General features: G+C 34.7%; 2 protein-coding genes across 2 annotated transcripts; both read right to left on the bottom strand.

Moving 5' to 3' along the window:
• Positions 1–31,988: 31,988 nt before the first annotated feature.
• Positions 31,989–32,773, bottom strand: LOC131875102 (putative leucine-rich repeat receptor-like serine/threonine-protein kinase At2g24130). Its single transcript, XM_059219124.1, has 2 exons — positions 32,563–32,773; positions 31,989–32,443 (listed from the first exon to the last, which is right to left on the bottom strand). Exons 1-2 carry the CDS (start codon positions 32,771–32,773, stop codon positions 31,989–31,991), a joined length of 666 nt encoding a protein of 221 aa, XP_059075107.1.
• LOC131874764 (putative leucine-rich repeat receptor-like serine/threonine-protein kinase At2g24130) lies at positions 32,569–33,942 on the bottom strand. Its single transcript, XM_059218684.1, has one exon. It carries the CDS (start codon positions 33,893–33,895, stop codon positions 32,786–32,788), a length of 1,110 nt encoding a protein of 369 aa, XP_059074667.1. The 5' UTR covers positions 33,896–33,942; the 3' UTR covers positions 32,569–32,785.
• Positions 33,943–72,089: the final 38,147 nt, after the last annotated feature.

Genomic DNA, 72,089 nt, shown 5'->3' with positions numbered 1-72,089 from the left:
AGATGAATGTTGGATGAAAGCTATAGAAAAGGAATTAGATCAGATAGAAAATAATAACACATGGACTTTAGTTCCCCGGACTAAAAACAAGAATGTTATTGGAACTAAATGGGTTTTTAAGAATAAATTGAATGAAGATGGACAAGTTGTGAGGAATAAATCTAGATTGGTTTGTAAAGGAATTCTTAGAAAGAAGGAATTGATTATGATGAAATTTTTGCATCGATAGCTAGGATTGAAGCTGTGTGATTATTTCTTGCTTATGATGCACATAAAAACTACAAGGTTTATCAGATGGATGTCAAGTGTGCTTTTCTGAATGGGGATATTGAAGAGGAAGTTTATATTGAGAAACCTAATGGCTTCTCACTTTTAGATGATAAAAACATGGTTTGCAAGTTAAATAAAGCTTTGTATGGATTGAAATAGGCACCTAGAGCTTGGTATGCAAGGTTGGATAAATATCTTTTGACGCTTGGTTTCACTAAAGGTAATGGGGACAGTAATTTATATTATCAAATCACTGATGATGACATACTTATTATTGAGGTCTTTGTTGATGATATCATTTTTGGAGGTGAGGATAAGTTGTGCATGGAATTTTCTAACAATATGAAGAATGAATTTGAGATGTCTATGATTGGGGAAATGAAGTTTTTCTTAGGTTTGAAAATTACTCCGACTAACAAAGGTATTTTCATCTGTCAAACTAAGTATGCTAGACAGTTGTTGAAGAAATTTGGTTTCGAAAATTCTAAACAAGTTGGTAATCCTATGGTTACAAGTGAGAAATTGACAAAGAAAGATGAATCTGCACCGGTAAATTATAAATCTATGATTGGAGGTTTTCTATATTTGACTCTAACTAGACCAGATATAATGAATGTAGTTTGTATTGTATCAAGATATCAAAGTGATCCTAGAGAAAATCATGGAAGTGTGGTGAAAAGGATTTTTAGGTACTTTCAAGGAACATCTGAATATGGTTTGTGGTATTCTAAAGATGATGACTTTACTTTATGTGCATATACAGATGCAGATTGGGCAGGTGATGTTGATTTCTGAAAGAGCACTTCCGGTGGAGCTTTCTTTCTTTGAAAGAAACTTATTTCATGGATCAATAAGAAACAATCATGTACTTCCTTATCTAATACTAAAGTTGAGTATGTTGTTGCTGCTACTAACCACACACAAGTCCTATGGATGAACAAAATGTTGAAGGATGTAAAGGTGGATTGTAGTAAACCGGTAGTTATTTACTGTGATAACTCTGTTGCTATTGACATATCAAAGAATCCAGTATTTCATTCTAAGACAAAGCACATATATATCAAGTTAAACTTTTTGAAAGAGAAGGTGAAAGGAAATGAAGTCAGTCTGGTTTATGTGAACACTAAAGAGTAGATTGCAGACATCTTCACTAAACCTTTTCCTAAAGAATCATTTGAGTACTTCAGGGAAAGATTAGGGGTTTCTTCTCCTCTGTTAGAGACTTGATTGATGTGGCTTGGCATCAGTTCGGTATGCACTATTAGAGCTATTATTCATTCTAGATTGATGTGGTGGTGCTACTACTCAGGGGGAGTAGTCATCCTTGTGATTAAGTGGTTTATGATTTTACCTTGATATTTATGTCAGATCTTTGGCATTGATGTCAAAGGGGGAGAGGTATTCATGTGAAAAACATAAGGAGATATATACATTAGAGGGACAGATTTACAGAGCTTAATTGAGATATCATTCACAGGAGGAGTTTGGATCAGAACTTCATTGCTATATCATTTTGTGGAAGATTGTTGGCATTTATTGGCACTTAGTTGTTTTTCACATCTAGTGTTGCCATCAATGCCAAAGGGGGAGATTGTTGGCAATATAAAGGAATTGATTATGTGTTGCATTGATGTTTTGTCATTGATGTCAACACTAGCTGATATGGTTGGTTATCGTCTTCTGGTAGAAGGATTGGAGTGAATAGTTTATCAGTTGATTATTTTCGGTATGATCTGAATGATGGAATAAGTTTGTATGAATGTTTCATATGCTTCTAAAGTATGTCTCAGTTAGTTGGTATTGATCTAATGATTGGATGATGTCTTATGTTCTAGTAAGCCTACTTTTAGGTCCAGTAAGGGTTTCACTGGCAGAGCTTTATTGAAGATCTTTGATATAATGCATAAGTGGTGTTGGTGTGGCTTCTCGAAGGGATTCATGATGCTTATGGTGATTGTGTTTGTGTCTCGACTAATTGGAGTCATTTCTTTGGTGTGTGTGGATCTAATTTAGGTCTAATGCTATCTAGGTTATGGACCGGTTTCATGAAACATGTTGATGGATTTTTCTGATGTGCTTCCGGGATGTTTTATTGGTTGGATGATATTTGTTTGGTCTCAGGCCAACATGTTTTATGATTTTATTTCAGAATTATGTAATGGATTTATTGAATTATCATTTGGGTGGCTGACCTAATTGTTTAGGTCCAGGGTTTGTATCAATATATGTAAGATCTTATTGAAGATGATAACTAAGGAGCGAATAATGTAATAATCATTTATGCAAAGGTTTTGATTGATCATAGGTGATAAAATTGATTTTGTAGGAGAGGATTTAATCCTCTGGTATTGAGCTTAACCAAAACTGTATTTAGGCATAGGAGATGCTATCATTGTAGTTCATTCTTCTTTCCGGATTGTAGTCTGGATTTCTTATGTAGTCAGTGAGGCTCCTTTTTTTATGAGCAGTGCGCTCTAGGCTGTAGGGCTTCTTGCATGTGCAAGCCCCTCAATTTGTAATCACATAATTGCTGCAAAAGTATTATATGACTGTGGGTAGGCTTCGCACCATGGTTTTTTCCTTTACTGGGTTTTCCACGTACAAATATTGGTGTCATGTGTTATGTATGGATGGTAAGTATTTTGTAATTGTTGCTTATACTTAATTGTTATATCTACATTCTGATATTTGGTTTATACATTGCAGTATTGAGCTTATGTGTTCCAGTAATAAAGTTTTGAATTCTTAAAGTTCGGTAATCTGCTGACAACTGATTCACCCCCCCCCCCCCCCCCCCCCGTCTTAATTGTCCTCCAGTTATTTGAACTGTCTAACAAGGGTAACAACATACTCACATACATGAACAAGGGCTCTCAAATGCATGATAACTCAGAATAACTAAGGTTTCCAATCAACAAATGCATAACAATTACAATATCATTGCCTCATAGGCAACATGAAAACATATAGCATCCAATATCCACAATGGCAAATATATGCAAATGAGTCCAATACAATCAGCAACAAGGATGCTCAAATAAACCATAAAGAAATACTCACATAAAGCCACCCACAATGAATTAATAATCAAATACCATAATATCAAATTACAAGGAAACCAATAGCCTCAAGAAAAACTGAAATCATGAGCAAGGCATGATTCCTTTTGTTTAGCTATGAAACAATACAACATCCTTAGCAAGGGAACATCATCTTGTTGGAATCTTGGTAACCAGACAGTGTAGATACATGATGGGTTAGTGCCTCTATTACCAGACATCACAAATACACAATGGGTTAGTGTCGTTGTTGCCAGATAAAGAAAATACTCGACAAATTATCATCTCTGTTACCAGATTGTGTAGATGCATGATGGGTTTGATGATACGATGAATCAATAATGATCCGATCAACTACTAAGAGGGGGGGTGAATCAATAGATAGAAAATAAAATAAACTTTCACCAAACTTAATCCCAACTCATAAACAACTTCTTAGACTAACTGATTTAGATATTGTACCATAAACTATAACTACACTGTCAAGCTTACTGGTTGACTAAAATATCAATATAACAGTGTAACAGATCTGTAGGTTAGATTTATTTTATCCAAAACATCAGAACACTTTACTAACATTAGTAATAGCTCATTTCAGATCACTTCCGGTCATCTAAACATGTCTTAGTGGGTCTACCAGTTAAACATATTAACCATATCAAAAACACACATAAAATCATTCACCACTTGACACAATGATTTTTGATGTGGAAACCCAAATGGGAAAAACCACGGTGGGGATGAATACCCACAAGTATTTTGAACTCTTCTGAAGTTCGCTCTGTTAGGAGCCAAGCCTTGTTAGAAGCTTTACAAAAATGTCCCGTTAAGAACAAATCTGGTTAAGGACCACCCGATTAAGGGATTAACTAAAATACCTCGTTAAGAGCAATACCTTGTTAATAGTAACCTTAGTAGAGGATTTCAAATCCAAGCTAATGGACCACCCGGTTAGAGGATTTAGATAGCACCAAGCCTATTAAAGCTTACCCAGTTAGGGCATTTAACTATTGTAATTGTTAGAGAACAACATGGTCTTGCTAATCTTTTAATAGCAATGCTCTGGTTAATCAGATCCATTTATGCTCCCATTTGCCTTCAAAACATTCTACAGATATTCCTTCTAGTTTGGCAACAATCACACTACCACACTTAACCAAAATTGCCAACACTATTACAAAACAACTCATTGACCTTATAAGAAAATACAATAGGTCGGAAACACATCACAAAACCTAATATCTCATAGAGGTTACAAATATATCGGTTCAAACATGGCCATTGGATTACATAGTAATCATCTACACATTGTTCTAGACAACCTCATCCGCTCTTGGATTGCCACTCATCAAATACTGTAACTCATCATGCGGTTTCCACTTCATGCTATGCACTTTCTCATTCCCAAGATAAACAATTATCTTCACACACTAAAATCACTTTGAAAATCATCACGTGCATCATGCATGTGCAGCATAATAATATCCGATTACCATTCGATCATAGATCATCATAGCCGATTCTCCAAGCTCCATGGTTTAGGATTTTGGTTATCAATAGGTTAGGGTTACCGGTTGACCATTCCGCTTCAAATAATAATATCGGTTTCCAACATTGCTTCACTATCAGTTGTAATAGAATTCCATTATCGGTTACTATTGACATCAATAACAAAATTATACTTCATCAATGCAATCTTCAGGCAATACCAACAATCTCCCCCTTTGGCATTGATGGCAATACAAATATCAATACCACCTAATTGTGATGATTGAGAGTAATGTACATACACAAGTTTAGGAATCCTAGTTTACATTTTTCCATGTTCTCTCCTTCAACTATATCTTCATGTCTTCAACTGGTAACTGGCTATAGTTCTTCTCCCCCTTTGACAATAATGCCAAAGTGAAAGTTAAACATATAGTGTCATACTTCATTGTTCTGCAACTAGCTGCTCCCCCTGTGGAGTAGCTCCACTCAACACCAATCCTGATTCAAGATCTTCAATAAGCTCTAGGACTAATGTCCTCCACATCTACTCAATGAACTTCATGTAGGGGTACAACCCCTAGCTTACCTCTAAGATATTCAAATGTTGCCTTAGTTAGAGATTTAGTAAAGATATCTGCAAGCTATTGTTTAGAAGAAAAATGCTCCAGTGACACATCTTTACTCTTCACTTTCTCTCTCAAGAAATGATACTTCAACTCAATATGCTTGGTTCTTGCATGCAACACCGGGTTCTTTGAAATGTTTATTGCACTGGTGTTATCACAGAAAATCTTTACCGGTTCTAAAATATTCAACTTAAAACCTTCCAAAATGTGTTTCATCCAGATTGCTTGAGTGCAATTCATGTATGTTGCAACATATTCAGCTTCTGCGGTTGATTGTGATATGCAACTCTCCTTCTTGTTGCTCCAAGATACTAGCCTTCCTGTAAGAAATAAAGCCTCTCTGGTTGTACTCTTCCTATCATCAACATTTCCTACCCAGTCTGCATCTATATAGACTTTCAAATCAAAGTCTCTAGCATATGGATACCATAATCCATAATCAATTGTGCCTTTCAAATATCTAAATATTCTTTTAGTTTCTACCACATGTGTCTCCTTAGGATTTTTCTGAAATCTAGCAACTAATCCAACTGCATGAACAATATCTAGTCTATTGTGAACAACAAATGTAGTTTCCCTATCATTGATCTGTACTCCTTTTCATCAACTGATGTTGAATCATCCTCCTTGGACAATTTACAACCTGTAACCATTGGTGTCCCAACTAGTTTACAGTCTCCCATTCCAAAAGTCTTCAATACCTCTTTCACATATTTGGACTGTGTGATAAAAATACCATTCTTCATCTATTGAATTTCCAAACCTATAAATAATTTTATCTCCTACTAGAGACATCTCAAATTCACTTTTCATCTCATTAGCAAATTCATCACACATGTCATCATTGCCTCCAAAAATGATATCATCCACAAATACTTCACTAACGAGTATCTTATCTCCTTCAGTCTTGAGATATATATTGATGTCTTCACTGGTTCTCTAAAAACCTATCTTCAGCAAGTAAGAATGTAGTCTTTGATACCATGCTCTTGGTGCTTGCTTCAATCCATATAGTGCATTGTGTAGTTTGCACACCATATCCTTTGCTTCAGTCAAAGCATAACCATCTAGTTGTTCAATATAGACTTCCTCTTCCAATATTCCATTCAGAAATGCTGACTTCACATCCATCTGATATGCTTTGAATCCTCTATATGCTGCAAATGCAAGTAGAGTCCTAACACCTTCCAATATTGCAACTGGTGCAAATGTCTCACCATAGTCTTCACCTTCTTCTTGTGCATAACCTTTGCATACTAGTCTAGCTTTATTTCAAACTACTACTCCAGCTTCATTCAGTTTTTTTGTGAGTACCCATTTTGTACCTATTACATTTTTGTTCATCAGTCTGGGTACTAGTGTCCAATTATTTCTCTTCTCAATCTAGTCAAGTTCTTCTTCCATAGCCTTGATCCAGTGATCATCTCCAAAAGCTTCCTTTGTTGTTCTAGGCTCAATAGTGGAGATCATACAAGCGTTCTCTCTTAATCTATAATAATTTGATCAGGATTATGATTGAGTGTAACATACCTTGGAATAGCATGATCATGGTCTTTAGGTTCTTCTTTTTCTCTTTCTTCATCCTCTATGGAATCTACCTATTCCGGTTGAACTAGCGCTACAATTTCACCAATTTTTGGTTTCACCAGTTCTGGTTCCAAAATTAGAATGTAAGGTTCATCTTTCTCCTTCTCCTTACTGATTTCTCCTGAGTCTTTAGGCAACTTATCCACTCAGACATTAGCACTTTCAATGATATTCTTTGTTCGGTTGTTGTAACATTTGTAGGCTTTGCTCTTGGTGGAGTAACCAAGAAATATGCCTTCATCAGTCTTAGCATCAAAATTACCAACATAATCACCTCTCTTGATAAAACATCTGCTGTCAAAAATCTTAAATTAACTGACATTAGGTGATCTACCATACTAGTATTCATAAGGAGTTTTATCCTTACCTCTTTTAACCAATATCCGTTTCATAGTGTAATTAGTTGTGCTGACAGCTTCTCTCCAGAATGTCCTAGCTACACCTCCTTATATTAGCATAGTCTTAGCAGCTTCAACAATTGACCATTTGTTCCTCTCTACAATACCATTTTGTTGTGGTGTCCTAGGTGTAGAAAGATGCCTCTTAATTCCATTGTCTTCACAGTATCTAGTGTATTCCTCTAAAGTAAATTCACCACCTTGATCAGTTCTTAAGCACTTAAGCTTTCTTCCACTTTCTTTTTCAATTAAGGCTCCGAATGCCTTAAAATTGCTAAAGGCTTCTATTTTGTCCTTCAAGAATGTGACCCACATCATTCTTGAGCAATAATCAGTGAATATCGTAAAATACCAATCACCTTGAATACTCCTAGTCCTTATTGGTCCACAGAGGTCTGTATGAACAAAATTTAGCAAATGTTTGGCTGAGAAAGATTTGCCTTTGAAAGTTGAGGATGCCATCTTCCCTAACTGACATTCCTTTCACAAAGCATTAATTGGTTTGTCCAACTGAGAAAAACCTCTTATCGATTTGGACTTACTGACTTTTACAATGTTATCAAAATTTACATGAAAAAATCTTTGATGCCAAAGCCAACTATCATCTACTTTTTCAATTAGGAAGCTATTGACTTTAGAATTTAGGTTAAACAAGTTGCTTTTTGTCTGCTTGCCGGTTGCAATCAGTTCACCTTTGCTTCCATAGATTTTGCACATCCCATTCTTGAATTCTAGTGGATAACCTCAATCATTCAGTTGAGCAACACTCAAAAGATTGTGTTTCAATCCTTCAACCCAGTAGACATCATCTACACTTCTGTTTCCATTCAAAGAGATGGTTCCCTTTCCTTTTACCATACATGGTGAATCATTTCCAAATCACACAACACCTCCATCAAATTCCTTCAAAGTAAGAAACTTAATAGAGTCACTAGTCATGTGGTGTGAACAACCACTGTATTTAATCCAATCATCATAACTATCCATGCGGGAGACTAATGCCTTTTGATATGATATCTCTTCCTTAATAGTAACAAAGACAATTTCCTCATTTGCATCTTCTTCAGACTCTTCATTTGTGATTCCTCCATCCACTACAATGAGACAATCTCTTTTACCTTTGCCTTTGTACTTCTTATACTTCTCACATTTTTGCTCATTGTCTCCATTAGGGCAATTAGCAGCAATATGTCCAATCCAATAAATCAAAGTCTCAAATAATATATATTCAAATAAATATTACTGAATAACAATCTCCCAATAATAATAATCACACATTAACATTAAATATCAATTCCGTCCATTAATTTAATTTAATAATAAATTAAATAATCACAACTCACAAGGTAACCTAACAAAAGGTTGAACAACATACCACATGACACTAACATGACATCAAACACCTATACACTAACTGAAAAGGGTATCAAGTTAAGCCTAGAGTGTGTAGAAAGAACTCATGTCACCTCTGAACAACTTTCCATTCGGATAAAGACACACTCAGACCTATGAGACTAGGTGGAGTCAATGTCTAGTACCTGCAACTCTGCATCCACCAATAACCGCAAGACAACACAATAGCATATATCATAAATACTTAGACATGTGAAGAGAATCACAACATCATGTCATGCTCATAATGAGTGATATAAAATCATCTCTATCATGAATACAGTAGTAACACAATCACAACAACCATACCATCATCTCATCCAATATAATCATGAAGAGGGGTTAGTATTAAAAATATTTTATCATGTCATCAAACAATATAACCCATCCATGAGTAATGAGTGCATATAGATCACTAAATATGGGTTTAATCAATATAATAGTCCAAGATATAACATCATCCACATAAATCATAATATATCAAACACAAATATGAAATGTCTAAGATAATTCATCATAAGAGATAAACATTAACCACATGTCCTAAATGGTGCAATAATCACAAGGCTTTGGATAGTCCTAATTTCAATAATCCAACTCGAGTATAGAATCAACATCTTTATAGTAAGCATACTAATGTCAAAGGAGTATCGATATAAATAATGAAACAAGAAACATCAAGAACACAAACAAATCTGAAAATACTTATAACATCTTTTTATGAAGGATGAATCAGGGAGGGGCACTACATCCCCCCCCCCCCAAAACTCGAGTTACTCCTCGAAGTCTCAAAGCTTAGGGTGAAGACACGTACACGAGTCTAAAACTTTTTTTAAAGACAAACAAATTATATCTATCCTATAGAACAATTATAAATAATATACCTAATCTTCTCAATAAATGATTCATCAATCATTAACAAACATTTTTCGTAATCTCGAGGTAAAATAATAACAACAAAAGTTCCCTTGTTATGCTTCAAATATTCAAATTAATGCATTGCACAAGTGGTTGAACATGACACATCACCCTTACTAGTTAGAATGAGCATTCTAAATCATTAAAATATTTTCAATAAATCATCATCTAGCAATATTTTGCGAGATGAAATTATAAATCCTATCATCAAGTTAGCATCTATAAACAAAAATCACAATAACTCACACCATTCAAGCATGGCAACACCCCTTTAACATCTAGTTGCACACAATTAAGAAGATAAATATACATTTTACATAATATTTTACACATAGGCACACCCTTATATTATTGAAGAAGTCATATCTTACACCTATATGTGGGGAAATTCTTTGAGTAAGATTCCTTTAAGAGAAAAGAAAATTGAAACATCCCACAATTTCAGAAATCTATATCCCATAAACTCAAGAGGAAATGATATTTATGACATTCAAATATCCTAATCTTCACCACGCTTTCTTTGCACTACTTTCATATAAACATTTGATTCATCCTTCATCCAATCAAATCATTCAAAGAAACCATTAACCATTAATTATACATGATATATACATAAGCACTCATTGAAGACAGGAAATCAACAATTCATTTTCATTTAACTATTTCACATATTATAGAATTCCCAATTCCAAATGCACTTCTATCTAACATTTCATAAAATCTAGAAAGTTACCAATACATTTCATCTTATTAACATATTTCATTTACTCAACTATTATCAACATTATCTAATTGTTCGCTTAGTCTAGTACACTTCTCCGCGGTGTCCTCCCTTGCACGCACTATTAGATGTTCGAAATGAACATGATAGAGACTACACTTAACACAAAGGAGGGCCACAATAATCAACATTTAAAATGACCACAATAGACAACAAAAAAAGAGAAAGTCCAAAAAGAAAAGATCATCAAATTTAACGTTGAATCATGAAAAATTACTAGTGAAATCAACAAGAAATAAAGTGTGACAAGTGCCACCGTAAAGAACAAAATAGATGAAGGAAGAATTTAGAAATCCAAAAGTCAAATTAACTCCAATGATACTCATACAAATCACCAAATAAATCAAGGCAATATATTCAACTTATCCAAATCTACACCATGAGGTGACCGATATTAGTCATACCAAAGGGAGTAACCACTACACAACACCAAGGGTATAATGCCCTGAATGTGTTAGAGAGTGTGCAAAAAATTTAAAACCATAAATTTATTTTCACATCCATATTCCTTTATTACTTTTAATGCAATGCAATCTCTTATGAAAGTCTAAGCAATTATTCTTAATGAAAGAGGACATATACTAGGAAAAGATAATGTGTCCCATACATGCACAAGGATTACACTTATATCATGACTAGTGTTCAAGATATCCTATATATAAAATGATCACATTTACCAAGTTATAATACAAATAGATGTTCGAACTTCAATTAATCACTTGATGATATACTATAACATACACCATTTCTCTTAATGCACAATAAATAGCATACAGATGACTAGATTGTCCTTCATGATGTCATTAAAAATTTTAGTCCATCATATATTGACACAAGCAAATTACTTATAAGAAATAACTCTCATTACTTTATTGTGAACAAAAATTGATATTAGATTCCAATCACATCCACACCTCTTACCTATAGCAATTTCCTAATATATTGTTAACCATCTATATTAAGCATGAAAATGGATATCACAACCCTACTTGCAGCAACTTAATTTCCTTTTTCATCTAATATCACACAATTTCAAGTACATACATACATTACTCTTATTCTAACTCATCTCCTATCATCCCTTAACTAAAATAATTCATAAACTAAATATTCCCAACGATTCAAGAAGCCCGATCATTTAGAAACACAATAAAAATTCACACAATTCATTATCAATCCGACTTACTAGAATTCATTATCAATCCACCTTACTAGAATTCACTAAGCAAACAATTTCTTAAAATTCAATAAGGTAAGGAGATAACACCTTTTTTTAATCTATCCATTTAATCAAGCATAACATTTCATCAAAACCACACAACTCCTTAAGCACTTTGAATCTTATACCCAAATAGAGGGAAGAGGAAGAAAGAGTATTTCCAAACAATCAATAGATGCACACACAAATTATACACGAACAATTTGAATTTTCTAGGCATGACATATTTTTCATACAATGCAACTACTTACATTATCCTCCAAAATATGCAAATCCAATTACCTTCCGCAAGGTCTCCTAACATTACAATTGACGCTAGAAATCTCAAGTCCTTATTGAATGTTATGATTTATTCAAAGTATCTTTTCATACATGTAGAATTACACACATATTCAAATACCCAATAATTCTATTTGGTACTCATACATTGCTAGTTAACTTCCTTACATTTTTATAATAATATAAAGGAAAGTTAATGACATCATTGCGCTACTATTTACATATATACAAATGTATCTCATACAAGTTCTTTAATTACGCATCATAATATACACTAAATCATTCTTATATACATAATACAAACACTTTAACTTCTATTCATAAATAAATTAATGTATTATTACAACATAACAAGATAATCCTATAAACATAACATCAGTTTAAGAGGATAAACCCAATTTTCTTTCACTCTATAACATAATCATTTATATAATGAAAACAACCTTTAACATTTAGGTAAGCACAAGAAATTACAAAGAAAAGCAAGACCACATAAAATCATATAAACACTACTTGCATCTAGGAGACATGCATATAGAGTGAATACATATGTTGCACAAAATTCTAATTTCTAGAAAGGATTAGGGAGAGAACAAATTGCATAGACATCTAAGATCTCCAAGGTTCTAGTGACCTTTTCCAAACAAAAATCTCAAAGAATGACTCAAGTCAAGAGGACATTGTAAAACACCACACAAGACTAAGAGAAACTACCTTACCCAGAGATCCCAGTATTTGCAACACGATCTTTGATACCAGATGTAATGCTTGACAAAATACCCTAGAGAAATATAATCATCTAACATGCAAATAGCGATATTTTAAAAAAAAAATACTCAACTAATGTAACACATATAATTCCATTAACATATTTATCTAATTTTATCATCACATGGCATGATCTCAAATGAGACATACATCAACTAATTATGCACATAATTGAATCCAACATAAACATAAGTACGCAAGCAAAATAATCATCATCACATAACTCATCTTTTCCCCAGGGTATCTTAACACCATTACTTAGTCTAACATTAAACCATAAAAACACCATGCCAACCACCTCAAGCTATTACTACTATTATTTCCTTCCATCAATTACTACCTACATCAGCATAAGAGAACATCCATTTATCTAACTACCATGAACACATTTTAATATATTCTATTTGCCATTAATTCCCTTAGATTCATTTTTAAACACAAATTCAAATGTTCCTATCTCCCAATTCTCTTATACATTATCATTCCTTCATTTCTATAACATCTCCTAAACTAAACCATTTCCTTTAAGAAGATTACTCATTCCTATCAACTTAGTACCAATGCATAACCATATCCAAAAGATAAGAACAATATGGAAATAACTTCATTATCTATGCTATCGAAGACTAATTCAAGACATCATAAATCTCGTTTCCTTATTACCTCTAATGAACACTATCAAGGATGCAACATAGATTCAACAAGGAATATGACAACATATTCTATTACAAGAATCATGATTACAACCTAATACATTATTTCCTTTACATATGGATATAATACCCTTTTACATCATCATACATTGTTTCTCCAAATACAAATACTTCTATCTCATGAAGCCTGCAAATATAAATGCCACATGAAACATAATACACCAATTTGCTCCAAGAATCCATCTATAACTGAAGAGATAAAGAATACATATCCATCCAATGAAGATCCAATGAAGAGAAGGACATCCCAATGGAAGAAGATATCAAACCACTTGACCATGTGTAACCATAAGGAACCACCCCTCACACTACGAAGAATGACACAAGATCCCACACACACTCTAGACCTAGGCTGACACATAACAACCAAAGGATGCAACCAAGACTTCCACAAATGAAAACAAACCACAAGAAAAATACTCCAAATCACCACACGAGGCTAACTCAAAAGCACAAAACATCTAGAGGCATGACAACAACAAGGTATAAGGAACTAGGATCTACATGTAGGGAAGAGTGTCATCACATGTTAGGACTATGACACAATGAAGGGGAACCTGAGAAATGATGTGCCACAACTCCTTGTCCTGAAATCTGTGATACACATGAAGAACCATCTAAACCTTTGAGGAAAACAAGGGAGTTTAGTTTATCTAGTAACCAGATCTTCCCATACCTCACTTCGGTCTACACTAGCACTCCAAGCCATGAGATGGGGCATCACCAATCCATTTATTATCTTATTAAGATGAATCATTACTACCCATCCCAACTAGGATTAGTTTATTATGTTATCACTTAATTAAACAATAAACTCCCAATGAGCTATGCCAATGGTCTAGACTCCGACTCCTCACACAAGGAATTGTAGCAGTCCATTCCTCATGACCTTGATAGACTTATGGAAGCCCACTCTCCCCAATCATGCACCTAGACCTTAGGGTAACAAAAAAATGAAATACATGAACAAGGGCTCTCAAATGTATCATAACATAAAATAACCAAGGTTTCCAATCAATAAATGCATAATATTGCCAATAACAGTGCCTCATAGGCAACATGAAAACATATAACATCCAATATCCACAATGGAAAATATATCCAAATGAGCCCAATACAATTAGTAACAAGGAGGCTCAAATAAAACCATAAAGCAGTAGTCACCTAAAACCACCCACAATGAATCAATAATCAAATACCATAATATCAAATTGCAAGAAAACTAAAAGCCTCAAGAAAAATTGAAATCATGAGCAAGACATGATTCCTTTTGTTTAGCCATGAAATAATACATTTTTAGCAAGGCAACATCTTCTTGCTAGAATCATATGAATATCTAAATACTCAAGAAAGGCTGGCACATTTGTTAAATTAAACACTCCATAAACATGACATGTTGGTGCATTTGTAACCAGATAACATAGATACATGATGAGTTAGCACCTTTGTTACTAGATAAAATAGGTATATGACAGATTAGTGCCTCTATTTCTAGACAATGTAAATACTCGAAGGGTTAGTGCCTCTTTTATTAGATAGCACAAATACATGATGAGTTAGCGCCATTGTTATCAGATAACACAAATACATGATGTGTTAGTGCCTCTATTGCCAAACAATGCAAATACTCGATGGGTTAGCACCTCTATTACCAAACAATGAAGATACACGATGGGTTAGTGCCTCTATTACTAGACTTGATGCAGATACATGATGAGTTAGCACCCCTGTTACTAGACAATGCAGAGACATGATGGATTAGCACCTCTGTTACCTGATAGCACATATACACGACAGGTTAGCGCCTTTGTTATTAGACAACACATATACTCGATGGGTTAGTGCCTTTTTACTAGACATCTTAGAACACGACAGGTTAGAGCCTTTGTTACTAGACAATATAGATACATGATGAGTTAATGCCTCTGTTTCTTGACAACGCAGATACACGATGAGTTAGCGCCTCTATTACCAAATAGCGTAGATACACGATGGGTTAGCGTTGAGCATACAATTTTAAGCCAAGATTCATATTTGTATACTTAAATGTGTATAATCAAAATCAAATAGAAAATGTATCCATTCCCATTCCTGAAGACAATCTTTCACATATAGTCATTTTCAAAAGAAAAATTCAAAAGGATTTTTTTCTCCAACCTGGTATATTGAAGTTATGGAAAGACAAATAATTTTGATGAAGTGCAAGACAATCCACAATCCAACCACAATCCAAAGCCAATCTCCCATAATCCAAAGTCTTATAAATGCAAACTTTTCTCCAACAAGCCAACCCCCGACAAAGCTCAAAAAACAATATATAAGAATTAATCCAAAACCATAACCTATCATGGCCAACATCAAATAATTAAAAATATTATTAATCATACCAACCCTACCCAAATTCGAGGTAAGAAAAACATTAAATAATATTACTTAACTTACCCAAATATCTCAACCAATAATAAAATAGGATAGGTGGGGCAAATAATTAAATAATAGATAAATAATTAAACCAAATAGAAAAATGAAAATTAAATAATAATAACCAATAAATAAAATATAAAGGCTCAGTAAAATAAACCCATTAAATCAAAGGCCCAATCAAAATAATCCAAACTAATTTCTTTCTTACCAACCATCTCAAAAATTAAAACAATAATATAAAATAATATTATTACAATCTCCAACCTCACAACTGATAATGAGAGAGGGTAGGTAAGATAAATAATAACTAAATAAATGAGTAGGAAGAATAAGCAATACTAAATATTAAATAAACCTATTAACAAATAAATAAAATAGAAAGGGCTAATAAATAAAATAAATAAATCAAAAGCACAATAAATGTTAAATCTAAAAAATAATATAAATAAATAAATAAAAAATTTAATTATAATATATTAAATAGTAACAACTCCCAAAAAGGGCCAATCATAACAAGGGGTAAGTAAATAAATAATAACAAATAAATAACCAATAAATAAATAGATAAATAAATAAATAATTAAGCAAATAGATAAATAAATAATTAAATAAACAATAAATAACCCAACAATATATAAATGAATAATAAACAAACAAATAAATAATAAATCCAATAAATCAAAGGCTTAAATAATAAATATTCAAATAAACATTAATGAACAATAATCCCCCAGTAATAATAATCATACATTAATATTAAATATTAATGTCATCCATTAATTTAGTTTAATACTTAATAAATTAAATAATCAAAACTCGCAAGGCAACTCGACAAAAGGTTGAACAACATACTACATAACACTAACATGACGCCGCATGCGTAGACACTAACTGGCAAGGGTATCAACTTAAGCCTAGAGTGTGTAGAAGGAACTCATGTCACCTTCAAACAACTTGCCATTGGGATAAAGACACACTCATACCTGTGAGACCAGGTGGAGTCAATGTCTAGTACCTACAATCCTATATCCACCAATAATCACAACACAAAATATATAATAGAATACATCATAAATACTCAAACAAGTGAAGATAATCACAACATCATATCATGCTCATAATGAGTGATACGACATCGTCTGTATCATGAATACAATAGTAACACAATCATAACAACCATATCATCATCTCATCCAATATAATCATGATGACATGAATTGTTGTTAGGTTAGAGGGCTTTTTATCTAATGTGTTTTCTTTGATTGCAGGTATACGGGTGATCTTCTCATTTCATCACGTCGTGTTATGTGTCGTATTCCTCATTAATGAGTTTTTGGTTTTCAATGGGAGCCACATGTGCGACAAACTTTTTATTCTATTCATCGCTTGATTTTCATTCACCGACTTTTCTTGCTTATTTCTCTTTGTGAGTATGTATTCTCCACAGTCTTTAGAGGATGAAGGGGAGATGAGGATTTCTTCCAAACTTTGCAGAGACTGTACCATGGCTCATATGGAATACTACTTGAGGAACTATCGCCTCTACTTGCAGGTCTTTAACTAGTAATTACCTTTTTCTGGGCCAATTATGGATCAACACCTTGGTCAGATCTTCAAATTGCATTGTCTCTAGTGTAGGGATAGTGTCAAGCAAGTTATTGGTGAAGAGATCCTCACGCCAAAGGCGAGAAGGGTGATTTTCCCATCTCAACTGGTTTCCATATTTCTGTCAAATGTTTTTGATCTTTTATAGTCTTGCCATTCACTTCAACATATTGTTGAGAAGGTGATTAAAGAGGTTTTTCTCCAAGACAACCGTATCTTATGAGTTGTTCAAGGTTAGGACTTATGGTGCAAGAAATCTCTCATTGGTGGTTTATTTCCTTGCTATTTTTTGCTCAAAGGGTGTGCTTTTGTTTCTGTCTTTAATTCCATTCAGGATGCTCTGGAGCTACAGAGCATTAGGATTCTTAGAATTGTTATTTAGAAGCATCTTTGTCAAGTTGGTGTTGAGCTTGTTGAGAGAATTGAAGAGAAGGTGGAGGCTATTTTGGTTCTCATGGATCATGAACATCCTGAATATGTTCCAGACCCTCCTTCGCCCTTCATGCTTGCCCCTACTCAGCGTCCTCATTATTCACAGCATGCTTGGGATCCTCCTTAGGAGGATGTTCCTGACAACACTAGTTCTTCTCGACAACACTTCAACAGTCGACTATCTGCTTCTCGGCTCTACAACATGCAGGATGTTCATGATGCTCATATCTCATAGGGGTATACATGGAAGAATGAAGGGGCTTGAATTTTCAAGTTTTTTGTGCATCACATATGGGTTCTCAAGGTCTTCTATTTGTATTTTCATCTGAGGGGGATATTTTGTTAGTCATATGTTTTGCTAATAACAATCAAATGTAACTCTGAAAATATTTGGCTATTTCAAAGCCTTAGTTTCTAGGAGGTCTTGGGTTATGCCACTTGCTTTTAAATCTGGCTATTAAAGAGCCATAAACAATAGCTATTTTGTAACTATTTTCTATAATATGAATATATATAAGGCTTTGCCTTTTCGTTTAAAAAAATAAAAAATAAAATATTACAATTAATTATATTTATTTTGAAATTTAACATTAATCTATCTGTCTTACATGTTCCATCTCTCATTGCTACTAGTATATATATCTTAGATATAATCATTATATAATACACCAAGAGATATCCTATTCATATATTTAAATTTACTTTATTCCACTTTTTTTCATAAATACATATATCTTGAATAGGATAAACTTAAATTATATATAAATTATATTTAAGATATATATGTTAGGCCCAATATGGAAAGCTAATGTACTGAGAGTGGAGGGGTGAATCAGTACTCCAAAACGTTTCTTGAATAATAACTTTACTGTTATGCAAAAACAGAATAGTGCAGTAACGTAAAATAAAGTAAAAGCAAATAGATAACAATCATACATGATTCACTCCATTACAAATATATTTTGGTTATGCAATAATTCTTGGTTAGAGAGAAAAACTGCAGTGGGGATGGCACCCACAACTTCACTACTGCAATAATAAAGAATGCTCAGTTAGAGCTACATTTAGCTATTTCTGATAGCTTACCCTGTTAGGAGTAACAAGATCTGTTAGATCTACCTTGCTAAAGGATTTTACAACATTTATTCTAAATGCTACACCTGGTTAGAGGCTTTACAATTTATAGACTTGGTTAGAGTCTTTTACCTTGTTAAAGGTTTCTCTTTCAATCTTCACAATATTACAATAAAATAATTACAAATATCTACAACTTTACATCTGAAATGTTATAGAAGATTCTAGGGTGAACTCACAATACTGGTTCCCACTTTTTGACCAACTTTGACACTTAGATGAACATTTTGCAAAAAATCTTCACTTTCTGACACCTATAACTTTTAAACCGTTAATAATTTGAAGATGATGTAAACTAGTGATTTGTAACATCTTTTTTGTAGATTCTAAATATAGTTTTTTCAATTTTTTTTGAATAAAATTTTATTGATTTTTCCATCTCCCTCAAAAGTAGTTTTTTACAGCAAACAACATTTGTTAAGAGTGATGAGCATCCTGAAACGTATAACTTTTTTTCTATAAATGATAAAAACTTATCTCTTTTAAATTTTGGTTTGTAACATCAATACCTAGGGCATGCAGTTGGTTTGATAGTGATATGTTGAATAATTTTTATTTTATTAAGTTTTGAAGTCTGACTAATTATAATTTAGATATAGGTGTACGTTTGAACACATAACTTGTTCTATATATATCAACATTTAGTTGTATTTTTTTTGTTAGAAAGAAGACATCAATACCTAGGGCATAGATATTTTTCATAATTTTTTTGAATTATTTTACTATTTTTCCCAATGCATTGAACAAAGAAGTTCATGTTCAGTGAAAAACCCACATTCATAAAAAATAAAATAAAAATATATCAACGAAATTAAATATACTAAAAATTATACTGTTTGGAAAGCTTATAATAAGGACTAAATCCTTAAGAAAACAAAACTTCTAAATGAATTCATTTGACCCCTCAAAAGCTAATGTAAAATTGGGTTTTTATCAGCATTTGATAGATGCAAAGGAGACTCCATTGCAAGTATGATTTAGAAGTAGAGAGGTTCTATCCAAGAAATTTTGATCTAAAAGCCTTTGATCTAACTCTCTTCAATTAATTACTTCAAATGGGACCTCTTAAAGCTTAAATCATTATATATTTTTAAAAATGTATGATTTCAGCAAAAATCAGGATGTACCAAAAAGTGGGAACTAGCTTTGTGAGTTCACCCTCTATGTGCTCAGAATAAGATTACCTTGCTTATAGCATACCTCGGTAACCCATATAGTAACTCAATAAACCCTTCTGTTTACTCTGTTCTTCGACTGTTCTCTGAAAACCTTCTCAGTGACCTCTGTGTCTCTGTAACAGTCTTCCTTCATGCATACATACACTTCACTTATGCTCTATAAATAGATCTCTTAAAACGGTGATCTAATTCATTGCTTCAATCTTACAAACAAGATTCTTCGAATGAATAACTAAACAACATATTTCATTGGTTAGATTGTCCTTGTAATCATGCACAATCTTCTGGTGCAATTTCCAATGTAATAACGGTTAGATGTGCCTCAATCTTGTAACAAGTTTTCATATGCATGTCCAGGTTCAATGTATCTGGTAACATGTTTCACTCAGTGTATGTCAACTCGGTGTGTCATCTTTACTATTTGGTAGTCTCAGAAAGATACTCAGTAGACAGCTCGGTGTATACTACATTCTGTGACTGCTTTCTGCTATAACCGACTAGACTATGCATATCAACTTCTCTGTGCATATACCGACTGCATGATTTGGTAGTGCTAACCGACTAGAATATATAGTATGACTTTGAATACAAAAAATAATGACAATTTGATAAGTAGTAACAATCTCCCCTTTTGACATTAGTTGAGATGTTTGACAAAAACTGCTTTCAAAGTCATAACTCAAAAATCTATATACTTTGCAATATGACTATACTTGACAATATATACAATAGTCAATGAAATAATATATTCAGATATACTCCCCTTATCATTATACTGTACATAACTCTGATTTTGTATGCTCGATTCTATGCTTGTGTGCTCTGCTTGCTCTGCATACTCTGTATACTCTACTCGGTATACTCCCCTGTATACAATATTCAAAACTGTACTATCACAATTGTATCACTCCCTCAATATAGTATATTACTCCCCTTATGTAGTATTACTCCCCTATTTTGACAAACATCAAAAACTTAATTTCCATCTGGGGGCGGTAACTGATCAAAAATAGATTTATACTTCTTCCGAGCATTGGTGAGTGCAACAGAGAGTGCATCCTTTACACTTTCCATTAAAGAATTTTGTGATTGAATATCAGCCAATAGTGATATTAAGCCATCAAGAGTGCTTCCCTCTTATGTAGTAGATAGGCGTGTAGCTCGATTAATCTGTTCCTGAATTGATGAGAGATGAGGAAGGAATAATGTCTGGAGTGTCATTATATCCATCCTGATCTTATGCTCTTCATTTCTAAGTTCTAACTGTTGAGCCATGAGCTGTTGAAGCTTGGTGTAAAAATTCTAAACTGAATTGGGCTCTGTGGTCAACTTAGTTGAGAGATCGGTGATCTCTTTCTCAATTGCATCAGTTTTATTCTTGATATCTTTAATGAATAAGGAAAATGTACAAAGTTTCTAAAATAAATAAAGAATATGCTTGAGTTGAGGAGACAACTCAACAATGAATTTGACAAGCTTGACTTTTCCTATATCTAGAGCCTTTTGTACCTCTTCTATCATTTTTGCAGTAAGCTCTTTATCTTTTAGCTTGCTTAAGTACTCAGATGCATCAACTCCAAATGTCTCTATTTGAGTAAGGAGTTCATCCAGTTGAATGTGGATGGCTACATCGGTTGACACTGTAGCTGATGGTAGCATTTCTGTTAGCAATGTATTTACCTTCTGTAGTACTTTATTCTTCTTTTGAATGGCCATTTGTTTTTCTTGTTCGGCCTTTTCTTTGCATAGTTCACCGAAATCAATAAGTGCTTGCCCCTTTAATTTTGAAATATCCACATTGGGCAACACTACCGGTTTAGTTAAATCAACTTTAAAACTATGCTTTTTCACCTTCTTCTCTTTACCTTTGGTCAGTTGTACTAAGACAATTGCTTGTGAGGCTTGTTGACCCTGGGTAGGTTGCCCGGTAGATACAACACTTTGGTCTGTTCCTATAGCCATTGTGGTATCCTTGGGTGTCTCGATACTGGGTGTCTCAGCTGTAACATTTTTAGTGCTTGACGGTGCTTGAGAGGTCTGGTCTTGAGTTGTACCTTCTGCTACTTCAGACTGGTGACCTTTGGTGCCTTGTGTTGTATCCTTAGGTGCTTCAGTAGAGACAGGTGGCTTGACCAGCGGATAAGGTTGAACTTGTTCTAAAATGGATTCACTAGATACAAGTTTTGCATAGGTAGTGCCTTCTATAATTTCCTACTCTGGTGCTTCTACATCCATGACATCTTCATCAATTTGAATAGTGTCAGCCGGGTCTTGCTCGGTAGCATCAGGACCTTGCTCGGTGACATCAAGATCTTGCTCGGTGGCATCAATAATTTCAACTTGAGATTGTTCACCGACATCTTTTATTTTGAAGATTTCCTGCCACTTTGCTTTTGTCTCATTTTCTACATCAATGTATAGCCCATTCATCAATTTCAAGGCTCTTTGTTTGACAAGAAATTTAGAATTGTAGGTTGTCAAATGCTCCTTTATTTCTGCTACAGACATATTAGGAAATAGATGGAGTAGACTTCTTTCTCTAATTTGTTTCTTTGAGTCCATTGCATATTTCCACCTATTATCAATATGCAAGTAAATTTCATTCATAAGTGACTTTACTAGTTCTAATGGAGCTAGCCGAAACTTTAGAAGTGTGCAAATGACAACTTCTTCAATTTGTCGCTTCTCATCATTATTCCTAGTCTCATACTTGACATATCTAAATCCTACAAATCCACCATATTCTTTAAGATTGGCACAAAAGTTTTCAACACTATGAATATTTACCTTCTTGCTTTTTACAATCTAAAATTTGTTTGCATCATCGGATTCTGTATCACTAGACTCTTTTGCCAGAATGAGTCTCCGAGTAGATTTCTTGTAGGTCTTGGTTACCTTGGGAATAGTAACACTCTTTTGTTTCTTACTCGATGATGCAGCTGATGCTCTAGTGTTAGGTCTCTTTGTTGGTGGAGTTGGTAGGGCCTTTGAAGTGTCCAGTTTCTTTCTTTTCAACACTTTACCTTTAGGCAACTCAGTACTCAATGTTATTGCTGCCTCTTGAGCTTCAAATTCCTCTTTGATAATGGCAAGAGTGCCTTTGATAGGTGTAGATGAATATTCTTTTCCGAATTTCTCAAATAAAACCTTTATCATCTTTGTAGCCTTTCTTGTAGCTTTAGGTACTACAATCCTTATTTTCACCTTTTCCTTAAGTTCTTCATAAGTTCCATATCTCAGTTCGATAGCATGCCTTGGTAACGTGAGATATGCATCAATTTGCTATTGTGTGATATCATAGCCAATCTCGTAACCCATTGGTGGCAAAGATTGAATCCTTGGTTCTACAGCATTCACATAACAGTAATCGGTGTCTACCTCAAAACATATATCATCTTTATATTTCTCTACCAGCTGTGGTGGAATCCGGTACCTGTTGTGCATCTTCTCTTGAAATTTGCTAAAGTAGTCATCCATGATATCATTAAAATTATCTCCCAGCTTCTTGATAAAATCATTAATTTGATGGGTGACTGGTCAGTGTAGCTCCCAAACTACTTTACCGACTGAGGGAAAGAACTTCTCAAAGTAGAAAAACATGCATACAAGAAGTGAACCAAACTTCAGTGTATTTGACAAGTTGTTCTTTTTCGGCTTCCTTATTATGTTCAGGTTCTCAAACAAGTTCTTCAGTAGCACTTCACATAAATCAACTTTCATTCCATTTTTCACTATTTTATAGGCCAAGTTGACTGCTGCACAGGGTACACTGTTTTCCCTTGCAGATTGGAAGAAACAGTAACCAATTACTCTAATTGCACATTTAAGTTCTGCATCAGTGACATTGTTCAGTTTCAGTCCTCGGTAATCAAATTCTAGTCCAGTTAAACTGATTAACTCCTTCTATGATATCATCTTCTATGCTCATGCATGATCATAGATAGGATACCTGGTGATCACACGAATGATTTCCTTAGTGATTTTGAATGGTTGCTCTTCTAGCCACATAAAATCATCATGAACTTTTCTTAAAACAAACTTAACCCACTAGGGTTTGAACACACAGGGATAGGCTAGGGCTTCCGTTAATCCCTTGATTTTGATATGCTCATACTTGCTATCCATTTTGCCATCGGTACATAGCTCATCATATGTGTCACTAATCTCAACATGACTGAGTTCTTCAACATGACATTTGGTGAAGAATCTAACATCTTCGACTAACAAGACTCGATTTGGGATGAGTGAAAAGGCAGTTTTGTCATCCAGTTCAGAGGCGACTTTAGGATTCAAAGTGTATTTCAGTGAGGGCTTCTCAACATTCTTGACAACTATGGGATCTTGGATCTTGGGTGCCATTTGTAAATTTCAGATAAAACTAGCAAACAATCCTTAGGGTTTGATGGTTTACAAACGGCAGACGCTTCACACCTTAACAGTGTGAGATTTGATGTAAATACCTTGGATTCGCTCTGAATGAGGTTTGATCACCTTGATTCGCTCTGGTATGCTCTTTCAAAAACTTGGTGAATGAAAATGACTTCGAAAATACCTTTAAGTACACAAAATACCTTATCGGGCTCTGTGCGGGTTAGGTCAAAACATTAAATGTACTCGGTTTACCTTTAACCGATTTACTCCCTTTCTTTTTTTTTTAACCGAGTAACCAAATTTCCTTCATTTACCGACTTGACAAGCTTCCTGTATACACCGACTTGACAGGTTTCCTGTAAAGTACTTTTGATAGAATTTCAAACCTACTAATGCATCTTAACTATGCAGATTTTGGATTTAGTACATAATAGAATAGGAACTGTTATGATTTTAACCTTTAGAGAATGCAGTCCCTTCATACCTTTTCTGATTAATTTGGAATAGGTGCACCTAACTTGGTACGTAAGGTGCTTTCTTCATCTGACATGATTTCCTTCTTTTTCCAAATCATCTTAAATTTTTCTTTTATCCTTCAGTGTCTCCTCTAGCTAAATGTCCAGCTTTGTGACAATGAAAACATGCCATACTAGGATTTCTCCATGATCTTTGATTTTTCATTCCAAACCTTATAAAATAGTTGGCACTAATATGTCCATATCTTCCATAACATTCACACCATATCCTTGTATTGTAATCCCATGGTACTGCTACATATTGTCGGTAAGGATTTTTGTGAGTTCGGTAACCTCTAGCATTTGCTCGGTGTGCAGACCACATGGTTCTTTTTCTTAAGCCAACACTTCTCAGTACTATGTCCATATCTATTGTAGTTTCTACAAAACCCTTTGAATTTTTCCTTCTGATAATTGTTAATAGACTTTGTCCTACATTGATTAGATGTATGACCATATTTATTGCAATTGTAACAATAACCATTTGACTTAGTGATATTCAGTTGCTTACCTTTTTCTGATTTGGCATATGTTGGCAGTATGACCTTGATTTCCATAGTAGTAGAAAATAGGCTTCTTCCTTTTGATGTTATTCCTATTTCCAGCTTGCTTTGATGATTCTCCTCTCTCGGTAGTATGAATTCCTTTCTCGGTAGAGTCTTTTCCTTTGTAACCGAGTCCTACATCTTTGTTAGGTCTTCTTATATTCAATTTCTCATCCAACATCTTTGATGCTTCATAACTCTTCTTTAGTGTTTCTTTGGATTTCTTCTCTGTTTCAAGTTCATTGGTCAACCTTGATACTTCAAGTCTCAATGCTTGATTTTCATCATTCTTCAGAATTGCTTCATGATGTGCATAACCTAGTTGATCTATCATATTTTGTTGAATCCCAGTTAACCTTATGATTTCATCATTCTTATCATATACTAAGAATTCAAGTTGTTGTTTCTCTCTCTGTAGATCTCTTGCTTTATCCTCAGCTGTCCTCAATGCATCTAGATTTTCAATCATCTGTGTACTGAAATGTTCATGTTCTCTTTTCATTGCTTTTAGTTGATCAGCCAATGCTTTGTTCTTTTCTTTCAGCACTCCAATCATTTCTTCAGTTTCTTCAGATATACTATTCTCAGATGATGTCTCAATTTGTTCCACTAACTCTTGAGAATCCTACAAGTCATCAAATAATCTTCTTCTTACTTTCAGAGATTTTTGCATTTGCCTTTGCATGTCTACAATCACTTGATTTGCATGATCCAACTCTTCTTGCAGATACACAATCCTCTGAGATTGTTTATAGCCTTCCATTGATAAGATCTTTCTCTTTAGGTAGTTAAACCATTTTCCAAGATTCAAGCTCTGATACCAATTGTGAGGCCCAATATGGAAAGCTAATGTACTAAGAGGGGAGGGGTCAATCAGTACTCCAAAAAGTTTCTTGAATAATAACTTTACTGTTATGCAAAAACAAAATAGTGCAGTAACATAAAATAAAGTTAAAGAAAATAGATAACAATCATACATGATTCACTCCATAACACATATATTTTGGTTACGCAGAAACTCTTGGTTACAGAGAAAAACTGCGGTGGTAATGGCACCCACAACTTCACTACTACAATAATAAAGAATGCTCGGTTAGAGCTACATTTAGCTATTTCTGATAGCTTACCCTGTTAGGAGGAACAAGATCTGTTAGATCTACCTTGCTAAAGGATTTTACAACATTTATTCTAAATGCTACACCTGGTTAGAGGCTTTACAATTTATAGAATTGGTTAGAGTCTTTTACCCTATTAAAGGTTTCTCTTTCAATCTTCACAATATTACAATAAAATAATTACAAATATCTGCAACTTTACATCTGAAATGTTATAGCAGATTCTATGTGCTCAGAATAAGATTACCTTGCTTATAGCATACCTCGGTAACCCATATAGTAACTCGGTAAACCCTTTTGTTTACTTTGTTCTTCGACTTTTCTCTGAAAACCTTCTCGATGACCTCTATGTCTCTGTAAAAGTCTTCCTTCATGCATACATACACTTCACTTATGTTGTATAAATAGATCTCTTAAAACGGTGATCTAATTCATTGCTTCGATCTTACAAACAAGATTCTTTGAATGAATAACTAAAGAAAATATTTCATTGGTTAGATTGTCCTTATAATCATACACAATCTTCTAGTGCAATTTCCAATGTAATAATGGTTTGATGTGCCTCGATCTTGTAACACGTTTTCATATGCATGTCCAGGTTCAATGTATCTGGTAACACGTTTCACTCGGTGTATGTCAACTTGGTGTGTCCTCTTTACTACTCGGTAGTCTCAAAAAGATACTTGGTAGACAGCTTGGTGTATATTGCATTTTGTGACTGCTTTCTGTTGTAACCGACTAGACTGTGCATACCGACTTCTCTGTGTGTATACCGACTGCATGATTCGGTAGTGCTAACCGACTAGAATATATAGTATGACTTTGAATACAAAAACTAATGGCAATTTGATAAGTAGTAACAATATATGCTAGTTTATAGAATAATTCTTAGAATACTCAATATTGTTTGAGATCTAAGAAAATTGGTTTTGATGAGGGGTCTTGTAAAGTACACACACAATTGCAAATCTTTCTTAAATATGATTTTTTAAATGAGAATGTGGAGAGGTTGTGTAGGCAAGGGGTGCTTGGTGTGGCAAGGAGACTGAGGGAATATCTTATGGGGGTAGGAAAGACACTTGTACAACAAAGACATTCACTTTGTGTAGCAAAGCAAAATTTTAATGGGCATGAAACCATTTTGCAAAAATAGGAATGTCTTGCACATCAACAAGGATCTCTTGCATATCAATTGGAATGTCTTGTGCAACAAATCATATTTGTGAAAATGAATAATAGATGTTAAACTTATCTTAATTCATAGAGTCCGTTGATGTCTTGGCTTCTTCTCACTGTTTTTCTATTTCTTTTGTCTTTTTTTCACAAATTACAAATTTGTGAAATGAGGACATTTCATGCTTTTAAGTGAAGTGCCCTTTTTTTAGGTTTAGGGGTGTGGGGGCCCTTGTGGGTCTTCTAACCCTTGTTTTTCCTTTTCTATTTTAAGTTATAATTATTTTTTTCATGTTGCATCATAGGGGATGGTTGGTGGCCTATTGCATCTTGTGTTATAGGATTGAAAGTATGAGGAAGGTCTAGGGATTAAGGCACAATAAAGATTTTTCTTTAAGCTGCTATTTTTTATATTGATAAGATATTATGTTGAAAGCTAATCCATGAGAAACAAGTTGAATGGTTGGTTGTATGGTTATGGTTGACAGGTACGATCAACGAATCCTTTATTTTATTTTATTTTAATTTTTATTGCATATTTGCATTAATTTGTAGAGATTCAATACCTTTATGTTTTGTTAGGATTTTACATGTATATAATGTTTGCTTATAAATGGCTCTATTGTTTCTTTCATTTTCTCATTATTACCCTCGTTTAAGTGTTCTTAAGTTGAATGCCATTGCAAAATATATTTTGGATGATGAATACATGTACAAATCTAGGGAAGTAGTCGCTTCATTCCATTATTTGATTTCTCAGTGAGGCTATTGTCATAGTTACTTTGACAGGTAAATATATATTTTCATTTAGTTGTAGCTACAACATGTTTGTTAATGTGGATTTCAATTTTTTTTGGATCCGATCTGTGATGTGTTTTACTCAAATTATTAAAGTGTGCGGGCACTATTATCCATTTGCATTTTAGAGATATGCGAAAGTTTATCTTTTGTGAAAGTGGTTGTGCAAGGGAGTCTTTGGAGAAAGAAAATTGATTGATCAACATGGAAAATTGTTAGTTACAATTGTAGATAAGTGCTTGGAGGAGCCACCATTTTGTTATTGTTTTTGGGTTTTATGTATTTTTGTTTAAAGCCTTATCAAATTTGACCTATATCTTCAATTTTTATGTTAAAGAGATTGGAATCCAATGATTCATATTTTCTATTGTCATTTATGTTTCTTTTATTTTTGTAGAGTTTTCTATTTTGTGATGGATTAAGTATATAGCTATGTGCAATATCGTTTCTTGTATTTTGAAAATGTCATCTAATTGCTACACAAAATAAAAAGTAGTATATCTAATTTAAATTATCTGTAAAATCTTCTACTTAAGTATATGGGAGAGGATTGTTATTTGGTTTACTCAATATTGATAATAATTGTCAGATGAGGGTGACTTATTAGGTTATACATGCTTTGAAAACTTTGACAATGGGGAGCAATGTTAGAGGGTGAGAAGCCCAAAGTGGTGAAATAAATTTACAATTGTGAGGATGCTATTGGGACAAACCCGTGCCATTAAGGATGTACATTCTCCAAAATCTTTGATAATAGGGAGTAAGGTTATATGGTGAGAAGCCTAAAGTGGTGAAATGCATTTATAGTTGTGAGGTTTTTATTGGTTAAACCTACAGTGATAATAATTTTGAGATGAGGTTGAGATTTGAATGATTAGACTGCACGTGTTAAACCACATTGTCTTTGCCTAGGTGCAACATATACACACCTCATAGATGTGTTTTTCCATGACTTCATCTGGTCCTATCCTTCCATGCAAATAATTTATTTTAATGATATTTATGACCATAAGGGTTCGTTCACCTTCCATAACATTCCCTCTTCTATAGTACTACTTTCTTGGTGTGCATCATGTCCTTCTAGTGATTATGGCCTTATGTCTTTGATTGAACTTCTCTCAACATTATAATCTAGGATTTCCTTTGACTAAACATTATATTCTCTCATCATGTGGTTTATGCCTATTCCTTATTGAGTGTCTTGATGCACTTAGCAACCAACAAGACATTTACCCATAGTGTGTTTGTCTCTTTTTTTTTGATATGGAGTTAGAAACTTAGTAATAACTTTCATCAAAACAAGAATAGTTGGTAATTGAAAATTTAAAGATCCAATTTTCTATGATGACTCACAAACACATGTCCATGTCACAAGTCCAAATTAAACTTCTTAGTTGTTTAGTACAAGTATATTTTATTCTATTATCCTCTCCAACACAAGAATACCATAATGATAACCATTTAAACAAATAACTTGACATCTCTACAAAGAAAGCTTCATATAAATCATCATACAACATATGCTTACACCATTCATATGGCAATTCATCAACTAGCCCCTCTTGGCATGTATATTCCAAACATTTTACTCTAAATCACTAATAAGCATCACCATGTGTTACTTGGCACATACCTCATATTGCATATAGATCAACATGGGGTCCTAGTAATGGAGCCAAAATGTTGGCCAAAATTCATATTCATGTATAAGATAATTGTTAAGCATTTAGATAACCTGGCTCATTGACATGTCGTTTTAGAGGCTACTAACCTAAGGATGAGGGATTTGAAATCTCATGTGAAATCTACTTGATAGTCACTTACATAGTAATAAATCTAGACACATATCTACACTAAAACTTCAATATACTTATTAGCTCAATATTATAACTAAGATATACAAAAAGAATACTAAGAACATATGGTCAATATTTCCATTCTCATCTATCTTTTATAAAGATAGGAGGCATGATTATGTAGATTTGCAAGATTCTCTTTATTGTTTAGTACATTTCACTTTCTCATTAAATATTTACATCTATCTCAACTATTTCTCAATCCTTGGGCAACTATGTTCCCTCTTTCTATTATTTACAATAATATTAATTATATTTAGGTTGCAAATGCATATTACTTGAAAGACTAGGGATAGAACAATGTGAGACTGTTCTTTTTCTTTTACACAAATATGATAAATTTGTTTAGGAAGGAAAGGTGGTCAAAATTGAAAGAATTCTATATAATCTAATAGTTGATCAAGTCATTTGATACTAGAAAAAATTATAAAAATACTAAACAATATGTCATTTGAGATAGATAAACCTCATACATGAATTATACAAGATATATTTAGACAAGAAAGCAAGAACTCGAAAGTTATTGTAGAAAGAATCTTATCCTCAAAAATCTAAAAAACCTCACATTAAAAAACATAAAAGTATTGACGAACAAATCATTTTACAAAACAAAGGACGATACAAACACAACTCCAAAGATAGCATAAAAACAACAGTTTCATATACAAATAAGATTACATGAATCCTTCAGCAAAATGTGGTGGTGCATGAAGTGCCAAATATATCATCATTAAAATCAGTTAAGTGTACTAGTCTACACAACCATATTTCATCATTAATTTAAGAACAAAACAATCTAATCCATTACAATTAATTTTTTTGTAATAATAGTTTCAACTATCAATTCTTATCTTTGTTCTTGAAATTAACCTAATTTAATCTAAAATCACTATACACCTCTTTCCTTGCAGATTTTCACTAATCAACTCTTTAGTTTCTCCCTTAATTTGCCCATTTAAATCAAACTGCAACATTGCAACTTATGCTGCTGTAAACATTGCCCATCCCCAGTATCTCAATTTAACCATGTCTTTAAATTTATTATTATTAAATATGAAATATTTTGTAGTATTTGATTGTGTATAATAAAAACTATATATCTCTTATATTTAATCATGTATCAAGATGATTGATATGTCCAAAATACATCACATTCACTCGCAATTTCAAATGTGAGAACCTAAATCATGTCACAGTAGTATACCATATAGGTAGCACAAGGAAAAAATATTATAATATTATTTCATCTACTCACAATAGGCTATACTATCCAAAATGATACATTAGGACATCATGTGTTTTGGGTTGGACAATAAATAAAGCAAGAAAAATTCTTTTGGCTTAGGATGTAGACATAGACGAACTTCCCCTATTTTCCCTCCCAGGCATTTTCATATTTCTTTCATTATCAATAAAAGGTGTGATATCTATTGGTAATTGAGGAGTTTTACGGTTACCAATAAATGCACCTCTAATTGCATTTAATCTATCAATTATCTCAGTCATATCAGGTCGCTCTTGAGGTGCTTCCCTTGTGCAAAACAACCCAATTTGTATAAATTGAGTAACGCATTCGATTACCATTGACGTCTCTGATTCATGAGCATCTATTAGCAGAAAATTATCCACCACATCTGAGATTCTATTAGGAAAATTCATTTCTATCCATTTTTGTAGGTTCATTCCTTCACTGAATATATCCTCTGTTGGTCTCTTCCTTGTCAACAATTCTAAAATCAAAATTCGATAACTGTACACATCTCCTTTCGTAGTAAGATTTCCACCCATTCCATACTCTATAATATCAATTAAAGAACAATAAGTTACTTGTTAGTCATTTGATGCATTCGATGGTCTCTAAGATAAAAAAAGAAAATTAGTGAAATTGTATAGTTCAATAGCAAGAAATCTGTACCTGGTGCAATGTAGCCAACAGATCCTTTAAGTGCATCTGTAGAAGTCAAAGAATCCATAGAATTTCCCAAAATAATATTGGAAATGCCAAAATCTGTTATGTATGAAGTCATGTCATCTCCTAATAGAACATTGTTGGGCTTGAGGTCACAGTGAATCACTTGAACAAAACAATAATGGTGAAGGTATGCCATTCCTTGTGCTATTTCCATTGCTATCCTTATTCAATCACTCAAATTTAATCTGCATCCACCCCCTTCAGGAGGGTATAGCCATTTCTCTAAACTTCCATTTGACATGAATGGAAGAATTAAGGCTTTAAAATCAAGGCTGGAGCATGCTGAAATGATTTTAATTACATTCCGATGCCGAACTCTCTTTAATACATTGCATTCTCTGCTGAAACTTTGGTGAGCATATTCATCTTGCAACTTGAGAACTTTAACAGCAATATTTGTACCATTCTTTAGAATCCCTCTATAAACAGATCCAAAACTGCCCATTCCTAAAAGATTTTCATCATTGAACCCACCAGTTGCATTTACAAGTTCTTCATATGAAATTTTTGGAGGCCATACGTTAAGAGCAGGGACACTGGAATGTCTACGTGATCTATAGGAAAATACTACCAGTAGAAGAGACATGATAAAAATTGCAATGCCGACTACAACAGGAATTATTACCCTTTTGGAGACTGATGGATGTTTGTGATTAGGATGAGAGCATGGCGGCAAGTTTATCCATCTACCACAGAGGCCAAGATTTTTCATAACTTCTGAGGCATCAAGTGTTGCGAAAGCTCCTCCCTTTGGGACCTCTCCAGTTAACCTGTTTGAAGAGAGATTGAGGTGTTGGAGCATTTTCATCTTTTTGAAAGCCACCGGTATTGTACCCGACACATTATTGCAAGAAAGATCCATGTACTTCAGATTTTGCAAATCTGATAGTGATGCAGGGATTGGCCCCTCAAATGCATTTCCAGAAAGATTTAGATATTCCAGCCCCTTGCAACTTGCCAATGCACTGGGAATGCTACCAGAGAAATTGTTTTGAGAAACATCTATGGCTAAAACCATAATCATTTTGCTCATTTCCAAAATAGAACCTTGCAATAAATTTCCGGAAACGTTGAAATAGAACTGGAGATTCTGAAGACCTGCAACTTCAGGAGGTATATTTCCTGTTAGCTTGTTGTGCGCCAAGTCCACCATTTCCAACGTCTTGCATCTCCCTAAACTGGCAGGTATTTTCCCTGATAGCTGATTGTGATCAAGATAAGGCCTTCTTAATTGTGGAAGCTTGCCAAGACTTTCTGGAATTTGTCCTGAAAGCATGTTCTCGCTGAGTGACAACAATCCAAGTCTTTTTGATTGGCCAAAACCTTTTGGAATTCTTCCGTGTAAATTATTATTGTACAAAGATAGTCTCTCCAAATTCGGAAGTTTACTGAGTGCAGATGAAATGGTCCCTTCGAATCGGTTTGCATTTAGGTATACTGTTGTCAAGTTTGTTAGATTACCAATCTCATCTGGTATATTTCCCCCAATTTCATTTGACTTCAGACCTAAAAATGAAAGTGAATTTGAAAGGCGACCAATTGAAATGGGCAAGATGCCAGTGAGATAATTAGATCCCAAATCAAGAAATGCCAAGCTGGAGCAATTAGTTAAGAATGTTAGAATAGACAAACCACTGCTTCCACTCACTAAATGATTTTGCCACAAATTTAACCCTTTCAGCTGCTGCATTTGCCCGAATTCCAGGGGCACTGTGCTGCTCAATTGGTTGCCACCCAAATCCAACCGTTGCAGGTGAGTCCAATTGCCCAGTGAGATGGGTATTTCTCCAGTGAGTTGGTTTCCCCACAAATACACATATTGCAACTCTGACAGCCTTCCAAACTCCCATGGAATTGGGCCGTTTAAGTTGTTCTGATATAACCACAACACTTGGAGACGAGTGCAATTTGTAACGGCCACGGGGATCGCTCCTGTTAAGCTGTTGCTGTCAATTGAAAGCCATATGAGCTGACTAAGCATACCCAACTCAGCAGGAATACTACCTTGGAGTCTATTTTCGCTCAAATCAAGCCTAATTAAAAAGGACAGGTTTCCTAAGAAAGGCGGGATAATGCCTGTCAAGTTGTTTAATCCTAAGTACATGATTTCTAAATTTGAAAGAAGACCAAGTTCAGAGGGAATGTTTCCACTCAAATTGTTAAACGACAGTATGAGAGATTGCAAAGAACGACAGGCTCCTAGAGAGGAGGGCATGTGACCTTCCAAATTGTTTTTAGACAACCGAAGCACTCTCAAGCGGAATAGCCTTCCAAGCTGATATGGAATATGGCCCTCCAAACTATTATTAGGGAGAGCAAGTACTCTAAGGAAGGAAAGATTTCCGAGAAAGGGAGAGATTGGGCCAATTAATCCCATGCTTGTGAGATTCAAGGAAACAAGACGCTGTCGAGCAGAAGAACAGGTAACAGCAGTCCAATTGCAGAATGTGTGATTGCGAGACCAATGAAGGAGGGAATTAAATGGATCGAGAAGCAGAGACCCCTTGAAAGCAATGACTCAGGTCCGCTTATAAATTTGTGAATTTATTTGATACAGCATGTTTGATGTTTTTATTTGTTTTAATTACTTTACGGTAGGTAACAATATGTTTATTATTAATTTTTATTTTTTTAAAATATTAATTATAATTTTCTGTAGACAAATTTAACATTTTCTGCTGATTCGCGTGGCTAACATTTACATGAGAGTCGAGAGGTTCTTACACTTTTATTCGCCATGGACATCTAGATTAAATTCCAAATTACAAAGAAGATCATAAATTAATGATTTATTTGTTTTTCTTCATGTAAAAAAATAATAATTTTGAAGAGCTATTTATTATTAGTATTTTAGTTATTACATTCAATATCTTTAATTAGTTTAGTTGTCATTAGCATATTTTGTAAACAAATTAATTTTTTTTTATTAAATAATATTTATTTTATATAATTTTTTTTATTTTTATAAAAAATGAATTGAAAATCAATTATTGATAATCATTGATATTTATATTAGTTTAACTTTCAACAATTAATAATAAATTTTATTTAATATTATTTTTTATTGTTTCAAAATATTTAAATGTTTTAAATTATAAATAAATATTTGTTCAAATAATAAAAATCTATTTTTTTTTAAGTATTGCAATCCAACATCTTGTACAAGATTGTCCTCTCCAAATTATATAAGGTATAGATTCTTAATTTTATGGTTGGATATGACATTCCTTCTATCTATTCTAATAATGGCACTTGATTTTATAGATTAAGAGAGAGCCGAATCAATTTTTTTTTGTATTAAATATCGAGAGTCCAAAAAAACTTAGATGTAGAGTTTATACAAAACTAGTGAGCGAGGGGCAGGGCCGCCGCCGCCAAACTGAAGAACTAGAGAAAAGATTATATACAATTATTGCTCTAGCCAAAAAGAGGGGACATAGCAAAATAGTTCAGTATTGGAGGATCTCATCTTGATCCTCCAGCCACGTAGTCCAGCCTTGTTCTCCTTCCTTCCAGACCACCTTCTTTCTTGCTAGGATTTGGGAGCACATCTCAATTCTATTAAAGGGGGGAGGCTTGTTGTCCTGTAGATCCTTTATCAGCTTCTTCACTGCTTTGTCAAAAGAGGTCTGGTTCTCTACGATTCTAGCCCATTCATACCCATTTTGCATCTCATGAACAAACATGGTTGCTCTGCCATCTTTCAGGAATCGCAGTAGCTTGTTCCTCTCGAGGTTCATCACAAAACAGACCTGCACAACAATTTTGTAGTATTGGAGTTTTTTGAAAAACTCAGTACATTCCCTTGTAATGCCTTGGAACTTCTCCTCATTTCTAAGTTTCCAAATAAATCAAAGAATGTAAGAAGATAAGATTTGCCAAACAAGATTAGTATCCTTCCGCAATCCATGAATAAAACAAGAAACAATATCAAGAGTAAAAACAGATTCTACAATAGATATTCCAAACAAAAGCCAAATTTCTCTAACAAAGGGGCAATCAAAGAATATGTGACGCGTGGTCTCAGGTTTTCTGCAGACAAAGCACCGATCATACTCATCAGATTTATTCCTAACGGGTAATCTATCTAAAATAAGTTGCCATCTAAAGCATTGAATTTTAGGGGGAATGGGGGATCACCAGAGCTTCTCAAAGGTTTTCTACCAAGTGTGGAGGGTATGGTTAACATACCACACACTAATACATTTGGACTAGATTTCCGACAGAGAAGGTATATTGTGGCCAAATTTGATTTTTTTTTGAAAAAATGCCCGCATTCGTCGTAATTCCGACAGAAATTACCCATTTGGTTTTGACGAAGAAGGCATTAGCAATGAGAATTTTCTTTTTTCAAAAAAGTGCTCGAGTTCATCATAATTCCGATGACAACGGCCATTACAAAAAAAAAAAGAGGCGGGGAATTCATTTGTGAATTGCAATCCTGCGTAGGAGTCCATGGCGACTTCAACCCCCAAGAACATCAAACCCACGTCGAAGGCAATCCCACATAGGAGGTAGATTCAAATTGCCCTAGTTTTTAATTTCATGTTGCAAAAAATATACATGTGGTGGTTAATTGTCCTAGTTTAATCTCATAAAACCATAGAACTGTGATTGAGGAGTGAGCATTCACTTTTGTATCAGCAATCCCTTCCTCCCGTATACGCGCGTGTTGATTGTTCACATGAGATCAAATCTCTTTGTGGCATCATATCAAACAATTCACGAGCCTTGTCCATGTTTCCACATTTTGCATTCATGTCAAGCAGGGCATTTGCAAGTACAACACCTAACAAAATTCCTCTATCCGTTATGCTTTGATGGATGTCCATACCCTGTTCCAAAGCTCCCATTTTTGCACAGGCAGGGAGGATGCTGGCAAAGGTTGTGGAATTTGGCTTTATGCCTTCCAATTTCATTTGCTTGAAAGTGTCTAAAGCCTTTTTGAAAAATCCATTTTGTGCATATCCAGCAATCGTTGCAGTCCATGAGACAACATTTCTTTTGAGGCATTCTACCAAATAGTTCACGTGCCTTGTCTATGCTTCCACATTTTGCATACATGTCTACCAAGGCAGTTACAACTACAACATCTGACAAAATTTCTCTATCCTTTATGCTTTGATGAATGTCCATACCCTGTTCCAAATCTCCCATTTTGGCATAGGTAGGGAGGATAGTAGCAATGGTCATGGAATTTGGCTTTACACCCACCAATTGCATTTGTTTGAAAGTTTCTAAAGCCTTCTCAACAAATCCATTTTGTGCAGTTGCAATGACATTTGACAAAATTCCTCTATCTTTTATGCTTTGATGGATGTCCATACCCTGTTCCAAAGCTCCAATTTTGGCACAAGCTGGGAGTAGGCTGGCAAACATAACTAAAGAAATGCAATGATCAGCTCCAAAGACATCAAACCACTACTAACAAAACCGAGAGTCTAAAATATGATAGGGAATAGTGTGAGTTGTCCTGAAATAAAATATTTTATTTTCAATTTCAACTAAAACATAATTACTCAGCCATTTAATGTTATTAATAAGTGTTTAATTTATGAAAGAGATAAATGGTTGGCCACAAGTACATGAGTTACTAAATGCACACAAATAAGTGAATTTGATATTCAAAACTATCTACAATGAATTCAATTCTTGTCCATTAGTCATTTATGTTTGCAATAAGCATCTTTCTTTGTTTTTCTTAATCTTTATTCATAGTTATGTGCATATTTCACATTCTATAATTAGGATATCAATTGCTATGGCTGAACACTAGCATGATGTTTGTGTTGTGGTATATAGATGCATGGAAACATAATTATGGGATTGTTATATTATAGAGATCATAAATCTAGATATCGCATATTAGTTATAACTCTTCTTAGATTGACTCTAAAGTTGACATATAGTCATAGAGCCATTATTAGCAAATATATCCATTACTAGTAAAGACAATTGAGAAAGTCATTTTGATATTGAGAGTTTCTTATCTATTTACCTATTGATCATTATTAAGCCATAATATTTAGGTCTATTTATCTCTCTTGCAAAACCTCTGTAAGTGTCCTAGATTGTCCCTTCTACTCACTCTTCAATTCGGAAAAATGGAGTTCTAAAGATTTGTTGCACAAGATGGTGTTGAACATATCAACAAGGCTAGCATGGAAGGCATGTTCAAGCTTCCAATTGTACAACTTACAACAAATGATTTGTTGATAGAACAAATTCTTGAAATAGGGATACAATCGAAAGACAAGTAAGTACATACAAACCTCCTCAGTTGAAAGTAAAATATGTGTATAAAAAGAGTACATTGAATCCCAATCCATAAACACAATAGAGATACCGATGGAGACTTAATTGGATGTAGCATGTCACACCAAAGTTGTTAGAGTATGCTAAGCTAGTACATAATGTTTCGTAAAGCCATGTTAGTATTTTACCCAGATCATTATCTACCAAAACTAACTATAGTAATCCTTTTGAGGATTAATTTCATGGTGCTAGATCTTCATTTAGTTCCACTTCTTGTTGGAGAAAAGAATAGTTATTTCTTGAGGTAGATGAATATCCCATCAAAAAAGGACAAGACCCTTTCTAGAATATAACAAATTCTACTCCAACAAAAGATCATGGGGGTTTCACTAGAGATATTGAGTAAGAGATAGACTTCTACTACTGCATTAAAAGCATTGGCATGTTCTTCATTTATTGATGTAAACTCTCTGTGACGCCACCACAACCAACAAAGGTGTAAAATTTTGTTTGCAGTGCATGGATTTTTAGGATTGTCCTTTGAGAAAATAGAATTAAAGTATGGAAGTAGGATCTGCCAGCTCCTGAGGGAAAGACCATGTCAGACAATAATTTCTATTTTCTTGCCTATGAAGAAAGACCATGTCAGACAATATCAACGAACAACAAAATAAGGAGACAATTGCTAGATTGTGGTCTAACTTGAAAAGAAAAGGTGATGGAAAATGTTATTGTCCGTGCAAAATTTGTAAGGGGTTAAAGACTAGAAGACTTCTAATCAAAACAATGAAGAAACATTGTAGGTTGCATGGTCACATTGAAGGTGGACATGATTATCATTCATTGGTAATTTTTTCATTATATCATTTTGACAATTTATATACATAATAAATCACGTGATGATGAGATCATGATCATGGTTTATTTATGTATATCAGTTTTATATAGGTCAAGCACCTCGGAGCACATGGTATGGATCAACACAACCCTGAGAATATGGTTTTCGAAGTGGACGAACATGGAGGTGTGAATATCAAAGCTGAAGATAATGATCCCATGGAAGATGACGATCATGAGCTAGAAAACATAATTGAAGATGATGGTACAAATACATTGATCCATGACTCATTTAGTACTCGTGCAGCTGATCATGATGATGAAGATGACCTTGATGTTGTTCATGATGTCCCTCTACTTGAGGAGGCATCTGAGGCCCTTTATGAAGGCTCGCAGGCAACTCTTCTCTCCGTTGTATTGTTGTTGGTGAACTTGAAGGTTATGAATGGTTTATCCAACATAACAATGTCACGTATGTTAAGGCATGTCATATATGTCATAATAAACTGTGAATCATGTTGTACCATTAATATTCTTTATTATAACAAATTATATTTTGTTGCTGTAGATTGATAGGTGAGTTTTTGTTACCACCATCAAATATTCTACCTCGCTCATACCGAGAATTATCTATCGTTATGAAAGATATTGGAATGGAGTATCAAGCATTAGATGCTTGTCTCAACGATCATATTATATACCACAAACAACATGAATTTTGAACTGAATGCCCTGAATGTCATATCAGCAGATATCAAATAGATCAAATAGAAAAAAGGGTTCCTCACAAGGTTCTTCGCTATATTCCCATTATTCCATGTATGCAACAATTATTCAAGTGCACTAGCTTGGCACAATTTATGGATTACCATGCACGCAATAGAAGTTGAGATGACATTATTCGAATTCCTGGAGATGGTTCAGCATTTATGGACATAGAGGAAAAGTGGCCACACTTTAAAGAAGAACCTCATAATCTCAAGCTTTCATTGGCAGCGGACGGTGTGGATCCATTTGGAGAGATGAGATTTGTTTACTCAGTGTGGCCTGTTTTTCTTATCAACAATAACATTCCTCCATGGATGTCAATAAAGAGGGAGCACAAAATCAATCTGTCTTACGATTTCTCTGTCTTCCCTTTCTGTTTGGAGTATAATCTTGTCTATTCTTGGACCTTTCTTTAGCATGCGAGAAGACTCGTTAGGTTGAGTGAAAGTTGCATTGGCATAAAACAAAAGTGAGGTATTGTGGACAAGTGGGGATGAATGGTGTGTCTATACTTGGACCCGTAAAATTTGTTCTTACTCAAATTTTCTTTTGCATGCGGGAAGACTCATTTAAAGCTTGACTAATTGCATTGGCATAAGACAAAACTGAGCTATTTTGGACAACTGGAGATGTATGAAGTGTCTATTCTTGCATACACATTTTTCCAACGTAGCCCACACGCTTGCCAATGAAAACACGCTATACTTGTTGGAAATCAAGTATCATAAAGACTATTGGAATCTGGTTCAACGACATTTCAAGGTGAATTATTAATCTCAGCCTCAACAACTTGACAGCTTAAGCTATTTTAATTAGCATACTAAATTAAGGTGAATTTGTTGCTGTTATAAATTTGCCAGCTGTTGTTTTCAGCTGTAACTTTCATGTATTTACAGCTTTTTTGCTGTAGCTATTATATTTTATCTAATGTTTATGTTTTAGTAGTTGTAGTATTTTTACTGATGATTTTTCAAGTAATGTGTAATTTTTTTAATTTTTTTTTAATAATTAAAATTTTCAGAATGTTATTCTATTTAATACTTATCTAACAATTGTTTTGGTAGAATTATTTTATTTTTACTCATTTTACTTAAAGATTTTATCTAGATAAAAAAGTTAAATGGTAGTTTCTTGAAAAGTCTGTTATGTCCTTTTTATATAATATTTGTATAGGTTCTTTAAGTCTAGTTTTTTTTTTCAGAAATGTTTGTAAAAACATATTAGAGAAATGATTTTATAATAATTTGTTGTGTTTTATTTTATGTGCATCTAAATTATAATACTCTTTGAATATTATATGTAATCAAGCTTTATTCTTTTAAATGTTTTCAATAAGAATGTGTGCAAGAGGCTCCTTAAAATTTTATAGTCTTTTCAATAAATACATTTTGATATGAAAACAAAACTTGATCATTATTTTACAAAATACTATTTCGTACTTCATTTACATTTCCATATTTCTCATGTATTTATACCTAACACTTTCAAAATCACAAAACTCCTATTTGACTATAGACAAACATTTTCAAACCTTAATGTACACTAGCTTAAATGTTTTAAAAACTTTGAAACAAATCAATTTTCTGTTGAATTATACCACTACCATTTACTTGATAGATAAATTATCATTCAGTTGTAGCTACAACGTCATGTAATTGTCGCTAACATGCTCGCCAATATCGATTTCAAATTTTTCTATCCATTTATATGTGAAAGTGGTTGTGCAAGAGAGTCTTTGAAGAAAGCAAACTGATTGAATGTATTTTTGTTTAAAGCCTAATCAAATGAATCAGATTTTATGTTATCATTTATTCAAATGAATCAGATTTTATGTTATCATTTATCTTTCTTTTTGTTTTTGAAGAGTTTGGTAATTTTGTGTTGGATTAAGTGTATAATTATGTGTAAGATTGTTTCTTGTAATTTGAAAATGTCACCTGATCTTTATAAAAAAAAAAAAATTATATCTAACTAAAATTATTTATTAAATCTTCTATTTAATCCTATGTAAGTGGGTTATTATTGGATGTATTCCATATTGATAATAATTATGAGATGAGGGTGATTTATAAGACTTTACATGTTCCAAAACATTCGACAATAGGGAGCAATATTAGAGAGTGAGAAGTCCAAAATGGTGAAATACATTTACAATTATGAGGTTGTATCCGGATAATCTTGTGTTAATAAGGCTCCACATTCTCCAAAAGCTTTGCCAATGGCTAGTGACGTTAGAGGGCAATAAGTTTAAAGTGGTGAAATGTGTTTATATTTGTGAGGTTAAATTTACATTGATAAGAATTTTGAGATTAGAGTGACTTATAAAAAAATCTTATCAATATGGAAGAAAGATTAGAGTGTAAGAAGTCCAAAGTCATGAAATATGTTTTTCAATTGTCAGGTTGTTAGTGAATAACCTAGATTGTAAAAATTGTGAGATGAGGGTGACTTATAAATAATTTTGTACTCTCAAAAATTTGTAAATAGAGAGGGGTTAGAGGGAAAAGATTCTAGAGTGGTGAAATACATTTACAATTCCTCCTTTTTATTGAAAAATTCTTAAGATGTTTGTTTAAAGGATTAAGTCCCAAAGAAAACTAAAAGTCTAATTAAACAATTTATTAAACTATCATAAATTATCATTAGTTTTAATAGTTCATATCCCATGTTGTACATATAATTTTATTTTGAACTTAATTAATAAAGATTTTTCATTCTCATTAGTCCCCTTATCTAATTTGTGGAGATTTTTTTGAACTTAATTTTTTAAGTATTATGTTTCAAAGGAGGTGTATCTTACCCTGAGTTTGCATGAAGTAATCTTCGTGCAGGGTTCAACATCAACATTTATTTAAAGGGATGCTTAAGTCAATATCTCAATCATATACTAATTGATCTATATTTAATGTGTCTACATATGGATGCTTAAGTGAATATCTCAATCCTTGTGGCTATGCACCACATATCATGCTCACCAATAAGAATTTCTTGATCATAGCAAAGACAATCAAAGCATAAGTTACGTAATGTCTTCCAAATTAATGTAAATATTGATAGCTGAATTTGTCTTAGAAACTAGAGTTACATCCATTTTAATGGCATATATGCATAAAGCCATTGAAGTTGTGAGACGATACTTGACTGTAGAGAGAAAGTTGTATGGGAGCTATATTGATTCATATAAAAGTACTAATAATTTCAGCACTAATTTTCACTATTTTGTATATCAGTTTAATTTATATTCTATGTTAGATCTAATTTTACATCAAGTTGACAAAAAGAAAATGGTCTCTCATAAATAACAACCCATTTCCATGCGCAAACATGCATGGGTTACATGTTTAAAACTGAAGTTTTTTTTAGTTCAAATTGGTTGAAATTGGATTTGTTTTGTAGCTTGTTGACATTGTGAAATTAGATTCCTCTATGATGTAAATTTAGACTGGTCCCACTAAGAAACATATCTACCACTAAAGGTACTATTCATATTTACCCTATGGCTAAAGGCTTTTTTATTGCAAAATTTGAGAATGCTGAGGATGAAAATTCCCTTTAATGGTTAAACCTTGGCACTCTGATTTCAATCCATTTTCTGAAATGTTTAATAAGATTCTAGTTTGGGTTAGGCTTCTTTATCTCCCTCTTCATTTGTGCATTGATTCTCTTTTTGAGGAAATTGGTAATGCTCTTGGGGATTTTCTGTTGGTGGATGATGATTCGTCTGACATTCTTCACTCCACCTTTGCCCATATTTTGGTCGAGATAGATGTTTCAAAAGGACCGCCCACTGATATCATTATCAATTCTTCTAAGGGTATCTAGGCTCAAACTTTGGACTATGAAGGGATACCCTTCAAGTGTCGAAGATGTTTCAAAACAGGTCATGTGATTGAGTGTCGTGGGTTTGAGAAGAGAACCTTGTTAGCATCATGGTGGAAGGGCTCTTCAAATCAACATTACATGGTTGAGAAGAAAATTGATATTCCTAAGGGCTCTCAAATGACAACACAGGATATTGGTGTTTCTTCTCAAGCTATGATGGCTTTCGGTGGACTAGCTATTGAGGCTAGTCTGTAGTCTCATGTTCCTCATGTTGATTCCTCAAGTGGAACTGTGCCCGGAGTGTCTACGTCTAGTGATGGTGCTATGGCTATCAACTCTGGTAGCATTCATGATGATGCTTTTCTTGGAGGGAGAAACTATGAGAAGGGGGGTGATGTCGGTGCTCCTTCTCAAATTTTTGGTGGTTCAGCGTTGGGTTTGTTAGATTGGTTTGATATTGCTACTAAGGTGGAAGAGGGTTGGATAGTTGTTAAGGGAAATAAATCTAAGATGCCTAAGCTCTCTTTTGACATGACTCTTTGTTCCCACAAGGGCATTACTAGAGGTAAATCTTGAGGGTCCCTGGTTGTCGGTGATTGGGTTGGAGTTTTCTCTAGTCCTTTCTTTGATTTTTTTTTTGCTTAATCATTTTTTGTGCAACTTTTGTTTAGGTTGTGGGTGCCTATTGGTTAAACCCTCTTTGTGTCCCATGGTTTTGTTTTTGGTTTCTTATTTTTCTAAATATGTTTCTATGGGACTGTTTATTTGTAGTGATTTGTTTTGACTTAATATCTTGTTGAGGCCAAACTGATCTTTTTTGTAAATGGTTTCGGGTCCCTTCAAAACCTTCTTTTTCTCTAATAAAAAACATATTTGCCAATAAACAACTTACAACTAAGTTACATGTATGCACATATGTTAATAGCATGAGAAAAGAGACAATAGAGTTTTGAGAATGCAAGAAGAGATGAGTGATTCATACAAAACTTTCACTTATTCAATGGTTACGATATTTCCACTTATTTAGTGGGATGAGAAAATATAACTCTTTTCATTTATTTAGTGGTGTGAGACAATATATCAAAGAAAAAAATAAAACATGAAGGATACTTATGAAAAAAGGTATTTATGAAAAAAGTTATCTCACATTTCAAAACATCATATATGAAATATTGCTATTGATAATGTTGATGCAAAGTGATGATCATAAATAAATATTGTTGCAATAACCTAGAAGTGAATTCAAGAATGAACTTTACTTTGCAGCTCACTTATTTCAATTAGATAAGGGTTTTTCATTTCTGAAACCAATATTTTCATTAAGGTTTTCATCCTTAAAAAAATTAGAGAACACATGACTAACCTTTGAATGAGCCCTCAATTCTTTTTCATAAACATTTTGAAGAGGAAAATACAATAATAAAAAATAGTAATTTATTTTTTCGTCCACAAACTCTTTTTTAATTAAATACTATTTCATCATGAGTAAAAAGACTCCCATATGTTTAGGTGTCCTCCCCTAAGACACAACATAAAACATAGTTTTAATTAATAATTACATTAAATTGTCTTTTCACTATTTTCAGTTTTAAAAAAATTAAATAATATTTATTTAATAAGTCAATAAATTATCCATTGAAAACTTAAGACAATGATTTGAAGAATTTTGGTGATTGTTTACAAATATCATATTTAGTCAAGAATTTTGGAGAGCCCCCAAAATGTCTAAAATCAATTTTGAAAGAATTCATCGAAACCCACAAGAACAATACTTTTTGATTAATCTTGTATTCTTTGGAAAAATAGGCTAATTGTTTTTAAACTTTGAGAAAATAGGCTAAGTGTTTTAAAACTAATTATGGTTGAGAAAGAGACATTACATTTTAAAACTAATTATACTTGAGAAGGAGACATTGCATTTTAAAACTTTTGAATTTTTTATTTATTTTTGTATTGTAGAATATTTGAACTAAACACCAACTAAGTGCTTACAAGATATCTTTTGATAAAAGTTTCCAAACCCTTAAAAATCATATCATAGCTTTCGACTTTTTTTTTTTGTATTGTAGAATATTTGAACTCAACACCACCTAACTACTTACAAAATATCTTTTGACAGAACTTTCAAAAAAATAAAAAATAATATCATCTTATATAATGCATAAAACTTGTGAAAAAATTAATAATAATGAAATATATTGATTAAGTGAAATTTGTTATCATTTAATTGAATATATTTAATAAACAAAAAATTATTATAGAAGATTGAAAGAAGTTTTAAATAGTTTAACACTAGTATAAATATCTTAAATAAATCTTAATGTGGAAAGATGTCAATTGGAACTATTTTATTTATCTTAAAATTATTTTATTTTTCCTTATAGTGTATATATACTACATACAAAAACATTTAAATTGTACTGTATCTAGATTGTTTTTTCTTCCCTAATACAATTTTTTTATTAAAAAATTGACATCTAATTTTATATTTAAATTTTAAACTTCTTATCATTATTTAAAATTTTTAAATTGTAGCTATGAAATGTTAAATTTTTTTTGAAAAATCTTTATTTTATTTAATATTTATATATCTATCTAAAAATTATAATTTTGATGAGAGTAAATTTTGTTTTATATGATGTTAAAAATATTAAATTTATAATTAATATTAATATTTTGACATGTGAATGGTTGTGTAACGCCCCGCTATGAGGCCCAGAGGACTTAAACAAAATAAACAACAATAAAAATGTGAATACTATTGTAGTATCCTAAATTGCACCTAATGCATTTATGACACTTACATATGATGCCTAGTGCATTTAATGTGAATCCGTGATCAAAAGCATGTTTTTGAATAAGGGAAAACAAGTTTTGAAGGGACCTGAAACCCTATACAAAACAAGTTTTAGAAGGATCTGCAACCTGAACTGAAAGATAAGCCTGAAAGTCCACCCAAAGAAACAGAACACAAAAAAGACTCGTCACAACCATACAAAAGATGGGGGACAACACAAGAAGGACCCCCAACAAAAACCAGCAGCCCCAACCCAATCAGGACGGCTCAAGAATTTGACTTACCCTTGTGGGATCGAAGGGTCATATCAAAAGAGGACTGGGACAATTTAGTTTTCTTACTTTTGACTGTAATCCATCCCTCCTTAACCCTAGAAGCATTCTTTTTCCAAGAAGACGGGTCCAGAATAGAGGACCTCCCAACACTAAGAAGAAAAGAGGCAACATCTGGAGAGGTAGGGACAACAAAAATATGAGAATCAGCCAAAGATCCAGCAGCAATCTGGGAAGCGGGAAGGTTAGCCACCAAAGGAGAAGATCCAACATCCTTCAAACGATTAGTCGAGATGCCACCACAAGCATCCACACACACTTGAGGCAAAGCAACACCTGAATCAGAAGCAGCAGCCTGAGGTGCAATACCATCGGCTTGAAGACCCTATGTACCACCTGGGAGAAGCTTTTCTTTTGAACAAAATAATGTTCAGAGCAGGCACCCTTCCACCAAGAAACAAATCTTTTTTTCTTTTTATCTGTTTCACACCATGCAACAACATGCCCAGTCTGGAAGAACTTTTGACATCTCAAGGGGATACCCTCAAAGTTGAGTAGTTGGACCCAAGATCCCAAGGAAGATTCAATCTCAATCTCATCTGGGAGCCCTTTAGAAACATCAATGTTAACCAAAATCTGAGCATAAGTAGAATGATAAATATGGTAAGAATCCTTATCAATCTTGTGATGGTGCGTGAATCTTATCACCATGTTGCTGGCAAGGGATGCATTTCTTCACGTAGTTATATGCATCTACTTCCATTTTTTGCCAATAGTATCTTGTTCTCAAATTTTTTTAGCCAATGTGAGTCCACTTGAGTGTGCCCCACAGATACCCTCATGTACTTCACGTAATGCCCATTCCACCTCTTGTTTATCTAAACATCTTAGGAGGGAACCATCAAAATGCCTTCTGAATAGGGTGTCTCCGAGGATGGTGTAATGAGCACATCGATAGATGAAGGTTTGTTGTTGGGTTTTGGTGAGATGTGGAGGAATGGTGTTGTCTTTAAGGAAAGTGAAGGTTTCTTGGTACCAAGGGGATTCGGGACCAACGAGAACACACACCATTTCAGACTCTAGTAGGTCATATGCTGGTATAAACAATTGTTCAACTAAGAATTCACACTTCAGACTGTGTGTTGGCATTTGAAGGAGGGAGCCAATGGTGGCCATTGCATCTGCAGCCCTATTGCTTGTCCGCGGGATTTGATCAAATTTGATTATCGTGAAATGTTGCTTAAGATCCTCAACCATGGTGTGGTAGGGAAGGAGTTTATCATCTTTTTTCTAGTACTCATCATTGACTTGTTTTATGACAAGCTGGGAATCGCCATAGACTTGTAGCTCCTTTATTTTCCAGTGGATAGCCAAGCACAAACCTGTGATAAGGGCCTCGTATTCTGCTATGTTGTTGGTACATGCAAAGGATATTTTGTATGATTTGGGGATGCCATCTCCTTGAGGTGTGACCAATAATATTCCTACCCCTGATCCATTCTGGGTGTAGGAGCCTTCAAAGTACAATCGCCATGTGGAGGGTGTGGTAATGGTCATAATGAACTCATCTGGTAATTCTGTGAGAAGAGGATGGTCACCTGGAAGTGGAGCTTCAACCAACTGATATGCAATGACTTGTCCCCTGATTGCCTTTCTGTCCACATATTCGATGTCAAACTCACTTAAGAGCATGACCCATTTGGCAGTTATATCCATGAGATCAACTTTTGACAGGAGATATTTAAGTGGATCAATTTTAGCAGTTAGCTTTGTCTTGTTGTTCAGGATATAGTGTTGGAGTTTTTGTGTGCTAAACACCAATGCCAAACATGCTCTTTTGATGGGGGTGTAGTTGAGTTCATATCCTACCAATGTTCGACTGATGTAGTAAATAGCATGTTCCCTTCCTTGGTCATCGGTTTGTGCCAACAATAACCCCAATGCCACTGTAGTAGCACATATATACTAGAGGCGATGCTAGATATTCTTTTAGTTTCTCAAAGGCCTTTTGCCATAAGCAGTCCCATTTGAATTTTGTGTCCTTGCGTAGGAGATGTGCAAATGGATGGCACTTATCTACTAGTTGTGAAATAAAACACCTAACAGATTGGAGTTTTCCTTGGAGACTGCGTAGTTGCCTGAGAGTTTTTGGTGGAGACATTTCCATGATAGCTTTTACTTTTGCAGGATCGAGCTCAATGCCTTTGTGGGACACAATCAATCCTAATACTTTTCCCGATGTGACTCCAAACACACACTTTTTGGGATTCAGGCATAGTTTGTAATTTTCTAATCTTTCAAAGATCTTCTTTAGAATGGGAATGTGTTCTTTCCTTGTTTTGGATTTGCTTGGCAGATCATCCACATAGTCCTCCATAATTTTGTGTAAGAGGTCATGAAAAATAGTTGTCATGGCACGTTGATATGTAGCTCCTACATTTTTGAGACCAAAAGGCATGGCTCGATAACAAAAGGTACCCCACGGTGTTGTGAATGCAGTTTTATGTTGATCCTCATCTGCAATCTTGATTTGGTTGTATCTGGAAAATCCATCCATAAGTGATAGCATCTCATGTCTTGCTGTAAGGTCCACAATCATAGCTATGTTTGGGAGCGGAAAATCGTCTTTAGGACAAGCTCTATTTAAATCTCAAAAATCTGTGCAGATGTGGATTCCCCCAATAGGTTTGCCGATGGGTACAATGTTGGAGACCCATTTAGCGTAATCTATTGGTCTGATGAATTCTGCATCTAACATCTTTCGGAGTTCTGCTTTGACCAGGAGAGCAATATGCGGGTGCATTTTGCGCAGTTTTTGTTTGATAGGTTTTGCATCTGGGCGGACAACAAGATTGTGAACTACAAAGGTAGGATCCAATCCTGGCATATCGGCATAGGACCATGCAAAATTGATTTTTACTTCTGTAAGGAAGTCGATGAAATCTTGTTTCTCCTTTTCTATGAGGGACTTGGTAATGAACACATTTTGTGGGATGGCTCCGGTGCTCAATGTTGATACTATCTGTTTCCTCTATCAGCAAATTTGATTTGTCTTGTGGAAGGTAACCAATGGTAAGGAGGTCAAGTCCCTCATCGTCAAGTGCCTTTTCCAGGTTTTCACTTTCGGATATGCCCTTTGTTTTTATTTTTTGCTCATCCAAAGGCACCTCGGGGAGGTTTTCACCTAAGGAATCATGTTTTTTGCTTTGATTTTCTTTTTTGTGACTAAGGGCATTGACCTGACTACCAAAGTATCCCTTTTCGTGGAGTTGAATACCCTCTCCTTTGTTACACTCTTCTAGATTTCGTACTGTCAGGAGGGTGATGAAAGCATTGTCACCAGCGCAAATGTCTAACATGGGTTTGTCTCATTGGTCCCAGTCTATGAGTTCAGGATGGATAAGATGTAATTCATGTGAAGTAGAAGGGGTTACAGGGGTAATGGTATTGACGTGAGAATTAAAGGAGATATCATTTTTGTATTCATAAGGCATTTCGTGGAACTCCTCTTCATCAGTGCTTTCAACATCCAAAGAAGGACTTGAAGGGGTGCCAGCGATAGTAATCTTGGGCACTGGGGAGTACCCCAAGCCTCTATTGTATTTGTAGGAGATAGGATTGATGGGTGCTTTTCTCCCGTTCTCTTCTAGCCCCAGGCCATGTCCTTTGTAATCCATTTTTTTAACTATGACTGATGCTTTTGGGTACATCTTTTTGGATATTTTTGCCAGATCCTCGTCCTCTTCTCGATACAGCCATGAAGAGACATCTGCTTTGAGGCTTTCTTCATCAAGTGGACCCCATAGTTGGAAGATGGTATTTTGGCATTTCATGATTGGTTTTAGGTCTTTTTTGAGTTCTTTAGGTTTGCCAAATGACTTAGGAGATAGGGGGAGGTTGCCTATTAAGAGGACGTCCTCCAATTTGTACTCTCCATAGCCATTGTCCACGATCTTGATTTGAGTATCTGGTTGGGATGAAGTGGAGGCAATATTTGATGAGTCAGGTGGAGGCATTGGTGAGGGTCTATTTAGTGGGCAATGATATCGATGCTTCCCCTCTAGGAGTTTACAATATTGAAAAGGTTGGGGTTCACCTTTGATAGTGATTTCCCTTCTATTAAAGCGGAATTTGATGCATTGGTGATAGGTGGAGGGCACGGCCTACAAGGAGTGAATCCATGGCCACCTGAGGAGAATGTTATAGGGGAGATCAAGATCTAATACTTGGCAAGGGGTTTCAATTGTAATGGGGTCCACTTGAAGAGGTAAGGCGATCATGCCCTTGGAAACTCTTTCTGCATCATTGTATGCTTTTATGGTGATCCTTCCTAATGCATCTACCAAGTCCTCAGAAAGTCCTAATTGTTTTATTAACTTGTATGTGCACAGATTAAGTCTGGATCCACCATCTATCAAAATACATTTGACCTTGTGTTTTTGGATAAGGTCTTCAATGTGCAAGGGTTTGTTGTGATCTTCATCCACAGGAGCATCTTTGGTGGTAAACACAAGGTATTGTTGGGCAGCGAGGTTTCCAATGAGAGCTTGGAATTGAGTAGCGTTGATGTTATCAGGGACGCGGGACTCAATAAGGGCATGTTCCAAAATTTCCTTATGCACAGGGGAAGTTTTGAGAAGTTCTAGAATGGAAATCTGTGTAGGGGTCTTCCCAGGTTGATCCAGGAGGTCATATCAGCAGGTGGAAGACATGGGTGGGGGGTTTGGAGGGGGAGAAACTCCTTGGATAGTGACTTTGTCTCGGCGTGTGGTTACATTGCAGTCATTTTGGGTAGTGGAAGGCATGGCACCTTGAATGACTATTTTAGTCGGGTTTGGTCTGCTTTGGGGAGGGGGAGGGTTAACTCCTTGGATGGTTATGACATTAACATGGTTGTCTATGGGCTCGATATGACCCACTAAAGAGTCAAAGCTGGTTATGTGATTGGTGTAGTTGTAACCCACTATGTTAGATGATGAGCCTTTTCCTTTATCATTCTTTAGGAATGGTTCCTGGTACATTTTAAGTTTGTCATTGTTATTACCAGGTTTTACATTTGCTACTTCAATCTCACCCTTATCAATGAGATCTTGTATATAGATTTTGAGCTTCATGCACTTTCATGTGTCATGTCCCTTGATATGATGATACTCGCAATACTCATTTTCATTGTACCATCTTGGTCTAGGTTGATTAGGATCAAATGGGTGAGTGATTGGAAACACCACCGCACCTACTTGAACAAGTTTTTGAAACACCATTTCAATAGGCTCAGCAAGAGGAGTGAAGTCTCTTGGAGCTCTGTTATTTGATTGGGGTGGTCGTCCCTAGACTGAGACATTATTGTGAGGTTTTTGGGATTGATTTTGATTGTTTTTATTGCTGTATTGTTGATTATCGGTGGTGGATTTTTGGGGAGCAGCCACAGGTTGGACCCGTTTTGCATTAGTTACACCATCGTTGACCACGTTTTTGTTTTTAGACCAGAATTTGGTTTGTCATTATGATAAGAATTTTGTGTCGATTTATGGTAATGTTTCAAGGTTCCTTCCTCCAACAAGACACATTCAAGAGCGAGGCCCTTATTGGTCAATTTTTGAAAGGATTTGATACACTGGGATGTCAAGGGTCTTGAAAGTTCAGGCACCAAGTTCTTTTGGAATAATTCAATTTGATGTTTCTCTGGCATGTCCCACTGGAATTTCTTAATAAGATGTCACCATCGTTGTAGGAAGTTGGCGAAAGTCTCTTCGGGCCTTTGTTTTGTGTTGCATAGGTCCATCATAGAAACCTGGTGAAAGTTGTATAATTGTGACGAAAATTTTAATTTTACTGGCAAATTTTTGCTATTTACGGAGAAAAATAATAATCTTCGTTGGCGAATTAGCCATGATCGCTCAAAGTTTGTGAAAAATCCTGGCAAATTGTACTATTTTTAAAACCCAAAAAATAATTACATGGGCGAATGGTAATGTTTTTAAAACCAGAAAAATATTTGCATTGGCGATTTCAACCTATTTTCAAACCATAAAAATAAAATATTGGCAATTTCATGCTATTTTCAAACCATAAAAAATAAAATATTGGTGATTTCAAGCTATTTTCAAACCATAAAAATAAAGTTTTGGCGATTTTAAGATATTAACTTTAAGTAATTAAAACACGTGGCACATAGTCGTCAACTCTCTACCTCTCATAGTCGTCAACTCTCTCTATCTCCAACTCGCAAGCTAAAAATGCTAATCCTGCTTAACCTCGAGATCTAGTGACTGAGGGAAACTGAATTGGCACTCACCAATTCTTGACCACAAATGTTAAGTCCTCATCACCGCAGCAACTTGGAGATAGTGGTAACTTAAAAACTTTAACCTTTGTCGCGTACTTGCCAACATAGAACTGTTTATCTCAGACCAATGTGAGACCTCACGACCAGAGCAATTTCACTAACAATCTCCAGCTCGGTAACATAAAATGCTAACATCCAAAAAGCTAGAGATCTCGCGATGTAAACCCAAACCAACTTGTCGCCAACTCGCGACTTGATCACGTCTTCAGACATTTTACCTCGCGAGCTGGCAATAACCATAAAACTTAACCACAAACTATCTGGTTGCTAGCTCGCAACCTAAAATTTTTAAGACTTGGATGCTGACTCGTTCCTGAGGGACTAGTTTGAAGGTTTCTCTTGAGTCGAGGTTGATTAGACAAGTGACGACGATGATTTCAAAGGCATAAAAGGATTTGATAGCTTATGAGTTAGAGATGGGAGATCACGGATTTCTCTAAGAAATAAGAGCTCAGGTTGCTTGTTGTCAGGGATTTTGAAGCAGAATTTGTCCAATCAAGGAGGAATAAAATCAGAACAAAATCATTCACAATAGATGAGCCTTAGCAGGATGCAGTGGATTTGATAGGCATGATGATGACTTCTAGGAATCTAGAGTCTACAGTCATGTTGAAAACCACCAAAATGATAATTTTTCATGTGAATGCAGAATGAGCATCACCAAATGAAGTGTGAAAATTTTATAAATACAATGGAGTGGTGACTTAATTTGTAGAAGAGAAAATAAACCTTTTTCATTTTCTGAGAGTGGTTTTTTTCCTCAGAAAGGAAGATGATGTTTGAGCAGGATTGTGCATGGAGTTGTACTTGTTGTGTGCTCTGTGCTACCAGATGGGTGTTTTTTTGTTTTCTTCTGTGTGAGTTTGTTTATTGTCAGAGGGTTTGTGAAAGTGAGAAGGATTTCTAGAGGGGGTGTGAAAGCCTTTTTTGTCAGGAAGGGCCAAGCATGGCACATCCTCTGCTTCTACTTTGCCATAGGATGGCAAGGGGTTTGAAGAAGGAGCCCGTAGAGGAATGAAAGAAGGATTTGTTTGGGTGGGGAGTGGTAGCCAGTCATCTTTGTGATGACATGGAAGCTGCAACCCCCCCCACCCCCCCCACCCCAACAGATTACATTTACCCTAAAGCTCCTGTTTCCACTTTCCTTGATTGTGGGCATGAAGGCTCAAATTCCTCTTTCCATTTTCTCTATTCCTAGGCATGAAGGCTTCCTCCTCAATTTGGAAATGATCTGTTGGACTTGGACAGAACGTTACATCTCACATTGCATCCAAAATGAAGGCATCGGGGTGATAATGGCATGGCTCAAGCAGTTTTGCAAGTTGTGTAGTCATTGGGGTTCCTTTTCTGGTTCCAGTAGTGATTCTAGACTCTAGGTGAAGGGAGAAAGTTGTATACTATATAGTCATTGATAGAGAAAATGTAAAGCATTTAGTGTCAAGATTTGTCTATATATAATTTTTTTTTGTGCATAATTCCATCTCTTTCAAATGATCAGAATTGTGAGATTTAATTTTTTTCATTTGTTGCATTGTTATGGTGTATGTAATTTTTCATTTAATGTTTCCTAATCCTATCATGCCAGGGAATGCAAAATTTTTGTTAGTCTGGAATCATATTTAATAATTAAGGATTCACCTCATTGTAATTGGTGGGTGGATTGTAGATAGTCATAGAACACCTCCATATATATTACATAAACATCAATAGCATATAAAATCATAAGAGTATTAAGAATGAAAGTATTAAACACCATAATAGATTATTAGATAGGAATACAATTATACAACATAACTAGTAAAACATCAAGACAACAGACCAGTGCCTTATCCTAGGGCATAGAGTCACTTACAATTCAAGACAACCTGATAATAAACTTCAATAGGATTCATTTGCAGATAAATAGGAATGAAATTATGAATAATGCCATTACATAGAGTTACACAACCCAGATTCATATGTAAACTGAAAAACCCTTGACCATTCAATTCACAGTGAAAACATAAATTCAACATAAAGACAATTATGTGAAGATCGCATTACTCAAACTGAAAATGATATTGATATTATATTCATAATGATATCAAAAAGTAAATTCACAATGCGATTCAACTATGCACTTATCAAATTCTTGAACAATTGAGCTATTATAACTATATTAATATAAGAGTTTTCAAGTTCAACATCATTGATCAATAAAAGTGGCAACCTCAACCTAAGGATTCAACAAGCGTAGGATTACTATGAGGAATCTTGGGTAGCAACCTCAACCTGAGATTTCTTCTTTGGCTTTAGCATGGCTTGCCACCTGTCCACCTCTTTGTCTGTTGGCCAACTGAATGCCTTTACCTCTTCCAACTTTGCAACTGAATCTACCCATCTGGCATCTGTAACTACCCTGGACTCAACAATAAACTTTGCATGGTCAACCTCAACCTTGAACAGTCAATCAAGTAGACCGTTAAGGAAATCAGCATCAACCTGTTCATTTACATGCTTGATTATTTCTTCTTGCTCTAGAATCAAATCAAATTCGCTAGTCCAATCAGAAACTGATTTCAAATCTCCATTACTACCATAAATTGAAGGCACCAATTTATTATAACCTTCCCCAAATGTCTGCAATTTTTCATTTATAAGCACATCCTTCCTTGTGAAAAATGCATAAGCTGCATTCATTACCTCCACCATGTCTTTAGTGTCACTAATCTTGGGAGGGAACTCATCACTATACATCATTGCAGTATCTAGCTTATCCATTAATCTACTTCTTCCTGACCAAACATTGAACAAAGGTCCAAGAAAAGCAACAGCCTCAGAGGATGTTTTGCTTGCCTCTTTCAAAGAAATGTGCATATCATGCACAACCATCAATTTGTCTTTCAATACACTAATCTTGTGTTTCAGAATTCCTGACACAACAAAGATAGCCTTGACATTTTGTTCCTTTTCAAGATTTTCAATTTTCCCTGCATATTCCTCTATTTTTGTTGTCACATCAGCTGGTATTTCTTGTAGTTGTTCTGAAATCTATATTGGAGGGGGCTCATTTGCAATTTTTTCTTTCAACTCCACTAACTCTTCCTCTAGAGCGCCCTTCTTCATCAGTGTCTCTTCATATTTTTTAGACAATGTAATCAATTGGGAATATGTTTCTGTGTATCTTCTTGACAAATCCTCTGTTTTTGATAAATTTATGAAGGAAACTTGAGTAAAAAATGAGGCAATCTCTGTGTTAGTTTTGTTCTGCAAGTTCCAAATCATTCTATCAGCTTTCTTTTCTACTTGGATGTTTAGAAGGTGGGGCTTTTGAGTGGAAGGGGACAAAGAACAAGCAGCAAGTGTCTTTGACTTAGGATTAAATCTTGATCCTCTTATTACATCTCCAATTTCAAATTTAGTTCTAAACATTAGGTCCTCTTGCTTCCTAATCTGATCAATAATAAAAATAGACTAGATATCCCAGTCAGGCATCATAATCATACCAGTACTCTTTATCAATTGTCTTGCCTATTCCACTGATATTTCCTCCTTGTCAGGATCATATTCCTACAGTGCCTTGATGATCTCCACTTTCTTTTCTTCATTTGCTTCTTATATGATCAGATTTTGTTTTAATTGATTTTGATTCAACCTTGTCAAAAAACTTTTAAATTCATTTGACTTAATAAAGTCATCATCTTTCATGAACTCATTTGACAACATCACATGCTCATCAAAGCCTTGAGCAAGGGCTTTGTTTGTTTCTCCCTATTCTTAATTCTGCCATGCTTCTCTAAGATGTGTCCTTATTTGATGAAAGTAGTGTCCTTGTTCTATAACAATTGCTCTAGCAGGGTCTCTCCTCACAATTGTACCGACCTCAGTGGTTTTTTGTTTCTTTGCAGCTGGCACTTAGGTAGATTGAACTTCATCCCCACTCTCTACATCATCAATAGACACACTAAGTGGCCTCTTGCCATGTGAAGAATGTCCATCTTGGGGGTCTTGCTGCTGAGTAGTCACTTTTGGAATTTGAGGCATTTGTTTCATCAGAGTTTCATATAAACTCAACATTTTGTTAATCCTCTCTAGGGACGGGCTATCAGGGCAAGAACCTGAGAAACTAGGGTCAGCAGCCAACAATTCTACTTCAACTCTCATCAATTTTTTCCATTTTCTTCTTCTTTCTTGTACTTCATTTTTTCTGAGCAAATTTCTAACCATGTCTTCATCATCCAATGGTTCATGGTCCTTTATTGTGGCCCAAGGTGTCATTTTTGGCATTGCAACTTTAATAAATTGTTCCATATCACAGAATCTAGACACAACATTAACCAGCCTATACTGCTTAAGGAAATTGTTTACTTCATCAAAGGAACTCCTACCAATGGTAAAATTAGATGCAACCCAAACCCTAGGAAGAAAAGAACCCTTCCTGTGTTTATAAAGGTATTCTTTTTCAACTAGGGTCAATTGCCAAATAAACTCCATAAAAGTAATCCTAATTGGAACAAATTTTGGTAAAATATGGGAAGGCTAAGGACACCCATAGAATCTCATCATAGTAAAGTTATCAAAAAAATAAAAGTCCCACCAGTTATGTGAAATAGGCCAGTTTGGAACATATTGGTAAGGTCTTAAAACTCTCCTAACATTAATTGACAATCGTTCCCTATTTATTCCTAGCATTTCCATAATTGGCGAAACAATCCAATTTTCAAAGAAAAGGAAAGAAGAATGGGGAGAACTACTATCCCAAACCTGGGTCCATCTTTGTATTGGCATTAAGACACCAAATTATTCTTTGAAAAGCTCCAATTCTTTATCCATGAACTCAACATTATAGAACAAGATTAAATGCATCAGCAATGAATAATGCTTGAATGTAGGGCTAGGTGCACCACTCTGAATTTCAACTAGAGCATTATGAATGTGTTCAACCACATAGCCCACATAATCATAATCTTTGTTAACATCTAGGTGTTGAATGTCCATAGCCATCATCAGTAATTCAGCTGACACTGTTGAATCTCCATCAAAACCCAACACTTTGCATAATCCATAGATTGTACAATGCATATAATGGTGGAAAGGTGTGATGTCAAATGGTGGTTCGATACTCTCTGGAATGGTAAGTTGTATGAAAGAATACGACCACCCTAATTTTTGGTGATGGTTGGTGTCTTAAAGGGTGAATCTAAACCTTGATGGAGAGCATGGACTCTTAGTTTCTCACTTGGGTTTATGGGACGGACAAAGTTTTGACACAATTTTGGACTTTGTGTGGCAAGTAACTTGGATAGTTGTTTGTGTTTGGACAAATGTTTTGCAAAGTGTTTGATAATGACGTGTTTTTAGTCTTCTCTTGGCAAGTGTGTATCAAAGAAAGCAAACACAATGATTGCATTTTGATTCAAAGACACTCATGCTCATATACAACACTCTTAAGGCTAGCAAGGACAATAGTCATTGGATCCCAATCGGTTTCCCAGCTATGCTTACCCAAAATAGACACTTAGATGCTTGACCCCACTGGCTCCCCTCCACGACACTCACTTATCGAGGCAGCCAAGCATCAATTCCCATGAAAACTCTCGATGGCGAACTTCGTGTCTCTACTAAGGGCCATAAAAATATGGGCAGCTTCAGCGGTCCGACCTCCTACACCAATGAGTAGAAGGTTTTTGGCCACTATGAACAAGGTGTTTAGTAAGTCTTCCCGTGAAGAGCTACCCTTCGAATTTACGCAAGCACAATTGAGGCCTATAGCCCAATGAAGCACCAAGAACTTAGTAGTCACGCAAGTGTGATTGAGATCTCTAGGATCCTACTAAGCACCCAATGTGAGAGTGAACTCTCATATAGCCCCAACCATTAACCCTTTCATAGTCAATGGCCTATTTATTATAGTGAGTTGGGAACCTCAGGTCCGGGTGTACTCACTTGGGTCGTTCCTCTCTTACCTTCTCAAAGAGCAAGTTCAGAGGGCAAGCCCGTTAGAGGAAAACACACAATCAAACAAGAAAAGGTTGGAGGGTCTGGATTTCTAATCGTCTAGCTAGACGAGAGCATACTCTCCTACCTTTATGCTTTTCTTAAAAAGACACGCAAGACAAAGGTTCATTCCATTTAAATTAATATCTAGGTGCCTAATTTAAATAAATGCACAATATTTGGTTGAATCTGCTTAGGCAACTTGCAAAGCAGTGAGATAAGTAGTTTTTTTTGATTTTTTGAGTCTTGGACAGTTGGATTAAACTGCAAAACTAAAAGACTAGAAATTAGTCCTAACTACACTGCACAAATAGCACACACACTGAAATGCAGCCAACCACACTGAAACGCCTGCATAGGCGCCAAAATGCCTACGTATGCGCTAAACTAAATAAAGCAGTAAGCAAAAATGACAGATCACACAAAGTAAGAAGGGATTTTATACCTATCTGTCACGTTGGTTGAAAATGCTTGCGCTGAAACGCCTATGCTTGCACTCGCGCTGCAATGCCTGCAGTCGCGCAAACTGAAAATAGAGATCAATAGGAGTTAGCAAGTAAAATTTTCAAGATTTAAATTCAAATAAACTGGGTGGGAATGACATAAAAATGCTCGCATTGATTTAAATCGGACGCGCTAATACACCCGCGCTCGCGTCGAAATGCATGCGCATGCGGTAAACAAATAGAGAGATAACAATTTTTTTATGTTTTTAAACAATGAGTGGGAAAATTCAAAATATGTCAAACAGTCACGCTGATACGCCTACGCTCACGTTGATGTGCCTGCGCTCGCGCTAAAGTAGGTTTTCTGTCGCCCTGAACATGTGACGCTCACGCTGGTTTGCAGTCTCTCACACTGTTCTAGAGCCTGCGTCTCACAACTCACAAAAACTCACAAAAAAGTTAGTTTTTAGGGACGTGGGTCCCATCGGGCATGTGAAAATGAAGAGGTGAAAAGATTTGTGAGGTGGATTAGATGACAAATATGCAAATCAAACATATAATCACATGAAATCCAAAGACATAATTTGAAGTGCTCAAAACAAGGATGAAATGCATATACCTCACAAACCAATACCTTCTCCTTCAGATTGAGCTCGGTGAAGTGAAGGCACCTTTGGATGATGCTCCACTTGATATGCTCCTCTTCCTTGTTTGATGTGGATGGCTCTCCAATGTTGTGCACAAATGAGATGGATCTTAGAGGATGATGGGGATAAGATGATTAAGTGTGGATGTAGGATGATTTTGACATGATAAGGGTGCTAAGATGATTTTCATAGGCTCAAAAGGGCAGCATAAGATTACTAAACTTGAAGATGAAAAATGAAGGGATGGAGTCCTCAATTTATAAGAGGAAGAGAGGAAGAATGGCTGGCTAGGATGGATCCAAGATGAAGGGCTAAGATTGCTTGTGAGCTCACACAAGGTCCAAGAGAGGGTGTGGAGACCAAGAGATATGCCTTAAAGGCATTTCTTGTCTCCACACTCCATAAGGTGCATTGGGAAGACTTCCCAAGGTACCTTGAGAAGAGCAAGGTGCATTGGGAAGACTTCCCAATGTGCCTTGAGAGGAGCAAGGGATGTGACATTCCTTGAAGAATGGAGAGGAGGAATTAAAAATTCTCCAAAAAGGGATAATCATGGGGATTACAGGAACATGAAGGAATTAAAAATTCCTTGGGAGAGGAGATGCTTAGAGGATTGTGAGATTTTGAAAATCTCACATTCACCTAGGAAAAGAGCATTAAAAGCTAGTAGTTGGATGGAAGGGACAAGGGGTTGACTTTGTGACTAATCATGATGATTAGCTACTAACAACTCATTAGGAGAGGATTAGAGGAAGAATTAGGTGGGATGGGATTCGTAGGAGGATTTGACTAGGAGAGAGAATGAGTGGAGGGAATAAAAAATTAGAAGAATAAGGTTAAGTGAGTTTAGGGAGTTTCTAGAAGACTTTATTAGGTTAATGATGAATTAAGAAGATGATTTGTAGGAATCATGTAGGTTAACTAATTAATTGGAATTAATTAGCTAAGAGAAAGATTTGTGAGGATTATTTTTTTTTTAGAAGAATAAAGAAAGGGATTGATTTATTAAGTAAATTAGTCACATACTATAGTGACAATATTAATTATATTTAATTAATATTGAGGAGAATTTGAATTAACATAATTAATTAATTAATTAGGAGAGGAATTAAAAATAATTAAAATAATTATTTTTAAGTGTCTACACCAATTTCCAATTTATTTTTCCAATCTATCTATCTGGCTATTTGTGGTGATGGAAACACCTAAATGGGTGTCTGACTGAGGCAGGCCCCTATATAGCCCCAACAAATTTCCTCGTCACAGTGTGTGCAGGTGACGAACAAGTTTTACGCATGGGAGACCAGTTGCAGGTTCTTTTATAGACTTTTCCCTATCCATGGGTCATATAGACTACAATGCATCACATTGGTGTCTGTGCCCCACGCTGACATCCAGAATCCGACAGATCCCCAGTTGGCAGATATAATCTACTTTTAACATGACACTATTATGTAAACTCAGTTTTGCATATTCATTATTTTTGCACTATAATTTTGCTATTTATCTCTTGTTTAGTGTAGTTAGTTTAGTTGTTTGTTATCCCCTGGCTCGTCTTAGTGCCCATTCAAAGGGGTAGAGGCGGATAGATTTGCCTTCTGAGATTTATCATCTTGGAGGGGGCAAATCTCCTCCCCTACAAATACACACACACACACACATGTATATATATACACACATGTATATATATAGACATGTGTATATATATACACACATGTATATATATATATACACATATACACATGTATATATATACATACATGTATCCATGTGTATATATATCTATATGTATATATATATATATACATGTATATATATATACATACAGGTATATATACACATGGATACATGTATATATATACATACATGTATCCATGTGTATATATACATACATGTATCCATGTGTATATATACATGTATGTATATATATACTGTTGGCCATTTGGTTGAATTGATTATGTGTTGGATTCATGTTTTGTCATTGATGTCAACACTAGTTATTTGGATGCTTTCTCGACACCCTTCTGGTCCTGGTAGGTTGAGTAGTTTTTGGTTAACATGGATCTGGCATGATCTGGTTGACTTCGACATAATATGGTGATGGAATTGACTTCTTCATAATTCTTATACTCACATTTGGTCAATTAATTTTGGTCTGGTGATTGGATGCTATCCTGCATTCTATGAAGATCGGTTTCTGGTTCAGGTGAGGGTTTCACCGGCAAAAATTTTAGTGGAGATCCTTGATGCACTACATAATTGGTGTTGGTGCAGCTTTTGATGGAGTTTCAGGATGTTGGCATTTGGAGATCATTGCTGAAGCATGTGGACCTATACTTGGTTCCGATTGATCTAGGTTATGGACCGACATTGATGTAACATGTGGATAAGACCTATTGTTGTATTTATGGGATGTCTTATGTGTTGGATATTATTTGCTTTGTTCTAAGGCCAACATGGTTTGTAATTATGTAATTAGTTTATTGTTTGGTGGCCAACCTGATTGTTTATGGTCGACGGTTTGTATAAATAAGATGTAAGATCTCATTCTAGATCATCATGATTATAGTAAAAGGTCATGGTCAAGGAATGTAATGTGCGTATAATGTAAAATCATTTAGGTAGAGGAGTTGCTTTATCATTAGAGATCGAATTGGATCTATAAGAAGATTTAGGCCTCCGGTATTGAGCTTAACCGAAACTATACTTAGGCATAGGAGATGCTATCTTTTGCAGTTCAACACTTCTCCAGCTTGTAGTCTAGATTTGTATGTAGTCAGTGAGGATCCTTTTGTGAAGAGAAATATGCTCTAGGTTGTTGGCCTTCCTGCAAGTGCATGCCCCTTCATTGTAAATTCACATATTTACTGTAGAAGTATTATCTGACTATGGGTAGGCTTCCCACCGTGGTTTTTCCCTTTACCGAGTTTTCCACATACAAATCTTGGTGTTGTGTGGATGGCTTTTATTATGTGACTATTGTTTATGCTTAATTGGATTAACTACTATTTTGGTATTATTGTTTTGGGTTTTGGTATTGTTGTTTTAAATTGCTAATGCTTCTTGTAATCTATGACAATTGATTCACCCACCCCCTTCTCAGTTGTCTTCTGGTTATCTGAACTATCTAACAATTGGTATCAGATCTTTGGTCCCCTCTGCAAAAAGCTTAACCGCTTAAGGAAGATCCTATGACAACTAATAGTTCAAGTTCATCCAGTTCTTCTACAGCTATCTTTCAAAGGGATATATCGAGGCTTGAAGGAACAAACTATACAATATGGAAGATTTAGATGGAGACTCATCTGAGATGTCTTGGCAATGAGATTTGGGAAATCACACAAAATAGTGTCACATCCTATAATCTAGGATTTGGCAATCCTCCTCCAGCTAACCTAAACAAGGAGCTTGAGAATAACTATAGAGAAAGAGAAGCCCTCTTGTGTGCATTTTTTGATCAGTAAATAATGGGATTAACCGACAAATCTTCCAAAAAGGCAATATGGGATAAGTTGCAAACTCTTAATGAAGGTGACCCTATAGTAAAGATTGCTAAACTTGATGGTTACCAGGTGAGATATGAAAACCTGAAGATGAAAGGATTACTGCATTCATGGAAAGGGTAAATGAGATTGTTATGAGAATTCAATGTTGTGGTGGAAATCTGAGCGAAGATGAAATTGTTTCTAAAGTCCCGAGAGCCCTACCACCAGCTTACAAAATCAAGGCTACTTCTATTAATGAATTGAGAACAATGGCTAATACATCTGTCAACAGAGATACTTTGGTTGGAAAACTATCTGCTGTTGAGCTTGAGGAATTTGGACCTTCAGGAACTGTGATCGGTAAGCAAGATTGGAGAGCTTTATATGCAAAATAATTAGAAGATATGAAGAGAGAAGATGATGAGTTTGAGAAACTTGAAGCACTATTTTCTAGAATAGAACCGAAAGGACTGGTAGGAAGTAAGTATGAAGGAAAAGAACCTTTTAAATGTTTTGCATGTAATAAGATTGGTCATTTTGCATCTAGATGTCCTAAAAGAAATTCAAGATTTGAAGAAAGAGTTAAAAGACCATTTAAGCCTAACCCTGGATATCAGAATAGGTATAGATTCATGAAAAACATAGATAGATAATGCTACATAGCAGATGTGGAAGGCATTACTGATTCAAATGATGAACCGACAGAAGACTCTACTAGTGGATCCGACAATGGGAAATAGTGGGCATTCTTGGCTATCAAGGAAGATGATCTGGCACTTTCTGCTAAAATTGAGGATAAGGATGAATGGGTAATTGGTAGTGGTTATTCACATCATATGACTGGAGATAAAGGGAATTTTTTCTCTTTGCAAGAAATTGATGGTGGACTAGTTAGATCTGGAGATGACAAGGCATGTATGATCAAAGGAAAAGGAAATATATCATTTGATGGTAAGAAAAATACTGAAAATGTTTATTATGTTGAAGGTTTGAAGCATAATCTTTTGAGAGTAGGACAATTGGTAGATAAGGGATTTCAATTACAGTTCAAGGATGGAAAATGCAAAATCATTAACAGATCTGGCTTGGAGATTAAAACCGGTACACAGACAAAAGGTAACATATTTCATTTGAACTCCGGTGAGAAGATGTATGTTTGATTACATAGATTAATGAGAGTTTGTTATGGCATTAAAGGCCATGTCATGTGAATTTTGATTACATTGTAAAGATCGGTTCAACTAAGGTTGTTAGAGATATACCTAAGATTATGAAGCCCTATAATCTGGTATGTAAAGAATGTCAAATGGGTAAATGGGTTAGAACCTCTTTTAGGAGTATACAAGATAAATCAAATGATGTTCTTGATCTTATTCATACTGATTTCTATGGCCCTGCTAGACTTGAAAGTTTTCATGGTGATAGATATTTCATGCTAATCATTGATGATTATTTTAGAATGATGTGGGTTACTTTTTTGAGAGAAAAATCTAAAGCATTTGAAAAGTTTAAAATCGTTAAGGCTAAAGTGGAAACTAATATAGAATTGAAGATTAAGTGTTTGATATTAGATCATGGTGGAGAATTAACATCTAGTGAGTTTAATAACTTTTGTGACAAGCATGGTATTAGAAGACAATTTTCTTCTCCTCAGACACCTCAGCAGAATGGAGTTGTGGAAAGAAAAAACAAAACTATCTTGGATGTTGCTAGAACAATGATGATGGAAGAAAATCTACCTCATATCTATTGGAGATAAATAGTGAGTACAATAGTTTATCCATTCAACTGATTACATATCAAAGGAGAAACCAGTAAGACCCCTTATGAATTATGGTTTGGCAATACACCTACAGTTAAGTATTTCAGAATTTTTGGTAGTAAATGTTATATCAAGAGAGATAATACTATTGGGAAATTTGATCCTAGAAGTGATGAAGGCATATTTCTTGGTTATTCTAATGAAAGCAAAGCATATAGATGTTATAACAAGAGATTGCAAAAAATAGTGGAGAGTGCTAATGTCAAAGTAGATTAGGTGAGAAAAACTCAAATCAGAATTTATGAGAAGGAACCAACAGTGGAAATGATTATATCTGAGCTGGTAGCACCTTTACTAGAACAAAGAGTTGAACCAGTTACTCCAAAAACATCAGAGAATTCTACACTAAGTGAAGAACACGAAAGGGGAATAGAGAGTCAGAAGACTCCTAGGTATGTGAGATTGAATCATTTTCAAGATCAAATCATTGGGGATAAAAACAATAAAGTGATGACAAGAAGAATATTGGCAACTAATGAGGTATGTTTAATTTCACAAGTTGAACTGGTATCAATAATTGAGGCATGTAAAGATGAATTTTGGTTAAAGGCTATGGAAGAAGAGTTAGATCAGATTGAGAAAAATAACACATGGACTTTTCTTCCCTGGCCTAAAAAAAAAAATGTTATTGAAACTCAATTGGTTTTTAGGAATAAATTTAATGAGGATAGTAAAGTTATAAGGAATAAGGATAGATTGGTTTGTAAAGGATATTTTCAGAGGGAAGGAATTGATTATGGAGAAACTTTTGCACTGGTAGCTAGGATTGAAGTTGTAAGATTATTTCTTGCCTATGTTGCTTATAAAAACTACAAGGCTTACCAGATGGATGTTAAATGCGCATTCTTGAATTGGGATCTTCATGAGGAATTTTATATTGAGCAACCTTATAGGTTTTCACTATCAGATGATATTGATACGATTTGGAGGTTAAGGAAAGCTTTATATGGATTGAAACAAGCACCTAGAGCTTGGTATGCAAGGTTGGATAAATATCTTTTGAAGCTTGGTTTTACTAAGGGAAATGCTGACAATAATTTATATTATAAAATGATTGATGATGATATACTAATTATTGAAGTATTTGTTGATGACATTATTTTTGGAGGTGAAGATAAATTATGCATAGAATTTTCTAAAAACATGAAGAAAGAATTTGAGATGTCTATGATTGGTGAGATGAAATTTTTCTTAGGTTTGCAGATTACTCAAATGGACAAAGGTGTTTTTATCTGTCAAACTAAATATGCAAAGGAATTGTTGAAGAAATTTTGTATGGGAGATTCTAAACCGGTAAGTACACCTATGGTTACAAGTGAGAAATTGATAAGGAAAGATGTTTCTGCACCAATAAATCCTACAAGATACAAATATATGATTAGAGGTCTACTTTATTTGACTCAGACTAGGCCTGACATTATGAATGTTGTTTGTATTGTTTCAAGATTTTAGAGTGATCCTAGAGAAAAACATGAGATTGCGGTGAAAAGGATTTTTAGGTACTTGCAAGGTACATCAGAATATGATTTGTGGTCTCCTAAGGATGATAACTTTACCTTATGTGTATATATAGATGCTGATTGGGCTGGAGATGTTGACAACCGAAAAAGTACTTCTAATGGAGCTTTCTTTCTTGGAAAGAAGTTGGTTTCAAGGATCATCAAGAAATAGTCATGTACCTCTTTATCTACTGTTCAAGCTGAGTATGTTGTTGTCGCTACTAATTGTACACAAGTTTTATGGATGAAGCAAATGTTGAAGGATATAAAGGTGGATTGTGATGCACCAATAATTATTCACTGTGATAACTCTGCTTCTATTGATATATCAAAGAATTCAATATTTAATTTTAAGACAAAGCACATATCTATCAAGTATAACTTTTTGAAGGAGAAGGTGGAAGCAAATGAAGTTAAACTGGTTTATGTGAACACTAAAGAAAAAATTGCAGATATTTTCACTAAACCTCTATCCAAGGAATCATTCGAGTACCTGAGAGATAGATTGGGGGTTTCTGCCCCTCCAGCAAAGACTTGATTGATGTGGTTTAGCATCAGTATGGTATGTATTATCAGAGATACTATTTATTCTGGCACTGATGTGGGATGCTACTACTCGGGGGGAGTAGTCAGCTTTGAGATTCAAAGGCTTATGTTTTTTCTTTGATATTTCTGTCAGATTTATGGCATTGATGTCAAATGAGGAGAGATAGTGATGTGAAAAAGAAATTCAGAACTTTCCAGCGTGATTATTCAAAGGGGAAGAGTCATTGATATTAAGAGCTATATGCGAGAGATTGTTGGTTGTCTTCCATAGGGGGAGACTTATTTGGCATTTCTTGGTACTTAGATGTTTTTCACATCTAGTGTTTCCATCAATGCAAAAGGGGGTGATTGTTGGTTATTTGGTGGAATTTATTTTGTGTTGCATTGATGTTTTGTCAAATTGATGTCAACTTTATCTTTTTGGATACTTTACCGATACCCTTCTGGTCTCAGTAGGTTGAGTATTTTTTGGTTAACATGGATCTGACATGATCCAGTTGACTCCAGTATAATGTAGTGATGGAATTGACTTGTTCATAATGCTTATACTCATATTTGGTCAGTTGATTTTGGTCTGGTTATTGGATGCTATCCTAGTTTCTATGAAGATTGGTTTCTAGTTTCGGCGAGGGTTTCACCGACAGAGGTTTTAGTGGAGATCTTTGATGCATTGCATAATTGGTTTTGGTGCAACTTATGATGGAGTTTTAGGATGTTGTTGGTTATCATGTTCGAGACTTGGCATTTGGATATCATTGCTGAAGCATGAGGACCTATACCTGAACCTGATTGATCTAGGTTATGGATGGACATTGATGTAATGTGTGGATATGACCTAATGTTTTATTTTTGGGATGTCTTATGTGTTGGATATTATTATTTTTGGTCTAAGGCCGACATGGTTTGTAATTATGTAATTGGTTTATTGTCTGGTGGCCAACTTGATTGTTTATGGTTGAGGGTTTGTATAAATAAGATGTAAGATCTCATTATAGATCATCATGATTATAGTAAGAGGTCATGGTCAAGGAATGTAATGTGCATATAATGTAATATCATTTAGGTAGAGGAGTTTCTCAATCATTACAGATCAAATTGGATCTATAAGATGATTTAGTCCTTCGATATTGAGCTTAACCAGAACTATACTCAGGCATATGAGATGCTATCTTTTGCAGTTCAACACTTCTTCGGATTGTAGTCTGGATTTGTATGTAGTCAGTGAGGCTCCTTTTGTGATGAGCAATGTGCTCTAGGTTGTTGGTCTTCCTGCAAGTGCAAGCCCCTTCATTGTAAATTCACATACTTACTACAAAAGTATTATCTAAGTGTGGGTAGGATTTCCACTATGGTTTATCCCTTTACTGGGTTTTCCATGTACAAATCTTGGTGTTGTGTGGATGGATTTTATTCTGTGATTACTGTTTATGCTTAATTGGATTAACTGCTATTTTGGTATTATTTTTTTAAATTGCTAATGCTTCCAGTAATCTATGACAATTGATTCACGCCCCCCCCTACTCAGTTGTCATCCAATTATCTGAATTGTCTAACATATACATGTATTGATATATATACATGCATGATATATGTATACATGTATATATATACATACAAATAAACACATATGTATACACACACACACACACACACACACACACACACACACACACACACACACATACATGTAATCATGATAAAAGTCATTACGTTACCTAGAGTATCAACCATCCATCTAAACAAAGAAAAAATTCAACCAAAGTCAAACTAGGTTAAATAGAGTCTAAATGAGGGAGGGGCATTACATCCTCCTCCCCTAGGGTTTGATTTACTTCTAGAAGTCACAAGGCTAAGGAAGAAACAATAAGAACACGTTAGTCAAAACATATATATTAAACAATCCAAAAGCCATCATTCCACAAACATTCTCACATAACATAAATTCTCTACTGAATTCCCTATCCATAAATAGACATGTCATAATGTAAAACATCAAAACTTACTCTTTTAAAAAAAATGAAATCACTTCCTTAACACCTATAAGCACCATTAAAATGACAGATATACATCTAATTCAACATCTACACATACATTTCTTTCTACACATTAGGGCAAACATAACATACTTTCAAATTTAGTTTTCCAATTTCAGTCATAACTAATGTATCATTTATCATCTCAGATCCATAACAAATACATATTAAAAGAATAATAGGGTTCATGGTATGATATTCATATCAACATTAACACTAAAAAGCTAATCATAAAGCACAATATAATCCCAATCGAATAGAGGGGATGAACATAAACAAATACATTAACCATCTAATGCCAACTTAATTTCAAGAGAGTCCATGTCCTCAGGCATCCCAAAACACACATCAAACAACAAGTCTATAGATCGTTAATTTTATCACATGCATAAAATACAATCTATTTACTCCATTTCACACTTCTTCTTAGATATCTTATAATCCAAACGATTACAAAGAGATTTATTAAAGAGATTACACTTTTGTTTCCTTAGATTACTATTAATACTATTTGATTACCCAACATGCCTAGATCCAATCTCTGGGATGTTCTCCCATAACACACTATCAGAGGTTCAAGAGAACATGATATAAGTACACATAACACACAACTAGGGCTAGCTTAGTCAAATATGTGAAATAACCACCAAAACAAAAGAGAAAATAATCCAAGAAACAAATCTGTCAAGCTCAACATTAAACAAAGAAAAGTTTCAGCAATTTCAACAACCAACAACACCAAAAAAATGACAAGTGTCATAAATTCAATGGAAAGAAAAGAGGATTTAGTGGTAATTCCTTTCATAATAAAAAAAAATTCAAATGAAATAATGCTAGCCCCAAAATAACAAAGCATGATTCATAAGCAAGTCCAAGAAACCACAAACACAATAAATTATCAACATGAGGTGACCATTTTTCGCCACACTAAAGGGAGTAACTACCACACAACACCCAAGATTGGATGTCTTGAGTGCATTAGAGATTGTATACTAAACACCTCAGACTATTAAGTTATCTACATATATCTTACTACAATTCAATCTTTTCTACACATGAAAGTTCATCTAATTATCCTTATAATATGAGTTATCGAGGATTTGAAACATCAAGAAGGTAAGAGAAAGAAATGAATACGCACGTTATACTCAAAAAGGATCTTCAGAAAGAACAGGCAAGAGACACAAAGCACAAAAAACTAGAGACTTAAAAGGTCGCACATGACAACCCCAAGGATACTTCAGAAGGACAAGCATACGACAAGAAGACCGACCAGACTAAGGGAACAACCTTATCTAGAGATCCTACTATTTGAACATGGGCTCTGATACCAAGTCTATCGCCCCACTATGAGGCCCAGAGGACTTAAATAGAATAAACAACAATAAAAATGTGAATTACACACACACACACACACACATATACATATACATCTATATATATATATACACATATACATATACACATATACATGTATATATATATAGATGTATATGTATGTATATATGTATATATATGTATTTTTATATATACACATATATATACACACACATATATATACACACACATAAATATATACACACATATATACATATACATATACATATATATATATACACACACATATATATATACACACATAAATATATACACACATATATACATATACATATACATATACATATACATATACATATATACGTATATATATATATATATACACACACACACACACACACATATATAGTGTAATGCCCTGATATGAGGCCTAGAGGACTTAAACAAAATAAACAACAATAAAAATGTGAATCATATATAATCATGATAAAATTCATTACGTTAGAGAGTATCAACGAACCACCTAAACAAAAAAAAAAGTCAACCAAAGTGGTGCAGGAGCACCTAGGACTTAGGCCTAT

This window comes from Cryptomeria japonica, chromosome 4 (assembly GCF_030272615.1).
Source record: "Cryptomeria japonica chromosome 4, Sugi_1.0, whole genome shotgun sequence".
NCBI classification, from domain to species: domain Eukaryota; kingdom Viridiplantae; phylum Streptophyta; class Pinopsida; order Cupressales; family Cupressaceae; genus Cryptomeria; species Cryptomeria japonica.
Note: the sequence above shows the minus strand (reverse complement) of the source record. Positions and strands in the feature narration are given on the sequence as shown.

Coding starts and splice junctions, on each gene's coding strand:
- LOC131875102 (XM_059219124.1), bottom strand. CDS start 32,773: ATGGAAATAGCACAAGGAATGGCATACCTTCACCATTATTGTTTTGTT. Junction 32,444..32,562: donor TGTTGGCTACATTGCACCAG/GTACAGATTTCT, acceptor TTGATATTATAG/AGTATGGAATGGGTGGAAAT.
- LOC131874764 (XM_059218684.1), bottom strand. CDS start 33,895: ATGCTTTCAGGACAAATTCCAGAAAGTCTTGGCAAGCTTCCACAATTA.